The sequence below is a fragment of the Rousettus aegyptiacus genome, unplaced genomic scaffold (assembly GCF_014176215.1).
Source record: "Rousettus aegyptiacus isolate mRouAeg1 unplaced genomic scaffold, mRouAeg1.p scaffold_m13_p_13, whole genome shotgun sequence".
Classification (NCBI taxonomy): domain Eukaryota; kingdom Metazoa; phylum Chordata; class Mammalia; order Chiroptera; family Pteropodidae; genus Rousettus; species Rousettus aegyptiacus.
In genome coordinates this window covers 2,028,780-2,099,415 of record NW_023416288.1, presented here as the reverse complement: position 1 = coordinate 2,099,415, position 70,636 = coordinate 2,028,780, and the positions used below count along the sequence as shown (strand labels likewise).

Sequence of the window (70,636 nt, the reverse complement as noted above, 5' to 3'; positions counted from 1 at the left end):
CTGCGCATGCGCTCGCCCACCGCAGCGTCTGCGCAGCAAGGCCTTTTCCCCCCGCTCAAAATCTTTCCTCAGGTATTTTTCGGCTCTTATCCTGCGGGCCAGTGACGTTTGTCCACCCGCTTCCCTTCACAGTTCCCAACTTCTAGATGGATTTATAAAATAAAGGCTGGCGTTACAGGCCTTTTATTAAAATGATGGAGAGTTATTTCCGAGCAACGGACTTTGGGCCACCATGATGTAGGTATCTCAGAAGCGTGATTCACCAAATATTCTTACGGAAATTTAAGGTTATTGTCAGTTATCATTGGAGTCAGGATTGAAGCATGTGGGAGAAGGGTTATACCAAACAAAAAGCCTTGGCCAGACAGGTTACTCCTGACCCATCTACCCACCTCTCCTACCCTACAGTTCGTGTCCTCTACCTGCAGCGCTCTTGGTGTCTTTCTGTAGAAGGCTAATTCCTGCTTCTCCTTCAAGATTCAGTTTAGGAGACACTCCCTTGGCACCCACCCAGTTATCGGAGGCATGAGGCAGTGATCTTACTGGCGTCCCCCATATCTTGTAAGTTCTTAGCTAGAATGGTGGCTATTGACGCCTGTGGTATAGTAGTTAACACCACATAACACTTAGTAAATAAGAAAGGAATTTAGCACAATGGGATCCTAATACCAACTTCCAAGTACTTGCCTATGTATGTTGACTTTCTAAGCACTTACCTATAAATTAGGTACCTTGCCATTGAAGTTATTCTAGGAGAGTTTGACAACTGTTATTGAAGGTCTTTCTAGGAAGCTAATAACCTTTTCTGTTTTGAGACCTGTTTACCTCCTTATTTGCTTCCCAGAGAGTGCAAAGAACACATTTCAACAGACAATTCTTTTTATCGTAACTTTTTATCGTAACTCCCATTCCTCAGTTCCCAGCACAGTCCCTTATGTTCATTGGGCACCTAGTGGATGATTGCAGATTCCTTTTACTAAACGCATGAGAGATGTTCCTCAGGGCTGTATCAGTAGAAAGTGAACAAGCACTGATACCCAGTGTGCCTGAGACTACTACTATAAGTGATACTCCAGGTCTTCCTAGTTTCCTTTTTTCTTTCTTTTCTGCTTTGTTCCTGCACCGTTTCTCCTAGTACCCAGTTATCAGAGTCCCAAGATAGTGATCTCCATACTGACTTCTTGTTACTTCTCTCTTTGTATTCTCTTTATTTTAGTCCATTTTCCTAAAATTTTACTCCCATTCTGTTGAAACTTTTGGGGTGGTCACCTTAAGGGGGGTTGTGGATAGTAGTGCTATTTGAGTTGGGTTCATATTTTAAAAGATTCAAATTAGACACTAATGTTAAATTGTATTGCAATTTCGTAACCCAATTTTGGCATTTATCTTTTTTTTTTTTTTTTTTGCATTTTTTGAAGGTCTCAAATTGGAATTGACCAGGCCATTTCTCAATTTCTGAGAAGAATAACTTTCTATTTCCCCTCTTCTGATTCTGTCTTTTCCCCCTGCTTCTTGTTCATGCCAACCAGTGGAAAGCATGGTGGTTTCTCCACTGAAAACGTTTTTACCAGAGTACACACCTTGACCTTTAAGAAGTTCTCTTCCTTTACCATGTGTCAATAGTTTTTAAAAATAGAGGCCACTTACAGTGAGAAGATTAGCATCATTCACAGGATCTGACTGAGCAAAACAAAGCAGAAGTGAGCTACAGATGTCACTTTCAGTTACATATAGCCCAGCTCTGCTTCTGCCAGTCAGCTGAGCTCAGAGGAGCTCCTTTCCTGAGAAGGAGCTGGTAGTGGCTGGCAGAGCAATTGAGATCTGATTAGGCAAATGGGGTTGTGAATTTTTTTAATCCTAAAAAAAGTGTTTAAACAATAGCATCTCATTGAAGGCCTCACTATTCAAAATCCGAGAAGAATGTTCAGATGACTGTATCCCATTGACCACAAAACTGGTCATTCTTTGACTTGTTCTTCAAATCTGAGGAAAGAGCCAGAAGCTCTGGACACAAAATGTTCCACTCTCTCACAGGGCTGTTATGGAAAATAATATTTGTAATGCAAAATTATCCTATTCGAGGTAATATTATCGAGCCTTATCTAAGGTAGTATGATTATGACAAAGTTACCTGCATAATTTGTCATTGTTTTACTTTCTTTTTGCTGTTTACAAAACATGTGCCAGGTTATAATACTCGGGATTTAAGGATGTGCAAAATGTCACAAGGAAACTATAGGGTAATCATATCATTGGCTAACTATAACATTCTTTTGTGTTACTTAATAGTAATACAAGGTTGCAGTCATATTGGGAAAATAAGACTGTAATGCAGTCTCAACCAATATTCCCTCAAAAGATAGTGTTCAATACCAATGAATTCAAAACTGGAGTTTTGCCTATAAACAGTTCTTTTTTATGATTGTTGATGAATTCAACAATCATTTTAGAAAAATCTAAAAATTATTCTAGATTTAGATTTACAGGAAAGTTGCAAAATACAAAGAATTCCTGTTTATACTTAACCCAGTTTACCCTAATGCTAACATCTTCAATAACCAGGATACATTTATCAAAATGAAATTAACATTGGTATATTACTGTTAACTGAACTACAGAATTTTTCAAACCTCACCAATTGCCCACTAATGTCATTTTACTGCTCCAGAATCCAATCCAGGATACCACATTTAATCTAATGGGATCTTTTTTGAAGAGATGTTTAGGGGTGGAGGGAAATGAGTAAGACAAAATCATTTTCTATTCTGGTAAAAACCGAACAAAATGTGTGCAAAAGATTGAGTATGTGGCAAATTGCTTTGACCCCAGTAGCCAGCCCCCTGCTCTGTGGCTGATGCCTGAGTGTCAGTACCTGTCCCACTTGCGTTCCTTTAGGTCTTAGTATTCCAGTGTGCAGTGGTGACATATTGTGGCAATGATTGTTTCAGGTGCATGTCCAAAACTTGCTCTTTGCTCTCATAACACTGGGGTCCTACCACCTGCACTAAGTATAAGTTTCAGAAGCGCAATGGAGCACTCTCATTTGTTGCTCCGCAGTCCTTTGGAGCTGTGGTATAATTCAGTGGGTAACAGTGGGATGTGTTAGACTTCTGGGTAAATCCTGCCTCTACTTTGTGCAAGAGGTTTAACTTTCTTAAGTCTCCGTTTTTTCATGCCTATTTTTCAGAGAGGAAATGAGAGTTGTAGTGAAGTTTAAATTTTATTATCTTCAGAGATTATATAGCGGAGTGCCTGTTACAGAGTTAAACACTTAATATAATTTACCTGTTTTTATCACTATGTTCCAGAAACAGTAGGCAGCTCTATCTCCACATTGGGTAGTCAAGAAGCAACAAAGAATCAATGCTACAGCAAAAATCACTTAAGGAAATGAAATTTTTATTTATTGGCTAAAAGAGAATTAGAGTGCTAAGGAAGATTATTCCATTTGATAAAAGGAAAGAAATGAAACTTGGGAACAGAATTCTAGGAAGCAACTTGCAGTTTTTCACTACTGCAATCACATGGGGTAAAAGTCATGTTAATCTCTGTATGGGTCCAATTTTAATCTGTGGCTGAAACGAGCATAGTTCTCATCACAATTTTAAGCTTGGCTCACATTTAAGGAATGAATAAACAGAAAATGTTCTAATTTGTCGGGGTTAATTTTATAGTAATCACAAGTCCTGTATTTAGGTTTCTAAAGAAATAAGGCTTATTTTATAATAACTTACAATAACATAACTTGGAGTATGTAGTGTTTGGCATTTTCCAGAGACCTTTCGTAGTCATTTTTATCATGTGACCCTTCAGTTAAGAAAGGGTGTGTGAATTTGATCCACATTTTGCTGAGGGAAGCTCTGCAGGAAGAAAAGCATATCAGGAAAGTCCTCATAGAAGAAGCGACACAGCACCGAAGCTAGAGATGTGAAGAGGGTTCCCCAGGTGGATTGGGGGTTCCCAGCAGAAAGTAGGACATGATGATAAAGAAGAGGGGAGTTATTTTGTGGGACCAAAATCAATATGTCTGATGCTTTGATTAAGGGGAGCAGTGTAGAGGCAGGACTTTATATGCTAGGCTAGAAGTTTGGACTTGATTACCTGGCAGTGAGTTGCTTTGAGGCAAAAGAGAGTAACATGATCAGATATCAGTTTAGGAAGATCATTATGGTAGTAGTAAAGAAGGTGAACTCAAAAGATCTTCAGTGAGTAGGATTAAGATAGCTGGTATTTTCAAATCTGTTAGTCATGAGATCTCAGGTCCCAGATGTAGCAATGAGCAAGAGGAGAAAGCCAGTTTGGCACTAGCAGTACAATACTGTCTTCAACAAAAGCATAAGATTCAGACAGTGAAACCCAGGTTCCTGCCTGGCTTTGTCAGATCTACAATTGTCCTGGAGCATTACCATTTAATTTCCTTTCGCTTACCTCTGAGTAATGAGAGTGTTTGGGTAGCACCAACTTTACTTATGTTAATTAACATTGCTGGAGTACTTCTGCCAACAAATCAGGACTTGGGAATGAAGACAAATGTGAAGATGTTACAAGCTGGTCCCACAATCATATCCTGGGATTGAGGGTTCAGCAGGCTGCCTAAGCTATGTAGGAGAGTAGATATGGAGATTTTAGAATTCAATTTAGAGCCACTTCTATCATAAGTAATTATTCCAAGGACTTCCTCATTTTCTTGTCTCCCGGCAAAGTAGGATGTTGCTAAAGATTTGTATAGAGATTTCAAGCTTATGTTATGTTATACCCAGGGCTGTCTCTTGAAGTCAGGTGAGAAGCAAAACAAAATGTCCACTAGTTCTGTATGGACGATTTGTTTATTCTGTTAGCTAGCACAGGGAATTGACTTCCTGCCAGGGAGAGAACAGGGTGTGATGGATCTGGGACAGTAAACTGAGTGGTTGAGGTGTCTTGTTTTTAGCACACTGGGCAGAATCTCCCCAGGATCAGAATTTCCTGTATTTAACATAGGAAACCCAAAGAAAAGCACGGTAGCCCTTCCCTCCTGATTCTGGCCATGTAGATTTCGTCAGGTCTGCCCTGATCTTCTAAATGACATTGTGGTATTTATTAAGAGAAAATAGATCACCAGAGATGACCACTTTTAATGTTGACCAGTCACATGCACAGGAAGTTCACAGTCTTATCGAAAATGCAAATCAAAGAGAGGAAATAAAGAAAAGCCTGAGTTGAAGCTGGCCAGGAAAATTCTGATGCTGATGAAATGATGGCAATGAAGTTTGTTTAAAATTTATCCAGGAAGCAAAAGAAAATATTTATTCAGTAGCTTCATTTCTAGAAATTTAAAGATAAGTTTTGCAAATCAAATTTCACTTTAATACACTTCAGAAATTGGCCATTCATTTAAAGGATTCTTTTGGAAAATCTCTTTGTGATCAGTCTTTGTGTTTCGTAGGTTTGGATTTTTTTATATTCCACTCATCCCAATTTGTTTTTTACAACATTATTTGTAATTTTTTTACAAGCTAAATAAATTGGTCTTTGCTTTTGAAACAGTTTTTGATTATTTTTATTTTCCTTGAAGAAAAGGCATTTTTTGTTTGTTTTATTTTGGCTCATTTGTATTTAAACTCCTTGCTTTCTTACTTCTCTCTTTTTTTTCCCTTTCTTAGAATGACCAGATGATGAGAAGTCTAGGAATTTATTGACTTTGATTTTATTATCAAGGTATAACTCTGAGAGAATGAAGGAAGCCCCAGTCACCCCGCCTCCTGCCTATGGAAGTATACATACATCGTACTGCACTGTTATGTGGATCCTGAAATGCCATTATAATACATTTATCTTAGGTTAACAAGTGTGTGATTTAAAGTACAAACATGCTGGAGCATTATTACCTTAAATGGTTTATTACAGCATAATATTTAACAGAAAATTATGTGATTATTTTTCTGCTAGCAGAAAAAATGGGAGTTTTAATGTGAGTATAGGAAAGAAGGGGTAATCTTGGAATCTACGGTACCATCCCAGGAGTATAGGCTTAAGTAAAGGAAAAAGCTCTGATCTTTCAAGAAGTCACAGGGATAATGAATAAGGAAGTATTGTGGAGAAGCTGCTCAGGTTTGAAGAAAAGGAAAATGGGAAGAAGTAAGGCAAACTTGTATTCTTGCACAATTTAGAAAAGACTGAATTTTCTTGGCATATATATTTTTATTTTTTAAATTTTCAATTATAGTTGACATGCAATATTATATTGGTGTACAACACAGTAATTAGGCACTTATATAACTTACGAAATCATCAGCCCAATAAATGCAGTACCCATCAGACACCATACATAATTATTACAATACTATTGCCTGTATTCCCCATGCTAACTCTATATCCCCATGACTTCTTTTGTAACTACCAATTTGTACTTTTTAATTCCTTCCCCTTTTCCACCCATCCCCCTTCCCATCTGTCAACCATCAGAATACTCTCTTAGGAGTTTGTTTCTGTTTTGTTTGTTTATCGTGTTCTCTAGATTCTGCATATAAGTGATATCATATGGCATTTGTATTTCCCTGACTTACTCCACTCAGCACAGTACGCTTTAGGTCCACTCATGTTGTTGCAGATGGCAAGATTTCATTCTTTTTTATGGCTGAGTAATACTCCATTGTATATATGTGCCATCTCTTCTTTGTCCATGCATCCATTGATGAACACCCAGGTTACCTCCATATCTTGGCTACTGTTAATAATGCTGCAGTGAACAGATGGATGCTCATGTCCCTTTGAAGAAATGTTTTAGGTTTCTTCAGATAAATACTCAGAAGTGGAATTACAGATTTTTCTTTGCCACTTGTTTCAGCTTTGCTTTTAAAGTTTATTTTGTCTGCTCTAAGTATTGCTACCCCAGCTTTTTTGTTTGTTTCCATCTTTCTGAAATACCTTTTTCCATTCCTTTGCTTTTAGTCCATGTATTTCTTTCAATGTGAAATGAATCTCTTGGAGGCAGCATATGTCAGGGTCTTGTTTCCTTACCCATTCAGCCACCCTATGTCTTTGATTTGAGCATTTAATCCATTTACATTTAAAATAATTGTTGACAAATATGTAGTTATTGCTATTTTATTATTCATATTTTTTATCTTTTGTTTTCTTTTTCTTCTTAAAGAAGTCCCTTTAATGCTACTTTGGTAGTAATGAACTCCTTTAGCTTTTTCTTGTCTGGGAAGCTCTTTATCTGCCCTTTAATTCTAAATGAAAGCTTTGCTGGGTAGAGTAATCTTGGTTGTAGATCCTTACTTTTCATCATTTTGACTATTTCATGCCAATGCCTTCTGGCCTTCAAAGTTTCTGTTGAAAAATCAGCTGACAGCCTTATGGGAGTTCCTTTGAAGGTAACTAACAGCTTTTCTCTTGCTGCATTTAAGATTCTCTCTTTGTATTTAAACTTTAGCATTTCAACGATGATGTGTCTTGATGCTGGCCTCTTTGGGTTCATCTTGTTTGGACTCTGTGCTTCCTGGGCTTGCATCTCTGCTTCCTGCACCAGGGAAGTTTTCTATCATTATTTCTTTAAATGGGTTTTTAATCCCTTGTTCTCTCTTCTTCTGGTTCTCCTATGATGCAAATGTTGGTATACTTGATGTCCCAGAGGCCCCTAAAACTATACTCATTTTTTTTTTATTCTTTTTTTCTTGTTGCTGTTCTGATGGGGTGTTTTCTGCTATTTTATCTTCCAGATTGCTGATTCGATCCTTTGCTTCATTAATGTACTGTTGATTCTCTATAATGTATTATTTATTTCAGTTATTCTTTATTTCTGATTCTTTTATCGATTTCCACTTTTATATCTTCAACCTCTTTGTTAATGTTCTCGCTGAGTTTATCTACTCTTCTCCTAAGTTCATTGAGCATCCTTACAACCAGTGTTTTGAACCCTGTATCTAGTAGATCACTTATCTCCATTTTGTTTAGTTCTTTTTCTGGAGCTTTGTTCTGTTCTTTCATTTGGGACATGTTTGTCTTCTTATTTTGGCTGCCTCTCTGTGTTTCTAAGTATTAGGTGGAGCTTCTCAATGTGTCCTATGGGTGCATCTTTTGTGGAGGTGATTGGGTGGTGCTCTGGTTTAGTCTGGATCACCAGGTTCTTTGGTTCTGGGGCCTCTTGGGAAGGCCTTTGTTGCAGGCCAAGGTGAGCCACAGCCTGTGCTCTGCCCCAGGGCCATATGAGCTACAAAGTGATCTGCAGATGGTTGCCACTTGTGCTGGGCTTGGAGATGCCCAGGAGAGGATAAGCTGAAAACTGAGGCTGGCTTCCACAAGCGCTGGGTTTAGGGCTGCTTAGCAAGAGGTACACGTCATGCCGAGGCCAGATGCTACTCGTTTGGGGTTTATGAACCTTTGAGAGATTTTAGGAAATTCTGTAGCAAGAGTCAAGACAGGCCATTTGTATGGAAAAGCCACTGGAATTGGCTTGGGTGGGCCCACAAGTTGGGTGGGGCAAGGTCTCAGAATAACCAAGGTGGGGCAGTTTTAGTCAGGTTGATGGAGACTCAGAATTGGTGCCTGCATGTGTCTGCACACTGGGCTGGTGGAAGGCTGGATTGGTCGAACAATGGCTTCTGCTAGCAGTTCTTTCTGGATGAAAGCTGCTCCTCCATCCCTCTCTTTGAAGCCTGACAATTCAGTTCCTCTCTGTATGTCTGTGGCACATTTTGTATTGCTGCCCCAATGCTGGAGCTCAGAGCAAGTGAATCCATCAGCGACTATTTGCTGGTCTTTTAAGAGGAACACCTGTTACTCATAGCAGCCCTTCATCTCACTCAGCCACAATCTCTGCTGGTTTTCATAGCCAGGAGTTGTGTGGACTTCTCTTCCCAGCACTGGAACTCTGGGCTGGAGTACCCGGTGTGGGTCTTGGACCCCTCGTTCCTCCATGCAGACCTCTGCAGCTGAGATATCACTCCCAATTTTTAATTGCCACATGTGTCTGTGTGGGAACAGTCTGTTTTGTATGTCTCCCCCTCCCACTGGTCTCAACGTGGCTTCTTCAGTATATCCTTAGTTATAGGACTTCTGTTCAGCTAGATTTCAGGCAATTCTCAATGATGGTTGTTCTGTAGTTTAGTTCTAATTTTGATGTCATAGGAGGATGCAAGCAGTGTTTCCCTACTCCACCATGTTTACCAGAACCTTCTTAACATATTCAATCAATGGCCACTAATCATTTGAGAATAAAGCTCTGAAAAGAGACTTATTTCTTCCAGTATTTGTTGATCACCCATATGGACCAGGTACTTTGCTAAGTGCTAATTATACAAAGTAGAATAAGATATTTTTGTCTTCAAAGAATTTACATTCTAAAAGGGAAGATAACATCCTCCACCCAAAAAAAAGGAAATGAAAATATATTTTCAAGTTATGGTACTTGCAATGAAGAGCACTACACATCCACTCTATGTATTTTTTGTTTTCTTCTCTACACTGAAAAACTTGTGGTAAAATAGAGGCAAGTTGGCTTTGACTGCAATCTTGATAATCTACATAATCTACTTAGGTCCTATGTAAGTTAGGTTCTGTGTAAGAAATCCTAGGTAGGGTATCTAGGGATAATCTGTCAGCATTTTCAGAACCCTTTGAAATTCTGTAGACTCAACATCCTAAACACTGAGGGGCTCCTCAGACTCAATTCTCATAAGTAGATGGGGTTGACCACTGCCTACGAGGTTTGATTTTAAGACCTACTTTCTTTTTGCTATCCTCATCCAACACCATGCCCATCCTTTGGTTACATTTCCAGAAGTTCCAGGGTTGATAATTCTAATATATTGGCCTAAGGAGAAGAAAACAGAAAAAGGTGATCAGTCACGGAACTGCTGTTGACAAGGAGAGAGACGAATAAGGAACCCTAGAAAATACTAACAAGAAATCTGACAAACTATTTAACATAGGAGAGTGGATTCATAACAGTTCCAGATCAGTAATCCAGGTAGAGAGAAGAGAGAGAGTGGAAAACAGAATTTCCCCTAAACTTTAAGGGTAAAGTGTGGGGAGCCACTTGAGGTCCCTACTTGCTCAGCTGTTAGAGGGGGACTATAAATATATACTGTGATAAGCTACTTGCACAGTCCTAAACATTTTTTTATACATGTGATTATTAAAGCCTTCACTAATAGGAAGTTAGGTAGATGACATATTATTTTTATATTATCAGGACAATTGTGCTATATTTGATAAAATACTGAGGGACAATGTAAATTATATGCCTTGTTTTACATACCTACTAGTGAAAGAGGTAATAATGATAAAAATGAATTAGAGCAATCAAGTAAAACTATCTTCTTGAGCCTTTTGTATCTGCCTAACATTGTTTTGGGGTAACACATCCCCGTACTCATGTTAAAGTATTCCTATTCAGGTGGTTCAGCTCAAGGATGGGCATGTGATCCAGGATCAGTCAACCAGAGTATCTTTCTAGTCAGAGTGATTGGCTCATGAAAGAGCTTATGATATAAGTTTAACCAGTCAGAAGTCTCTCTGGGTATTTTACCACCTCTCCAGAAAAATATCCTTTCTCTAGGATCATAAGCTCTAAGAATTCTAAAGGTCTAAGGTAGCCCAAGTCCATCTTGCTGCCACATGGAGTCAACTTGAAGATTAAGCCAAGTAGAGGCAAACAATGGATAGGGAGTGGGAGAAGAGAGGTTCTAACTGATACTATATCCGTTCTAAGAGATTCTTATGTAGATGAAGCTGAGTAGAAGGACAGATTTCTACCAGTCTCTGAGAATGGGATACTCAGGGGTGTGACCATAGAACAGTTGCCATTGTTAGGAGGGGCCAAGCTCTCCCAGGAAATTCACAGTGGAAGGGAACTAATAATAGCAAATAGCCCTGCCGGGACTTGTGGAAGTTATTTGACTTTGGGTAACTTCAAGCTCTCCCCAAAGCCTACCTGTGTCCCTTGCTGCCTTATATCGACCTGAATCGCCCAATTTGCTTGGGGAAGAGAGTAAAGAAGAAATAGGAAGACAAAGATAGCATCCTAGTCCAATATAGTCTTCTGTTTCTCATGCATCAGACTTTTAGATGTCTGGAGGCAGGTCCTGTATCTTCTACTAACCACTGGATTTTCGTGCCAACCACAGCCCCAGAATTCAGTAAGCGTTTAAATGAAGCATTGAATGAGTGACTCTGATAATGGCATATAGAGATAGAAGCCCTGAAATGTTCAGCCTGAGAAATTCATTACTTTGGATTAAAGCTCTGCCTCTCCAAGCATCCTCTTAAAAAATGCAAATACCTAGAGAAGACATAAGGTATTTTTGTCAACCGACAATTCTTATTTTTGGCAGCTATTGAAACAAGAGGGAACTGTAAAAATTGGGATTTTAGAGAACATTTTTAGTGTGATACAAAGGGGACAAATTTGTGTAACTAATTTGGAAAACAGTTGGGCATTATCTCCTAATTGAACATTCATCCACATATGACCCAACAATTCACTCTGAGAGATGGACCCAAGGGAAATGTGTGCAGATATATTGCAGATATATAACAGGAAATGTATAAGAATGTTCATAGTTGCAGTGATCAAATGCAAAAAATTGAAAACTCTAATGCCCATCCACAGGACAGTAAATAATGAATTATTTTCACTTGACTGAATATTATGGCAATAAAAACAAATGAACTATACCAATTCACAGCAATGTGGATAAATCCCAGTAATGATACAATAAGACATTAAGTGAACAAAGCAAATGCTCATAATGTATACAATATAATATTTATAGAGTTGAAAACAACTAATATAAAAATATACTTTCTAGAAATAAATATAGATGAGCTATTTTAAAAAGCAAAGGCATTCTGGATGATGGTTATATTGTGTGGGGAGAGGTGGGAAATGGGGTGGGAGAATCAGACGGTAAAATGAAGGTAATGTTGAAGTTTTAGCTTTTGTTTTTGATGGTACATTTAAAGTTATCACATTATTAAGAATAATAAAATAAAAAGCCCAGAAAGCCTGTGTTCCCTAGAAAACAACTGGAGGCCGGTGCTTCATTTGGAAAGTGCAATCTCAAAGCAATCACAGTGAGGAAAAAGTGAAGGGAGGCATGGAAGGATGGGAAGCAACGCCAGGGACACCTTAGCATTGCTTCATGAAGAGCTCTGAAGACACAGCAGCTGTCATTCAGCAGTTTTGTCTGTTCAGCTACATGAGAAGTTTTCAAGGAGGATGTTCAGAAAGCTGTGCCTTGGAACAATTCTTGGGAGGGAGGAGGGAGAGGGAAATTTTGGATTGAGTCTCTCCAATGGAAAGTAACTTCTCTTTGGACACAACTTCTTGGTTTCTTCTCTGGCCCCTTTAGGTGGCAGAACCAAATCTCACAGCCATTGTTTTAGCTAAGTCCAGAATGATGGGAGAAGCTGCAGTCTCAGGGCATCTGCCAGCTGCCCAACATCAGCAAGGGGAAGGTCCTCATTTTCCCAGGCAAGACTCTAGTTGGCCCCAGGTGGAGCAAGTTTCTGGGCTGTGAGGCAACTGAGCCAGAGCTAGTAGCCAAGGGTTCAGGCCAGAATGGCACTGAGGGAACCTAAGAGGTGCATAAGATGTATCCCATATAGGCAGGGGCTTGGTAATCTGACCTGGGTTTGAATCCCTGTATGAATTTGGATAAATTCCTTAACTTCCCTTGAGTCTCCTATGGAGTATAGGAATAATGATAACTACCTCCAAAGGTTGTTATGAGAATTTAAAAGTGATAATGTATTTAATTAAACACGCAGAGTCTTTAGAACCTAACCAGTTCTCAGAAAATGGTATTCCCTTTTCTCCTACTCCATACCATGAAGCATAATTGAGATAATACTGGGATTGGGCAGCAGGGCTGGCTTCATTCCCCTTCTCTTCTACTCGTTTCAACCCCCCTTCTTTCTGACCATGGGCAGCCCAAGGGCATTGGCATCTGTGTTATAGGATGAAAGAGAAAAGATAATTTTATCCACTTTCCAACATCAATAGCCCTTGGACTATAGCTTTTCTCTGTGCTCTTGGTTTGAAAAGCTATTAGGCTTAAAAGCATCCCAAACACAGATGGGTGTTTCAAGCAGGCAAATAATTTGCCAACCCCTCCAAACGATGTTCTTCAAATATTTGTCTAATATTTGCTTTGGTTGGGGGCAGAGCTGGCTCCAGCAGGACAAAGGCACCTATTACCAATGGGTTGGGAGTTGAGCATGGGGATATCAGGTCACCAATGGCAGATTTTCAATTCATTTCAAGGATTCCACTCAATCATTCTTTTATGTTTTTAGAATTCCTCAAAGGACAACTAGGTCAGCCAGACCTCTTGGTAGCTGATAGGCATCACTGTAATTCAAGATCCCCCCTTTTTTGGGGTCATTTAAGAATATCCATTTCCTTTGTAATTGGGAAGGGACAACTGGAGGGCTTTTGGGAAACTGGCAATGTTACTTTTCTTGACTTGGGTGGCATTTTACAAGTCTTTGTTTTCAAAATTTTCTTGAAAACTGTACTCTGTTTTGTGCCTTCTGCTGTCTTTATGATGCACCTTATAATAAAATAAAAATTTAAAAAGAAAAAATATCCATTTCCTGATTTGCCTGCCTTATACAATTAAGTGCCAGTGCCTTTCATAACAGCTTCATAGTTTCTGTGTTTGCATCCATGCCAGGGACTAAAATAAATGCATGCTGTTATCTTGCCGGTGAAATGTAGTATTGTATAAGTGCAGGTTTAATTTATAGATTTAGATGAGTGACAAAATGTTGTTTTCTTGTTCTTAATTTGTTTTCTAATTAGAGGATAAAATGAAGTTATGTGGGCTGGAAGAAACTCAGAAACTGCTCTCCTTATCATTAATGCATATTTTGCTCACACCCAACTCTAAGACTCTCCTCCTCAGAGCCTTTTTGAGGACAGAGAACATTCCTAATCTCTAGGTTGCCTCTCTTTGAGCTAACCACATGGCCTCCACAAACATGTAAAAAATTCTGAAGGAGTGGCACTCCTGCACACTCTTGGCAAATTTTCTTTGACCTCCCACTCTGGCTCACTTCCTACGTCCATGGATCCAGTTGACCCCAATTTCTTTCTAGTAGGTAATGGGCAAGAGAGTAGGAAGTCATTTAAAGACTTCATACCACTAACTTTGAGTATTAATGGAGAAATGATTTTCTGCCTGTCCCTATAATACCTCTTGGTCCCCCAAGAGCAAAGCCTGGAATTCTACTATTGGAACTTCTTTCCTTTGGCTAAATTTTGATTGTTCCTACAAGATCAGTATACTGGAGGGCCAGCATTTAAAGTGTCCTAAGTCACCCATATCTTGAGTGTGAACAGTAAGCTGGTTGGGTCAGTGGAGGCTCTGAGGACAGCTGTGGGGTTTGGGAGGAGAAGAGGCTGTAATTAGGTAGCTCAGACCCAGAGAGAGATTCTGCTTTGCTAGGAACCACCTAGGCCTGCTTATAGGTGGCAAGTAACATTTTGACCTTGAATTCTCCCTCATTTGCTGGCATAGCTGCTTCCTGCCTTTAACTTTCAAATTAGAAATGTTTATTTATGGTAGTAATGGAAAATAGTGTAGGTTAGCGAAGTCAGCAGAGGTTGGAGAACCCATAAAAAATAAAATAGCAGAAAAATATCACCCAAAACTCAATGTTTAAAAAAAAGTTAAACAGTAAAAGAAACCCAAGACCCAAGAAAAGAAAGCTCCTCAAGGGATGAAACATACACTATATTTTTTACTCTTTTTTTCTCCCACTTTATTGAAATTTAGTAGACAGTTAGTTGCTCATATTTACATTGTACAATTCAATGAGTTTTTTCAATTGTAGTTAGCATACAATAATATATTCATTTCCGTTTCCTTCACCAGATAAGGGAGGTTTTCCATCATTATTTCTTCAAATAGCTCTTCAATGTCTTGTTTTCCTTCTGGTACCCCTATGACATGGATATTTTTACCTTTAATGATGTCTCATAGGCTCCTTAAATTAATATTATAGTCTTGCCTTCTTTTTTATTGCCCTGAGCTTTATTGAGTGTCCTTGGCTTCCCCATCCTCTATATAAGTCATTTGATCCTCTTCTTTATTCACTTTATTTATTCCATTTAATATACTTCTCATCCCAGATAATGTGTTTTTCATTTCTGACTGGTTCTCTTTTATAATTTCCATTTCCATTTTTATGTTTTTTATCTCTCTGTTAAAGTTCTCAGTGAATTTATCTACACTTCCCCTAAGTTTATTGAGCATCTTTATAATCAGTGTTTTGAACTCTCCATCTGTTAGATTGCTTGACTCCATTATTTCTAGATCTCTGTTCTGTTCTCTCAAATGGCTTCTGTTTCTTTGTCTTCCCATTTTGGCTGCCTTTTTGTCTTTTTCTATGTACTAAGCAAAGCTCCTAAGTCTCCTGGCCTTAACATGGCTCTGTGTAGTAGGTGTCCAGTAGCACAGTCCTGAGAGGGGTTCAGCTGCAGGCCAAGTTTAGTTGGGACCACCTGTTAAGATTCAGCAAGCAGTCCACAGATGCTGTGCATAATTTATAGTTGCCTCAAGAGGCCACGCCGAAAGCCAAGGCCAGCTATCACCAATGTGTCTTGGCTCCATTCACCAAGGGGCAGGTGACTAAGCAAGGACACGGGACACAGGGATGTTGCTTGGGTGGGGCCGCGAGTTGGGGGAGGTGGAGTTTCAGGGAATCCTCTGGGCAGGATGACCTCTGTATCTAGTTAATGACTTCTCAGCTATGGCGGCGCTGAGTCTGCACACTGAGAGGGATGACGGCTCAACAGAGGAACAATGAATATCGCTGGCACCTCTGCATAGGAGAAAGCCACATCTCTGCCCCTCACTCTGACAACTCAATGTCCCCCTGTAAGTCCCTGGTGCCCCCTGTGGAGCCAATCCAGTGCTGGTGCTCAGAGCGAGCAGGTCTGTCACCGCAAAAGTTTGCTCCTGACAGGGCCCTTTTAAGAGGCATCTGCAGCTGCTGCCGCCACTGCTGTAACCTCTGTCCCACTCCACTGCTAGGGACTTGGCAGCCTTGTGTCTTTGCCCCCTTCTGCCTTTTATTGTTGCAGGTTGATTAATTATTTCTTTCCCTAGTTGTAGTGCTCTGTTTGTCTAGATCCCAGATGACTTTGCCTGCTGTTTGCTCTGTGTTTCTGTCACAACTTTGATTTGGTCACGAGAAGGATGAACAAAGCCTCTGTCATCATGCCATTTTTTCCCAGGCTCCTACACTTAATTTTTTTTGGCCCTGTAATATTATGCCTACTTTTACAAAGGCAATCTTTTATGAAAATCAATAACTTTAATGTTAGAATGTCTCTTGAGGCAATGTGAGATAATATGATAAGTAAACAATAGGCAGTTGCTAACAAAAAGGAAGGGATCATTCAGGACTGCAATTAGCCCTGAATGAGTGTTCCCTTATAATCAGATTCCTCGCTGTCTGTGGGACCCACCCTTTGATCTGAAATTTATTGAGTTGCTGGATTAAGGGCATGAGAGTTGAATCACATTTCCTTCCATTTATAAGGCACCCTGGGATAACATACCTAACTTCTCTGAGCCTCAGTTCCCTCAACTGTAAAATAAGTTTAGTTATAAAGTCTATATCCATTCTCTAATGAGAATTCATTTATTCTTTTTATCAATTGTCAGGACCAGTACCAGAAATGTTGAGAATTGTGTGTGAATAGTAATTACTAAATTATATGGCTCTTTGTAGTTTGCAAAGCACAGTTACATTATTGCATTTAGTCCTTCCAATTACCATATTACTATATTCCAATTACTAAATTATTATTATCACAATTTTGCAACTGGAGAAGCTGAAACTTAAAGAAGCGAGGTGACTTGTCTAAAATCATAGGAAAAGGGAATGGCTCTAAACTCAGATTTTCTTGCCTAAGTCCTATTGCTCCTCAGATCACGTTGATTTTGAGAAGATGCCAATTGTCCACTATGCTCCCCTCATTTTAAGCTTATTAATAATAACAGTGGTAATCATGGATGAAATTTAAGGTAGTCATATGATGTCGGGTACATCTCACTTAATCCTTATGCCAATCCCATGATATAGACATTATAACTGAACTTATTTTGAGTAAACTGAATTTCAGAGGGGTTAGATATATTACCAGGGTGCATACCTGGTAAGTGATGGAGACATGATTCAAATCCAGGCCTGTTTGGCTTCTCAGCTCTTTACCACTCCATGACCCTGCTGTGTCCTTTGGTTTCTCTTTCAAGATTTCCAGCTCCTTTCAAATGTCTGATTCAAAACAGCAGAAGCAACAGGGTGCTTTCAAGGGCAAAAACCAAACTACAGGCTGTGGGAACACAGAGAATGAACAATGGGCCATCCAGGATTTGTTCCAGTGGGAAACACAACTGACCTGCAGAGCAAAATAACGCATTAGTCCAGAGGGGCACGGATCCCACTGGGGAGATGGGAAAAAATGAGACTGACCAACCCACCTGAGGCAGTAAGTCCTTCACTAAGTGATTTACTACAGGTCCTCTAGTCTAAATCATTCACATTTTATAGGTGAATGGGGTGGTTAACATCAAAGCATCCCTTACTAATAAGGACCTATGGTACAGCAGAGGGGGGAGTGTCACCAGCTGGGTGTGAAGGCAGCACAGACTGAGGATTATAAAATCCTCTGGTTGATTACAAATGCCCCACTACTGAGTAAATCCTAAAAGATAAACTTCTTTGTGGTAAAGACCATAGTACACTTAAGAGCTACTTCAGGTTTTGTTTCAATTAAAAACACTAAAAAATTCCTAGCCACCTTTCTGAGATATTTAGCTCATTCCTGTGCTGACTGGTGTGGGCAGAGGGGTGGCGGAGTTTGGTGAGAGAAGGTCTGGGAACCAGACAATTTGTTCATCCCTGTGAAAGGAAATCCTCTAAAGATGGGTAGGAGAATCCATGTATCTTTCATCTGCCACTCTTCCCTGGGGAAGCAATAGAGGGATTTTTCTCCCAGTCATGGCTCATGATTCTCAGCTCTGGTCGCACATTTAGAATTACCTGGGGGCTTTTAAAATCTACCCCTACCTGGGATCCACCACCCAAGAATCTCTGGGGGTATAGCGCAGGTACTGTGATCTTTATAAGCTCCCCACGCAATTGTGAAACACAGAGGGTGTTATTTCTCTAGAATTTCAGAACCAGAAACAGAGAACTGATACAAGCGTCCAACTAGACTTTCCACCATTTTGGCGAGTTGGGATAGGAAACAGGCATTGCAGACCTACTTTAAAGGGGAGAACAGAGGCACAGAGAACCGAAGCAATTTGCCAGGTCAGAGAGCATGTAAGGGCAGGGTTGGGGTAGGAGGTAGCCTCTTTTCTTTATGTTTTTCCACATCCTTTTTACTGGTAGTATATTACAGATCAATAGTGCTGATGGTTTAGCTTTATGTGTACCCAGACATGAGATTTCTACTCTTTATCTGGGGCAAGCTTTCAAATTTGATCTATAATACTGTTTCAACGTTTTCTGGTATAGAAACCCAAATCTTTCTTTGGTAATTCTTAGCTCTTTGCAAGCTAGAGCAGTGGGCCATGAGACTCCCATGAGACTTCCATTTAGAAGGAGGCAGGGACAATGTTTCATTCATTCTATACAGAGCATAACACGTGCACTTGCAGTGAAAATGCATCAGTGGGGGTGGAATTCAGGCCTAAATTGGTCTCGGATTTCAATTTAGCTGTAAACCCAGCATGTCCGTCACTGGATCTACAACAGTTAATTCTTTCAGAACACAGAGCTAAATCCCCAAGGAGGCCTGGCCTGGAGAGGCTACCTGAATTGCTGCCTACTTAAATCATGTTTCTTGATTTAACTGGGTTAGTTCAGTTGTTTATTTTTATAATTTGATTTCAGGGCAGAGCTGGCTTCAGTGTGCTGGCAATTCCCGGAGAGCACAGGCTCTGAGTGACCCGGGCAGGTGTTCAGGAACACCTAGTGACTGTAATTTAATTTTGTTCCTCCCCTAGCCTCATGGATGAGTTCTATTTTTAACTGCAAACATGTTCCTTTCAACTGGAATTATGTTCTTTAGACACTGCATTATGCAAGCTGGCTCCAAAGTTTGCCAGGAGTGCTAAAGTAAACTGTGACAATTCCCAGCTGTAGTCATTGAAACCTCACAGTGAGCAAACAGAATGCTTACTTGCTGCAAAATAGTTTCAATTGCGTTAAATAATAGTTTCTAGTGCTACCTGATGAGAAAGCTCTGTCTAGCCACTTTGAATCCGCTTCTCTCATTTTACCTCCTTTGTAATCCTAGAATAAATTCTGTAGGCCTTGGGGGAGGGCATTTAAAAAGGCTTCTAACATTGAAGATTAAACTTGCAAAAGTTGTAATGAGGGAAAAGCAATGTAATGCTCACTGTAATGTATCCTCTCAGGTGGTTAGCCAGGAGAAGAGTAAAGATGGAGGGCATCCATTTGAGAAGCCACTATGATGCAGGTGTTCATTCTCCTAAAGTGACTACATTAGACAAGTCCACCAGTGAGGTCTCAGGTTTTTTCTTTTGGGTAATCATAGAGAAGTGGCTTTCAATAATTGTGCAGGATCTTTTCTTCTGACTTCTGGAGGACTGGCATCTGGCTTATCCGAGATGACCAAGAGAAGAGGGCAGAGCTAGTTGTCTCTGAAGGGAGAATGTTAATACCAATCAGGACTCTTTGGTGGCAAGCAAGAGAAATCACCTCTTTCATAAGAGTTAATTTACTTAAGAAGAAAAGGACTTTTTAGAAAATAAGTTCCATGAGAGCAGTGCTAGCTTGTTCACTGCTGTTTCCCTACCTATATTCAAGGTAGAACAGTACTTTGAATATAGTGGGCACTCAGTAAATGTTTGCAGACTCAAAGAAGATATAGGATGGATCAAATAATTGTTAGGAAGACTGAGAACCAGTTTGAGAAAAGGATTAGATGAGAATGTCTGAGGGAGGGGGTTTAGGTAGCAGGAACTTGGTTCCTGACAGTCTCATCAGAACATCACTGCTGGAATGAGAGTTTGTAACCAGCCAGAGGATCTTATAATCCTCAGTCTGTGCTGCCTTCACACCCAGCTGGTGATATCGCACCCTCTGCTATGCCACAGTCTCATCAGGACGTCACTTCTCTCAATTATTCTTATATTTGTGTGTCTATACTCATACATAAAATCCAGAGGAGGGACTTCCATTTTGGAATAATATCATGGGGTTATGATTCTTTCCTGGGCTATATTCTTGGAAGTGACTTACCTAGTTACCTCCCAGTTGGTGTACTAGAGTTCTCTAGAAAAGAACAGAATCAGTAGGAGCTGCCTGCCCTCTCTTTCTCCTTACCCCCTCTCTCTAAAGAGAGAGAGAGATTGATGATATTGATTTATCACATGAATATGGAGGTTGACAAGCCCAATCTGCAGAGATGGCAGCAGGTTGGAGCTGGAGACTCAAGGAGAGCTGATGTTCTAGTTCAAGGACTGCCAGACAGAAAAGACTGATGCTATAGATGAAGCCCAAGGGCAGTCTGCTGCAGAATTCTCTCTTACTTTTGGGAAGGTCTTTTTGTTCTCTTCTGTTCTATTCAGGAGGAGACCTACCCACTTTGGAGAGCAATCCGCTTTCATCCATTGATTAAAACGTTAATCTCATCCAAAGCACTCTTGCAGAAACCCTGAGAATAATGTTTGAGCAAATAATCTGGACACCCTGTGTTCCATGCAAGTTAACACATAAAACTGACCATCACAGAGAGAGAGAGAGAGGGAGCACGACTGGCTGACTTTAGTCATCTCTTTAGCCAGTAGAAGGCAGGGTGTTTTGTTTGGCAATTCCAGAGACTTGACACAATGAGGCAGAACTTTTTTCCCACAGAGAAAGTAGGGAGCTGTTACCATGAGAAAGGGGACTGGGTACTGGGAAGCCACAAGACAAGTGGCTCTTATCTCAAGGGAATCATACTTCATCACTTGCTTCTGTGTGGGCTGACGTCACAGCTTTGACTGCCTCTGCCAGGTCCTCTTCTCTGTGTGAAAGGGAGAACAGCTGGTATGGAGAAAGAAATAACTTCTGTCCCTCTGTCTTTTCACCTCTAGTCATGAGCAGAGGTGACTGTTTAAAGGTAGATCATCAGCTCTGGGCCCTTACTCTGAGAGGTTTGTGCTAATGATTCAGCATTCAAATTCTGACTCCCTCTGGAGAGTCTCCTGCACTGTACAAGGTGTTCACAAGACATCTTTGCCCTAGAAGAGTTTGAATCTATTGTACTCTCCTTTTTTTTTTTTTTCCTTTTACATTCTCTCCCTACTAGGGGTATCATGTAAGCGTGGCTGCTGCTAACCCATTCAATGCCTTTGTGGAATGAAAAAAGGCACCACTTCCTTAGAATACTTTACATCCATTGGTCAGAATTGTCAAAACGTACTGATTGTATTAGAACAAGGTGCTACTATATACCAGAAAATAGTCACAGTAAGTATAAGTCTACTATGTTTACAATACAAATGATGTCTCCTTAGATATGGCACCTGTACAGTGTATAATCTATCCACCTGTACATGGCAGGTCTGAACTACCAAGAAAGCCAGAGACCATCAGAGGCCATGAAGGCACAACTTGTTTAAAACTCTTGTGAATGGTGTAATGGTGTGTGTGTGTGTAGGTGTGTGTGCAGGAGTGGGTGTGGGGTGTCCCTTTCTTTGGGTTCTGACATCACTAGGCCACTGATAAGACTCAAGACAGAACTATAAGTCCAAGACTCCTGTAGTATGGCAAGTCACCCAACTCCTTGAAGAAACTGCCTGCAAGGAGTTAGGAACCATTGCTCTCTGTTTGGGCAAATCCCTGGGAGACGTGCTTAGCTAAGACTAGACCAGCAGGCAGAGAAAATGGGTAGACATTGTCACTCCAGGGCATATCTGCTGTTGTCTTCAGAGGTTTATAAGCCTAACTTCTGATTAACATATTATATAGGTGAACTGACTCACTGCAAATTCCATGGATCCATGGTGGGGTAGACATGATCATGATGGGGTAGTCTAAAATGAAAACAGACATGATAAAAATAAATAGAAATTCTAATGTTTTTTTTTTTTCCCCCATTCATCTTAATGGATTATGTTGTACACATCTGTGGTAGGCACAGCCCACTTCATGGATCACTGAAAATTAGATCTGAAGGCTTGATTAGATTAATTGTTTTAATTCACATGTTGGATTTTTCTAATGTTATTGAGCACTTTTTCATATATTTGTTGGCCTCTTGAATTTCTTCACTTGTGACATGCCTATTCAAGGACCTTGCCTATTTTTTCTACTGTGTTATCTCTCTTTTTCTTGTTGATTTGTAGGAGTTCTTATGTGTTGAGAATATCTTCTCCTATTCTAGGGTTTGACTTTTTACTTTTGTGAGGATAGCTTTTGATGAGCTGAAGTTTGTAACTTTAATGTCAAATTTATCAATATTTCTGTGTTTTGTTTAAGGAACCTTTCCTACCCTGGGGTCAAAAAGATATTCTTATTGATTTTCTCCTCAGTTACCTTTCATAATTGTATCTAAAGTACTCCTGGAAGAGTTTTTGTGTATGGTGTGAGTTATAGGGTAGGTTTTATTTCTTCCTCCTAGTGCTCCACAGTGTTACCTTCACCATAAGTCAAGGGTCCCTGTGTGGGAGTCTGTTTGGGAGATCACCATTCTATCTATTGGTCTATTTTTCTATCCTTGCACCAGCATACTTTCTTAGTTACTGTAGCTTTATAATAAGTCTTGACATCCAACTGTGCGAGTTCTCCCTCTATATAACAAGAATGACTTAGCTAAGATTTTGACATTTTATACAAGAACTGACTCAACCTGGAGCTTCCTTTTGGAATAAGTATTGTGAGATTATTGTTCCTTCCTGGGATACATTATCAGAAGTGACTTACCTAAGTTCCCAGTTGGTTCTTTCCAGGGACTTTCCCATTCATGGCTTTAAAAAAGATCTGATTTTAGCCCATGCAAGTCCTATGGAATCTCCAAATTTATTAAGTTCTACTTTTTGGAATGGGCTAAAGCATAGCAATCGAATCTGAACTACTTGGTGACTTTTTGAAGACAAATTATCTAATCTTTGGAAATGGATGGCTGACTGAGAGGTCAACCCTCCTCTGAGGGCTGTACCCTGGGGAGAGAATAAGGTTTGGAGTCATATTTGTAGTTCAATTCCCACTTGTATCAACTACTAGTTAGTTATGTGACCCTGGGAAAGTTAATTAACCTCCCCACCCTGAATTTTCTCATCAGTAATATGGGATAATAATAGTACCTACAACAAGGGTGTTTGTGAAGATTAAGTGCAATAGAATGAGTGCTTGATAAATGTCAGCCATTATTGAGAGGCATTCCTCTTCCCTACAAAGTCTTTGAGTCTCATCTAAGAGAATGGCAAAAGAACATATTCCTTTTGCATTTCTGAGGTGCAAAGGGCTTTACCTGTAGAAGCAGCAGGGAGGTCCTAATGTTTTCATCTGCCCCTCAGAAATACGAAGAGTAAACATTTGGTATCTGTCCTTGGCTGGAAATTACTAATATACTCAACTCCTTCAGTTCTTTGGTCATAAAAATTACAAGTGCAGAGAAGCAGAGTCACAGCCCAGGACCCAGTTCTAGACCTGTCTGACAACAGTTTCAGATCTGCCCTTCCCTACTTACTGGTGTAGTGGGTATCTACTGCCTTGAAGACCTCTCTGAGGTCAGGGATGTATGCATGGCTTAAAAAAGGGTTAGTGTTGTTAGGGCTGCTATATATGGCAGGAAGAAACATACAGTTTATATTCAATTTATTGGGGAACCAAAATGAAAGAGCCCAGTGGAGTAAAGTGATGAGATTATACCTCTAATAGATTGGAAAGCAACTAGAGAAGGAGGTACACTCTCTAGCTGGCATGCACCAGGTGGGCTGAAGGCCTGAGAAGGAGTGGAGAGATGTGGTCCTGGGAAAGTTAAAGGACTGGGGTGATGGAATCCCATAGGGTAGTTGGTGTCAGTCAGAAAAATCTGTATGCCCAGGGGCAGCCAGCTAGCTCGCTATTGCCCCCAAGCCATGCCAGTTGATAACAGTGCAGCGAAGTGGATTTGGCTGTCCTAGCCTCAAGGCCATTCTCCAAAGGTCACCACCACCTCGAAAGCCCTTCTAGAAACAGTGGGGGAGGTGGCGGTATGGAAGGAACAGAGCTGGGCAGGGGAAGGCAGCAGTTGTTACACTGAAGTGGAAAGATGTTTGCATACACTGTAAAGGGGTGGCAATTACACAACTACAATTGTATAATTGTACCCATAGTATGATCCCATCTAATAATAAATTCATGTATATGTCTATCTAAAAGGATCTGAGAGGTTATTTTCATGGTGTTAATATAATCATCTCTGGGTGGGATTATTAGTGCTTTTTATGTCTCTCTGTTTCTGTATGTATATTATATATTTGCAGAGTTTTCTGGTTAAATGAGTTTTTATATTACTTTTTTAGTTAGAATAAAAAAAGAAGGAACATTAAGATGTTTCCTTTAACTTAACTAGTCAGGGATGGAAGAAAGAAGGTAGATTTGTGGATTCCCATTAGAATCAGCATTTACGATTAAGTTCCACTTGTATCATACACATAAGTATCATACACTTATACAATTATAATACATTCTTCTCCACATTTTGGCCACTGACCAGCTGTTAAAATGTGAAGCTTCTTAGGGCCAAAAGAGTCCCCTGACCCTCCACTCAAAGATTCTAGCTAAAGTTATTTCTATGGCAATATGGGAAAAATTAAAACCAGAGGCATTTACCTGGATTGGGGGAAGGCAAAGAGACATCTTTCTTCTGTCTGATTTTCCTCAGCATCTGGCAGTGGTGGTCATATAGCATTGGTCAGGGTTGCCTTACTCAGTCTATGGTGGGGGCCAGTGATATAAGAAAATTAGGGGTTGATTTATGATCAAGATGGTGGAGTAGGTAAATGCTCTGCTTGCATCTTTTCATAACCACATCAAAATTACAAACTATAGAAAAACTATTATTGAGAATTGCCTGAAGTCTAGCTGAACAAGAATCCCACAACTAAGGATATGTAGAAGAAGCCAACTCAAGACTGGTAGGATGGGCAGAGATGTGGAACAGCTGGTCCTAACTCACATGTGGCTATTAAAAATCAGAAAGAATATCTCAGCTGTAAAGTCTCCCATGAGGATCAAGGGGTCCCACCCTCGCAACAGGCTCCAGAGTCCAGGGTTCCAGTGCTGGGAAGAGAAGTCCACATAACTTCTTGCTGTGAAAACTAGCAGAGATTCTGGCTTAGTGAGACAGAGGGCTCTTGGATTCCCAGGCATTCCTCTTAAAGGGACTGTGGATGGACTTACTTGTTGGTGGACTCACTTACTCTTAGCTCCAGCACTGGGGCAGCACTGGTGCAGCACTGTGAAAGGCACTGGGACTTACGAGGAGGAACTAAATTGTCAGTCTTCAGGGCAAGGGCTGGAGGAGAAGCTTCCTCCTAGAAGTCATTGTTCTCTTGTTGAACCCTCCCCTCGCCCAGTGTGCAGATGCAGGCAGGCATCACATCTGAGTCTCTATTAACCTGGCTAACACTGGTCCTGCTCTGGTGATTCCCTGAGACCTCACCCCACCCAACTTATGGGCCCACCCAATTCATTTCCAGTGGCTTTTCCATATAAAAGTCCTGTCTTGGCACATGCTGAAAACTTTCCTAAAATCTTTCAAAGGTCACAAACTCCAAACAAGTAGCATCCGGCCTTGGCATGCCCCCCTATCACTTGCTGAGCAGCCTAAAGCCTGGCATTGGTGACAGCCAGACTCAGTATGAGGCTTGGCCTTTTCCAGGCACCTCCAAACCCAACCATCAGCAAATTGCTTTGTGGCTCATGGCAGGTGGCCTTGGGCAGGGCACAGGCTGTGACTCACCTTGGCCTGCATCAGAGCTCATCCCAGGAGGCCTCAGGACCAGCACACCCAATGACCAGCTTCAGACTGAGTTGGGACATCACCTGGCTACCTCCATAGATGACACAACAAAAGAGCACACTAGGCAGGCAATGGAGTCGTGCTAAAGTGAATCCTGTTCCATAGGGTCAGCTTCTGAACAACAGCTCCTCCACTGTAGTCACTGGCCAGTCCTCACAACTAATCAGCCTGAGGGGCAACCCTTCCCACTGACATGCAAATAGTCAACCAAGGCTCAGCTATAACAGGAGGGCATACACAGCCCATACAAGAGACATATCTGGAGCACCTGGCTGGGATGACCAGGAAGACTGTGCAACTGGGCCCAACAGAATGCCTATTAAATAAGGCCACTCTACTAAGACTGGGAGACATAGCATCCCTACATACTATATAGCAGTGGTCCCCAGTCTTTCTGGCACCAAGTGCTCCTATGAGAATCTAATACCTGATAATCTGAGGTGGAGCTGAGGTGGTGATGCTAGTATTGGGGAGAGGCTGCAGATACAGATGAAGCTTCACTAGCTCACCTGCCACCTACCTCCTGCTGTGCAGCTTGGTTCCTAACAGGCCACAGACTGGTAGCAGTCCACAGCCCAGGGGTTGGGGATCTCTGCTATATAGAAACAAATACGGGGAGGCAGCAAAAATGGAGAGACAAAGAAACATGTCCCAAAATGAAAGAACAGAACAAAGCTCCAGAAAAAGAACAAAACAAAATGGAGACAAACAATCTACCAGATGCAGAGTTCAAAACACTGGTTGTAAGGATGCTTAATGAACTTAGGGGAAGAGTAGATGAACTCAGCAAGAACGTTAACAAAGAGATAGAAAGCATAAAAATGAAGATAGAGAACATAAAAAAAGAGTCAATCAGAAATGAATATTATAACCGAAATGAAAAATACATTACAAAGAAAAAACAGTAGATTAGATGAAGCAGAGGATCAAGTCAGGAATCTGGAAGATTAAGTAGCAGAAAACACCACATTGGAACCGCAACAAGTAAATGGAGTTAGGGGCTTCTAGGACAACATCAAGTGTACCAACATAATATCATAAGAGTAGAAGAGAGCAAGAGATTGAAAACCTGTTTGAAGAAATAATGGCAGAGAACCTCGCTAGCCTGGCAATGGAAATAGACATATAAGACCAGGAAGCATGGAGAGTTCCAAACAAGATAAACAAAAAGAGGCCCACATCAAGACACATCATCATTAAAATGCCAAAGGTTAAAGACGAAGAGAGAATTTTAAATGTAGCAAGAGAAAAGTTGTCAGCTACCTAAAGAGAGCCCCCATAACACTGTCAGCTGATTTTTCGACAGAAACCATGCAGGCCAGAAGGGATTGGCATGAAATATTCAAAATGGTGAAAAGCGAGGACCTACAACCAAGATTACTTCACCCAGCAGTGTTCTCATTTAGAATCGAAGGAAAGATAAAGAGCTTCCCAGACAAGAAAAAGCTAAAGGAGTTCATTACCACCAAACCAGCAATACATGAAATGCTAAAGGGATTTCTTTAAGAAGAAAATAAAGTATCAAACAAAATATCAAAGATGTGAATAATAAAATGGTAATAACTATATATTTATTAACTTTTTATTTAAATGTAATTGAATTAAATACTCTAATAAAAGACAGCATGGCTGAATGGGTAAGGAAACAAGACCCTTACATATGCTACCTCCAAGAGACTCATTTCACTTTAAAAGACACACAGACTGGAAGTAAAGGGATGAAAAAAGATATTCTCATACAAATGGAAACAAATGAACAAAAAAGCTGAGGCAGCAATACTTAGAGCAGACAAAATAGTCTTTAAAACCAAGGCTATAACAAGAGACAAAGAAAAACCTAAAACCCCACTTCTGAGTATTTATCTGAAGAAATCCAAAACACTTCTTCAAAGGGACATTTGCATTGATATGTTCACTGCAGCATTATTTACAGTAACCAAGATATGGAGTCAACCTGGGTGTTCATCAATGGATGCATGTATAAAGAAAAAATGGTACATATGTACAATGGAGTATTAGTCAATCATAAAAAAGAATGAAATCTTGCCATCTGCAACAACATGGATGGACCTAGAGGGTATTATACTGAGTGGAGTAAGTCAGAGAAAGACAAATGCCATATGTTTTCACTCATGTGGAACCTTAAAGAGCAAAATAAATGAACAAACAAAACAGAAACAAACTATAGACACAGAGAGCATTTTGATACTTGCCAGATGGGAGGGTGTTTGCGGAGAATGGATTAAGAAGTAAAAATTGATAGTTACAAAACAGTCATGGGAGTGTAAAGCATAGAGAATATAGTCAATAATGTTGTAACAATTATGTATGGTGTCAGATGGGTACTAGATTTATCATGGTGATCATTTTAAGTTATATAAATGTTATATATACGTTTAATCACTATGTTGTACACCTACAACTAACATAGTATTGTGCCAATTGTTATTTACAAATAAAAATTATTTTAAAAATTTTTAAAAGAAAGAAAATAAAAATAGGGAGTTTTTTTTTCATGCACCAGAAGGAAAGAGGAGTCTGGAGTTGGTATGTTGGCTCCAAGGGTTCATCAGTGCCCAGGCTCCTCCTGTCTCTGGTCTGCTACTCTTGGTGGGTGGCTCCTGGCACTGAGCTTACAAGACCACAGCTGGACCTTCAGCCATTGTATCATTGTTTCAGCTGCAACTGGAGCTGGGGTGAAGAGGGGTGATGTGCTTTCTGGAAGGCCTCATTCCAAGGCTTGCCGTAATATTTGGTGATGCCCAATCTGCACCTTTAAGAAGCTTGGACTGTAGTTAGTTAATTTATTTATAAATAAGTAAATATTTAAATTTAAGTATATTTTAATATATTTAAATACCTATTTTTATAAACAAAAAATCTGGCACATTGCCCAGAATTCTGTTTTAAAGGAGAAAATAGACCCTGGGCAGGAAGCAAGCAGTATTGTATAGTCTAAAAGCTCAGCTTTTTGCAGCAAAGTCCATAATTTATAAGTGCTCCAGAGATTTCAGGAACAAGATGGATTTTTCAATAATCAGGAAACAAAAGGTGTAAACAGTTCCATGGGAAGAGTCTTCTCAACAAGATGGTTCTTTAGCTGCAGTTGGTCAACGGGGATAGTCTCCAGCTCTCTTAAGGGCTCTGCATAGCACCCACAGCTGGGCTGGCATCTGTCAGCAGTGCCCAGTGGTCTTGATGCTGATGACCCATGGAAAGCTAGCACCAGAGCAGAAGGTTCTCATGTATCATCCCCCGTGTTTCTCTCTATCCCTATTCGGTTGGGCACAGTGGTGTTTACTAACGTTGCGGACATGTTCGGCATTGCAGTTTTTAGAGGGAACCCTGTTCCTTTCATGGGGACATGGGGAGGTCTGGAGCAGTGAGACCCAGAGACCCTTAATAACTAGAGCTGGGCCTCTTGTAGACAAATATTTAAAGTAAAGGTGTCATGGAATTTCCTTTTTAATACATGCTCCTTAAAGTTTGGAATAAAATTTGTGCATGTTATCTGGATCTGAAATAAGGATGGTCTCTTTCTAAACCTGGTGGGTCAGCCTTAACTAAGAAAGAACCTGCTGACTGGAATTAGGTAAGACGGAGGCAGTCTACAGAAGAGAATATAAGACGGCTTCAAAAACTGGCCCTACTTTCAGAGAATGGAGAGGAAGCTCCTGGAGGAATTCCTAGGGAGAAACACTATTCAGAAGGAAGGTGGTTTTCTTAGGAGGCTGATTTTAAGTCAGAATGAAGGCTGCTTCAGGATATTACATTTAAAAAAAAAAAAAAAAAAAAAGGAGCTCTCTAACCCCTGGCGTAAGACCCCCTATTCCCCCGCAGTGTGAACTTCGAACGAGCGCAGATCCCATCAGGGAAATGGTCGCTTTGAGATCCACAAGGCATGTGGAGCATTCTGGCTCTGTTTATTTTCTAACTCTGGAAACCTTCTGTCTTAACATGGAAGATTTCCTGGGTCCACCTCCCCTGACACAGGTCATAAATGCCTCCTGGAGCCCTGCAGTAGGTAGCGGCCCTTCCCTCGGCCCTCTGCTGCCCTCTGCTGGAACGGTGCTGTCAGCACTACCAGAGTTTATCCTCAAAGCCAAAGCTTTCTAGGGCGCTTGGCCAATTCTTGATACTTCTTTTTGGCCTATCACAGAGAAGCTGACAAACAAATTACAGCTTTTTATGACTTATAACTAAATATGAAGTGAAATCGATGTTCTGCTATCACAGAATGAGCAATATGACTGTTAAAAAAGCAATGATGCAAACAGTTAACCTAATTATCAATCAAGAAAGACAAGACAAATTTCTTCTACTTAAAAAAAAAAAAAACTTGGGAGGTAGATGGGGTAAAAGGGGTCAAATATGTGGTGACATTAAAGAATTAAAAATAAATTAATTAATTGAAAAAGAAAAGCTTATCAATTACTATACTGTCCAAGATATTGTGCTCATCTTTAAGGGAACATAGAATGAATTATACAGTTTCTCTTTGCAGTGAATTTATAATCATATCATCCAGGAGGAGGGGAAGTAATTGTAAAATGAGATAGATCAAGATAAATCCCATGAAGAGAGTACCAGATGGTGATGGGGCTTACATAAGGAAGAGCTCAGATTCAGGTAGAGATCAGAGTGGGGTCTTGGAAAAGTGGCAAATGCTACTACGCTGTGAGGAGGTGTTGGGTGTTCCACTGAGGGAACAGCAGGAAAAAGGTCTCCTTCTGGGAGAAGAACGGGAATTTTCCTTGGAATAAGGGAGTGGTCGGGTGTGTCTGGAAATTAGAGCACCACGTGCAGACTGGCAGGGAGAAATCTTGTTTTCTTTCCTCCCTTTATTCTACATTCTGTATTGTTTGAAGTTCATAGTTAATAAATTGAATTTACTTACTGTCACTCTAACTATGTGCATATATATACACAAGTATGAAAGACCTGTATATATCTGTACCCGCATGTTTATGAAAGAGTGGTATGAGGTTTCCTTGGGTTTCTTAAAGACTAATTGTGATAGCTATGTAATGTTCCATGTGGGACTGGACCAATAAAGACTGTGCAGTGAGATAATATTTTGAGATATGAATCATTTTCCCCACCTTTTTCATTTTTTTATTGTAAAATTCAGCTAGGTAAAAAATTATGCAAAACAAAAATATAGCTTAGTGAATTATTACAAGGTGAACACCCACCTTGCGTGAACATCCAAACACAACTGTTTCCGTCCCTTCAAAAGTAACTATTCTTTTATAGCAATTACTTCCTTGCATTTCTTTCATTTCTCTCTAGTCTTCAACTAGATACTTTAGTTAAATGTGTCTCCCCTTGTAAAAATGATCTGATATGTCTCTCAAGTACTTTTTCATCTAAAGTTCCCCTGCCATCCCTTTCTTTTCTTTAAAATTTATTGGTTGCACAGCCCGGGCCACTTGACCTGTAGTTTGGATCTTGTGATTGTGTGTGCATGTCGTGTCTTGTGTTCTTCTGATCTCCATGTTCTCTGTAGACTGGAAGCTGCATGTTGAGGCTGGATCACAGTAAGGTTTGAAGCCTTTGGCAAAATGCTATGTAATGAGACTTCTTTTATCTCAAAATCTCTATGTGAAGTTAGCAACCATTGTTTCTTTTTTTAAAATTAATTAATTAACTTTTTTTTTATGGTCACATTGGTTAATGAAATCTCGTAAGTTTCAGTTGTACATTTTAATAGTAAGGCTTATATATATTCACATTGTGTGTTCACCTCCCATGGTTAGATTTCTTTCTGTCACCACGTATTTGACCCCCTTTACCCCATCTACCTTTCCCCTCCAAACTCCCCACTACCCTCTGTTAACCATGTCCACGAGTCTTTGTTTCTCCTGTTTGTCGCTTTTAGGTTTATATCCCACATATAAGTAATATGTGATTTTCAACTTTTTCTGTCTGGCTTATTTCCCTTAGCATGATTATCTCAAGGTCCATCCGTGTTGTAAATGGCAGTATTTCATCTTTTCTTATGGCTGAGTAATATTCCATTGTATATATGTACTACAGCTTTTTAGCCAATCATCTATCATAGAGCACTTCAGTTGCTTCCATGTCCTGGCCACTGTGAATAATGCTGCTATGAACATTGGTGTGCAAATATCTTTACGAAAATGAGTTTTCAAGTCTTTGGGGTAAATATCGGTAGAGGAATTGCTGGATCATGTAGTAGATCAATTCTTAGTTTTTTTGAGAATCCTCCATACTGTTTTCCATAATGGCTCTATCCAATCTGCAGTCCCACCAGCAGTGTATAAGAGTTCCTTTTTTCCCACATCCTCCCTAACATTTGTTATTACTTGTCCTGTTGATTATAGCTATTTTAACAGGTATGAGATGGTATCTCATGTGGTTTTGATTTGCATTTCCCTAATAGCTAGCAATGTAGATCACCTTTTCAAATGTTTGTTGACCATTTTTATGTCTTTTTGGGAGAAGTGTCTGTTCAGGTCCTCTGCCCATTTTTTGATTGGATTTTTTGTTGTTGTTATTGAGTTGTATGAGTTCTTTGTATGTTTTGGATATTAGGCCTTTATTGGAAGCATTGCTTGCAAATATATTTTCTCATTTGAATGGTTGACTATTTACCTTGTCGACGGTTTCTTTTGCTGAGCAGAAGATTTTTAGCGTGATGTAGTCCCATTCATTTATTTTTGCTTTTACTTTCCTTGCCTTTGAGGTCAAATTCATAAAATCTTCTTTAAGTCCAAGGTCCTTGAGTTTTGTTCCTATGTTTTCTTCTATGCATTTTATTGTTTCAGGTCTTATATTCAGGTCCTTAATCCATTTTGAGTTAATTTTGGTGTGTAGAGATAGACAATAGTCTAGTTTCATTCTTTTGCAGGTGACTTTCCAGTTGTCCCAGCACCATTTATTGAAGAGGTTTTCTTTTCTCCACTGTATGTTTTTGGCTTTCTTTTTTTGTCAACAATTATCTGCTTATATATATATGGATTTACTTCTGAACTCTCGATCTGTTCCATTGGTCCATGTGTCTGTTTTTCTGGCAATACTATGCCATTTTGATTACTGTCACTTTGTAGTATAATTCGAAGTCGGGCAGAGTGATGCCTTCAGCCTCGTTCTTTTTTCTCAGGATGGCTTTGGCAGTTCGGGGTCTTTTATGTTTTCATACAAATCTCATGATGTTTTTGTTCTGTTTCTTTAAAAAATGCTGATGGGATTTTGATGTCCCTGTATAATGCTTTAGGTAAGAAGGTCATTTTAACTATGTTGAATCTTCCAATCCAAGAACATGGAATATATTTCCATTTCTCTGTATAGGGACGCTGTGGATTTTTGAACACTGATTTTGAATCCAGAAACTTTATTTTCTTTGCTTATTGTTTCTAGTAGTGTTCTTGTGGAGTCTTTAGGGTTTTCTATATAGAAAATCATGTCATCCACAAATAGTGACAGTTTGACTTCTTTGTTTCCTATTTGGATGCCTTTTATATCTTTCTCTTGCCTGATTGCACTCGCTAGGACCTCCAATGTTATATTGAATAACAGTGCGAATAGTGGTCAGCCTTGCCTTGTTCCTGATCTTAGAGGAAAGGCTTTTAGTTTTTCACCATTAAGTATAATGTTGGCTGAGGGTTTGTCATATATGGCCTTTATTATGTTAAGTTTCTTTCCTTCTATACCAGTTTTGTTAAGTGTTTTGATTGTAAATGGATGCCTTATTTTGTCAAAGGCTTTTTCTGCATCTATTAACATAATCATATGATTCTTATTTTTTAATTTGTTTATGTGGTATGTCACATTAATCGATTTCCATATGTTGAACCATCCCTGTGCCCCTAGGGTGAAGCCCATTTGATCATGGTGTATAATCTTTTTAATATGTTGTTGTATTTGATTTTGTTTAGGATTTTTGCATCTGTGTTCATGAGAGATATTGGTCTGTAGTTTTCTTATTTTGTATTAACTTTACCCAGGTTTTGGTATCAGGGTAATATTGGTCTCATAAAATCAGTTAGGAAGTATTGCCTCCTCTTCGATTTTTTGGAAGAGTTTGAGGAGAATATGTATTAAATCTTCATTGAATGTTTGGTAGAATTCACTGGTGAAGCCATCTGGTCCTGGACTTTTGCTTTATGGTAGGTTTTTGATGATTGTTTCAATTTCCATACTGCTGATCGGTCTATTTAGATTTCCCAGTTCTTGATTCAGTCTAGGAAGATTGTATTTTTCTAAGTACTGGTCCATTTCTTTTAGGTTATTAAATTTGGCGTTATATACTTTTTCATAGTATTCTCGCATGATCCTTTGTATTTCTGCAATGTCAGTTATAATTTCCCCTCTTTCATCCCTGATTTTGTTTATTTGTGTCCTTTCTCTTTTTTCTTTTGTGAGTCTAGCCAGGAGTTTGTCTATTTTATTAACCTCCTCAAACAATCAGCTCTTTGTTGTATTTGTTTTTTCTATTTTTTTTGTTTTCAATTACATTAATTTTTGCTCTAATTTTAATTATTTCTTTCCTTCTGCTGACTTTAGGCTTCATTTGTTCTTCCTTTTCTAGTTTTTTTAAGACGAAGCATTAGGTTCTTTATTTGGGTTCATTCTTGCTTTTGGAGATAGGCCTGTAATGATATGAACTTTCCTCTTATGACCGCTTTTGCTGTATCCTGAAAATTTTGAAACGTTGTCCTATCATTATTATTTGTTTCTATGTATCTCTTGATCTCTCTTTTTATTTGTTCTCTGACCTCATTATTCTCCAATAGTATGTTGTTTAATCTTCATCTGTTTGTGGTTCTTCCCACTTTCTTTTTACAGTTGATCTCTAGTTTCAAAGCATTATGATCAGAGAATATGATTGGTATGATTTCAGCCCTCTTATATTTGCTGAGGCTATCTCTGTATCCCATTATGTGGGTTGATTCTTGAGAATGTTCCACGTGCACTAAAGAAGAATGTATAAGCAGCTGTTTTGGGATGAAAGGCTCTGTATATGTCAATTATGTCCAGTTGGTCTAATGTATCATTTAAGGATGTTATTTCCTTATTGATTTTCTGTTTGGATGATCTGTCCATCTCTGACAGTGGGATATTTAGGTCCCCTACTAAGACAGTGTTTTGGTCTGTTTTTCCTTTTAGTTCTGTTAGTAATTGCTTTATATATTTCGGGGCTCCTTGATTGGGAGCCTAGATATTAATAAATGTTATGTTCTTGGTACATGATTCCCTTTATCATTACCTTTTTTATTTCAAAGTCTATTTTATCTGATATTAGTAGCACTTCTCCTGCTTTTCTCAGGATGCCATTTGCTTGAAATATCATTTTCCACCCTTTCACTTTGAGTCTATATTTGTCTTTGGAGCTGAGATGTGTCTCTTGGAGGCAGCATATGGTTGGGTTTTATTTTTTGATCCATTCTGCAACTCTGTGCCTTTTATTGGTAAGTTCAGTCCATTTACAGTTAGGGTGATTATTGAAAAATATGAGGTCTTCTTATAGCCATTTTATCTTTTGCTTTCTGATAACTCAGTGTTTCCATTGCTTCCTTGTCCTTGTGTTTCTGTTTTCTTTATTTTGGTTGGGTTTTGTGGGCTTTGCCTCTGGTTCTTCTTGTTTTATGTTATATACTTCAGTTCTGAATCTTTGGTGTGTGGTTACTATTACAAATAGGTAAAGGATAGTTATATATATATATATATATATATATATATATATATATATATATATATACAGTTGTCCATTTTCTTCTGCGTGTGCCTTATCTCCATTCCTTTTTGCAAATTTGGATCTTTGAATCCTCCCCTTTTCAGTCATTGTTATCTCAGTTTGTCCCTATGTATGCTCAACATTCATTACTATGTTGCTATAGCAACTCTCTTCCTATTATTTAAGCTTATAATGCCCTGTTCTTAGTAAGGGTTGCACTCTTCTGCTTCTATTTGCCTGATAGTCACTTTACTCCTAATTATGTATATATTTTTTGTCTTTTTGTTTTAGGTGAGCTGACCCCTTTTAGTATTTTCTGTAGTGCAGGCCTCATAGTGGAGAATTCCCTCAATTTTTGTATGTCTGGAAAGGTCTTAATTTCTCCTTCATATCTAAAGGAGAGCTTAGCTGGATACATTATTCTAGGCTGGTAGTTCCTTTCACTTAATAGTTTAAATATTTGATTCCACTCCTTTCTGGCTTGTAAGGCCTGCACTGAGAAGTCCGATGATAATCTAATGGGTTTTCCTTTATAAGTTACCGTTTTCTTCTCCCTGACTACCCTGAGAATTTTTTGTTATTGATTTTTAATAACTTTAATACAATGTGTCTTGGTGAAGGCCTTTTTGGGTTGAGATAATTGAGTGTTCTATTGACTTCTTGAATTCCAATCTCCAGCTCATTCCTTAGATTTGGAAAATTCTCATTCACTATTTGTCTGAAAATGCTTTCTAGTCCCTGCTCCTTTTCCTCGCCTTCGAGAATGTCCATTATTCTTATGTTTCCCCTCCTGATGATATCAGCTAGTTCCTGTATTTTTCTTTCACTATTTTTCATTCTTCAGTTTCTCTCTTCTTCTTTCTGATTTATTTCTAGATTTCTGTCTTCGATATATCTAATCCTTTCCTCCATATTATCGACTCTATTTCCCAAGCTTGCTATTTCATTTTTCAACTTTCGCAGTGTTTTTTTTTTTAATCTCCAGGAGATCTATTCTTTTCTTTTTGAGGGTTTCAATCTCCTTGCTCTGCTCATCTAGTTGTTTTTTCAGTTTCTGAAATTGTCGATATGACTCTTTTTGGAATTCACTGAGTTTGTTCAGAAGTACTACCCTGAATTATCTGTCATTTAAAATGCATATCTCTATGTCTGTAAGCTTATTTTCTGGACATTTTTCTCTTTCTTTCTGAAATGCCTGGTCACCTTGGTTGTTCATAGTGTTTAATGGAGCAGGTCTTTTTAAAATTGTTACTCTCTGGGATTCTTGGATCTGGATATCTGTTTCTTTCCCTAGGTAAGGGAACTTTTCAGTCATTTTATCTTTGAATAATCTTTCTGTCCATTTCTCTCTCAATTCTCCTTCTGGGACCCTTATAATGCATATATTTGTCCTTTTTGGTGGTGTTCCATAAGTCCTTTAAGCTATCTTCACTCTTTTTCATTTTTCTTTTTACTCCTCTGATTGGATGAATTCCACTGATTTGTCTTTGAGTTCGCTGATCCTTTTGTTATGACTCTGCTGTTGAACCCCTCTACTGAATTTTGCATTTCAGTTATTATATTCTTCAGCTCTGTGATTTCCGTTTGGTACTTTGACAATATTTTTTGTTGTTGTTTAAATTTTCACTTCGTTCATGTTTTATTCTCCAGACTTTGGTGAGCAACTTCATGATCATTATTTTGAACGCTTTACCAGATAAATCACTTATCTATGCTTCATTAAGATCCATTTCAAGAGTTTTATCTTGTTCTTTTGTTTGAAACATATTTTTCTATTTCTTCATTTTTCTGAACTTTCTATGTTGATTTCTGTGCATTAGATAAAATAGCCACCTGTCTCAACCTTGATAGAGTGGTCTTGTATAATAGATGTACCTGGTCAAGCTGCCTGAACTTTAGTCCTGATTGTCTTTCAAACTTTCGTCATTGTTCAACCTGTATTCTTTGTTCTTAGTCACTCCTAGTAGTTGAGGGTACCCCAAAGGGGAGGATTGCAATCAGCATTTAGATGCACCAGCTGTAAGCTAGACCCAGGCAGCAGCTGGGAAAATATGTAATTTAGCTCCTTTTAGGGAGGAATTGTGAGGCAGGGATTTTTGCTTGCTTCCTCTATACTAGGCCTAGATGTACAGCCATGAGAGGTGCTTCTGGGCCTGTTAAGAACTTTTTGCTTGCTATAGTCTTGTGGGACTCCTGAATAAAAGCCCCACTGGGTGTTAGAAATAAGGGATCTGGGGGCCTATTCTTCAGGCAGCAGTAGCAAAAACTTGGGCTTCAGATATGTATACAAGCTTCTTCCAGGGAGCTACTGGTGACCTGGAGTAGGCTACAGGGAAAAAGCAGGAAAGGTGTCTGCAGGCCTCCATGGTCTGTGGAGAATAACAGTTAGCTGTTAGATGTGTGCTAACTTAAAAGCCTAATCCTCAGGCAGCAACTTTTGAAGTATATAAATATACCCTTTCAGGAAAAGACTAGGCGGTTGGGGCACAGTATTTCTGTCTACTCCCTTGTCCTGAGCCCTGGTGAGACAGCTGTGGCAAATGCTTGCTCCTGCTAATAACTGATTTTTTTCTTATTGTAATTTTGTGGGTCTCATGAATTCAAACCTTGTGGCTTTCAGAGCTAGGTGTTTTGGGGGACCCTTTCTCAGGTGTGATTCTTTTTTAAAATTACGGTATACTCGACATACAATATTACATTAATTTCAGGTATAAAACATAGTGATTACACATTTATAGACCTTATAATGTGATCATCCTGATGTATCTATGTGTTGCTGCAGATTTGTGGTTCCAAGGTAAGGGTTATGATGAACAAGGCTCAGGCAGTTGGAAGAAACTGCGGGGAGCCGTAGGCAACTGCGACATAACTCTTTATCCCAGCAAGGGTACAGCCAGTCTCACAGGGTGTCAGCACCTTTTATACACAAGTTAAAGAGTAGTGGCACATTGCCAGATAATGGAAGCCCATGCAAGTGTACCAGGTACATGGTTACATAAAGGGAGAAGTGCTGATTCACTTTGGCTCAGAAGTTAGCTGGTAAGGTGTCGGGAGGGAGCCTGACTATAGCCATCTTTCTTTCTTTGCACACTCCACCCATTCAGGGTTCCTCTCGTACACCTATGGAGGCTTGACACGTGATTGCTGCAGAAAGACAGAGCCCTATACCCACAGGGAACAACAACATGCCACTAGGAGGCAATTTCTACTTCCTAGGAGAGCTAAGATCCGACGCCAGGTGAATGTTAGGCTTGCTCACCACTCCTGCAGAGGATCCCCAGTGAGCCTCTGGACTTTCTGTATTTCTTGGGAAAGAACTGCCAAAGCTTATGCAATATTGTGCTGGTGGTCCAGGATATAAATACAACATTCAGTGTGGAGAATGGCACAAGTGCCTTCTTGGGCAGCAGTTAAGATTTCCAAAGCCATGCAATTTTGCAAGACAACTTTTCTAATTTTATCTACTTCATCGGTTACCAAACTAAGGGCTTTATGAGTGTAATTCAAGGCGCGGGCAGTATGTTCTGCCAAAGCTGTCACTTTCATTTCAACTACCACATCATCTGCCACAGGCAGAAAGATGGCTAAGGTGTAATACCACCATGCAGTCTATTTAATGTGGACATGTTGTGAATAATACACATCCCAATTTGGGGGGCACCGTGGGAATGCTTGCCACGCAGTTGCTGGCAAATGTGGGCTTCCCCAAGTATAGCAGCCTGTCCAATTCAAGGGAATATAGGGCCATCCATGGGCCCTACATACCTACAGGCTTCCTGGGGGCAAAATCATAGTTGGGTGGATACTGGCATACTTTTGTTCTGTCCACCAATGTGTGGAAGATGAAACAGTAGTTATATTTTGGCATAGGGGATGTGGCACCCACCTTAGCAATTGGGAACCCATGTTTCTTTCAATATAATGAGTCACATCCTCAGTCACCTCCACCCTTCACTAGTGAGCCATGACCATCCATCATGTACCCCAGTAAGGGTTTATCAACTCGAGTACGATGATGGTCCAATCGGGTGCCTGGGGCCCCCAGTGGACCAGCCACTCCCATGCTGTGACAATCCTGCGGTGGCACTGACAGGAAATTCTGCAGACCCAACAGTGTGAGACATTCATGATTGTAGCATGGGTATGTGCCCAATCAACCACAATATTCATATAGAACAGCTTAAGGTTGGAAAGAAAGGGAAGACAATGGTACAAAGGTAAGTCTTTTCCATCAGGCAAGACACATGCTAGCATCTTATTTTGTGATAAGATTGTTGCTGCCAAGGGGTGCTGGCCTGGCCTACAGTACCTTACCCGTTCCTCTTGTGGCGTTGATCCCACTGTGTCAACATGGCACAATATGGGAGAACTCATGATAGGCCACAGTGACAACACAAAAGTTCCCCATAAGATGGTACTTTCTTCTTTATCTATTTCTCCTGTGGGATATCTCAAAGTTACTTGTGTGGCCAGTCAGCCATTACCCAACGAATGACCTGTAAGTTTACCGCTAGTTCCTTGCTCCATGGGGCTATTAGGCCTACCCACTGGCAATGTGGGGCTTTTATTTTCCATGGCCAAGTCCATTGCACTGTTTCTAACCTTTTCAGACAAGTAGGGGTAGGTAGGAGTATATTACTATTGAGTCCATGACCAAGTTTCAACAGAGTTTTAGTTGTAGTTACTTGTAATTAATTGGATTGGGGGCAAGAGGAATCTCCAGCTCAAGGTCGCTTGTTCAGGCCCTGCAACATGTCCCACAGGTGGGATACCCAACCCCATAGTCCTGGGGGGTTGACTATATGTGAGCACTGTTTCAACAGCCCATTGTACTGCTCAATCATGCCTGCTGCCTGGGGATTATATGGGGCATGCCATTTCCATTAAATGTCCATTTGCTTGGCCCACATTTGAACCTCATGCCTGGTAAAATGAGTCCCTTGGTCACTTACCACCACTAACAGCCTACCATGAAAGACACATAAGAATTTTAGAGCTCAGACAGTATGCTTTTGGTCTGCAGCCTCACAAGGCCATGCAAACAATAATCTGGTAGCCATGTCCACTACTGTAAAGGCATAAGATGCCTCTTGAGCCTTTGGAAGAGGTCCTGTGTAATCTATCTGCCACATGGTTAATGGGATCTTTCCCCTTGTTACTTACTCATACTTCCATTTCAGGCAGCGAGGATGTGGCATATTCTGCTGCACATGAGACACTTGGCACAGGCATCTGTGAAATCTCCCCACTTCAGAGGAAGGTTCCACTGTTGCTTCACTGTCCACATAGTTTTGGAACCCAAGTGCTGCAATTATCTGTGGAACCAGTGTGCCACATCAGTGGCAGGAACTTTTCTAGCCACCGCACATGCAAGAACGCACTGCCTCAATATTTCCTGGAGTTACCAAGGGGACACAACTGTAACATGGGAGACAGTTACATCCTTTTCTTTTCCTCTTTCCCACAGGTCTTGCCACATGGCTTGTCCCCATAAGGGCTTATGGCTCATTAGCCAGTTTTGCCATTTCCACATAGGCAACCATAATGTTAAGCCTTTAAACATCACCTGTCAGTACAAATAGTCACTGGGCCATCTTCATGGGCTATAACCAACGATACAGCCCACAGTTTGGCCCATTGGTTGCTTCGGCCTGTTACCGGTATCATAGCAAATATGGTCAGTAGCTGGTTGTACCCTTATAGCTACCCACTTGGCTCCCTGCCCCCTACTGGACCCATCTGTGTACCATGCATCAGGGAGTATGGACAGCTTCCCTTCTTTGTAAGGGGCCCCTTCTAAATCTGTAGGAACTGTAGCATCCAGTATATTGTCAGTGGTAAATTCAACTGAGCCTAAAACCATCTGTAATTCCATGGCCAGAGGACTAGCAGCAATGATACTCCTTTATTCCAGGTAGGCACCCCATTTCAGGAAGGTAGGAGTTTGCACCACTCCTATTTTGGAGGCCTGTATCCATGTGCATAACCAACCTTGTAAGATAGGGTAAGTGGTGCGCACCTGCACTTTGGCCATGCCAGTCAATGCCTCAGTGGCTTGTAAAGCTGCATATACAGCCGCTAATTGCTTCTCTGTTAGGGAATACTGGCTCTCTGAGCCTTTCTATATTTGGGACCAGAACCCACAGAGATCCTAGTTTGTTCTGAATGTTGTCATAGCCCCAGCCATATTCTTCTGCTGTTATATGCATGTCCAACTCAAAGGGTTTACCTGGATCTGTTACCTGTAAGGCTTACACTTGCTGCACCACTCGTTTAATGGTGGTAAACGCCTTCTCTACCATTTCATCCCAGTCCCAAGTAGCTCCCTTTTTAAGCAGGCCATAAAACGGCATGCTAGCTGTGCTAGGTGGGCCACAAACACTTTCCAGTATACTAAAAGACCCACATAACTCTGCAATTCTTTAACTGTAGTGGGTTATGGATACGCTTATATCTTATCAACTATAGCATCACGGATAACTTTCATCTTAGCCCACCAGACAACATCTAAGAATTTGACAGATAAGCCAGGTCCCTGAACCTTGGTTGAATTTACTGTCCAGCCACATTTTCAGGTGCTACAACAGCACCGGTGCCACTTGTTCTAGATCTGTAAGGGAAGAAGAGGTTAACATGATATCATCAATATAATGAAACACTTTTACCATTTCTGGTCAGGTCCAGGTTGCCAAATCCATGGAAAATCGTTGGGCTATATAAGTAGCCTTGGGGTAGTACCACAAAAGTCCATTGTCTTCCTTCCCACATGAAGGCAAATTAGTCTTGACTTTTGGGAGCTAAATCTATGGAGAAAAAAATCATTAGCCAAATCCAAGACATAGTGATACATTCCCAGCCTTATAGTCAGTTGATACATTAGCTCATGGATGGATGATACCGCTGCATGCAGTGGGGGAGTCACTTTATTCAATTCCCGACAGTCTACAGTCATTCTCCATGAGCCATTAGGCATCTTCACTGGCCACACAGGGGCATTATAAGGATTATGAGTTAGGTGCACATTCTGAGCTTTCTCCAGTTCTTGAATTGTAGCCCTGATGCAAATGATATTGCTTAACGTTGACAATGAGCCTCGGTTCTGGCACTTTCTGTGGCGAGTGATGAGTATGTCCCCGTACCACCATCTGGACTCACAGACAGAATTCATTAACAGAGGTCTGCAGACTGAGTCCTTGCAACACATCCACCCCTAGGATCTATTCCAGCGCTGGAGAAACATGTACTTTATATGGACATGGGGGCAAATGTCCTATTTCAAGAGGCAAACTCACAGCTTTGGTCTTAATAGTCTTACCCCCATAGCTGTTTATATAAGTGGCTGGTGCAAGGAATCTTTATGGATTTCCATAGATAAGACTCCAGTTAGCCCTGGTATCCACCAGTGCTAGGACTCTGCATATTCTGTGGGGACCAGTGGATTTCCAATTCCACATGCAGCCTCCGGTCACTGCCTGTCCCCTCCAAATGGGCACCTTGGCCTTCTCCCTAATCATACAGGGTCAACAGAGAGTTCTGGGGTTTCAAAAACCCCTCAGGGCCACCAGCCTAGCCCTTTCAGCAGGAGGTTTCTGTCCACATCTAAATTGTTGTTTTGCTTTCAATTGCTACCACAATTCTAATAACACTGCATTAGGCTTGTGGTCTATCTTGTCTTGATCAAATCCTGAAGCTAACAAATCAGTTCACATTTGTGTTATGGTGACCCAAACAGGACCCTTGGGGGTCTGGGCATTACCACATGGGCACTTATGTCCCTGCCCTCAAGGTGTCTCCACTCTATGTCTCTCAGTGCAGCCATTGTCGTAGTCACTTCATGTATATGTTTTCCCTCATAGGGAGCTAAGATAGCAACTAACAATCCAAAAGTGGTAGAAGGGGCAGTCCCTAACACTAGGTCCCGCATGCCATTCATAAACTGTTCATTATCCAGTCCCTGCATATTCAAATTGAATGTAGCTTGTCCCATGTCCAGTTCATGAACGATCTGCACTAATTCAGCATACATTTGCCACTTACTCACATGCTATAGGAGTTCTCCGGCTTCATCTCAAAATGTCCACACAGTGGCAGTAAGCCATTCCATCAGGATATGGTTCTCTTGCCCTTGAGCCAAAGGATGACTGTTCTGCAGATGCTTCCATAATGAGGGCTGTACAGTTATGGGTGCCAATTTCTCCATCTTGTCAGGGGAGCATGAGATACTGTCGTCCCCCCTTGTCCCAAAGGTACAGCATCCAGGCTGGCAATGGTTCACCAGGTCACATTGTTTTCCCAAAACCTGCAATTACATGGGTGTATATGGAGCATATGTGGTGAATTCTGTCACCATGGGGCCTCCAGCTGGTACCCGACCAGTACCAAGGGATTGTTTATCCTTTACCTTTTGGTGTATGATGGGCCATACTTGCGGGTGTACTTCTTCCAGGATATCTTCCCCTCCCTCTGAAGGTGACTCCGAGGGTAAACCTCTTATACCCTTTGCACCAATTGTTGCACTCTTGTGTCCAAGGCATCCGCCTTTTGCTGAAGCTTCTGTAGCTGCATGGCCTCCGCTAGAGCTTCATCCATATTCTGCTTCAAAGGCGTTAAAAGCATCCAGCCCACTTGGCTAGCCACAGCCCATGCTTTTTCCAACAGCTGCTCCTCCAGGGAGTGTAATGCCTTCTCAATACATATTGGGGACCCATCAATTTCCTCCCACAGCTCAGGTGGGGTCCAAGTCATCAATACTGCTACGACAGGGTACCACATGTTCTGTGGGGACCACATGTTCCCCCCATCCTCTGGTGGGGAAGACAGCTCCCTTACCTGGGAATCCTGCCAGGTACTTCAAGTGTGTTGCTGCAAATTTACGGTTCTGAGGTAAGGGGTACAAGGCTTGGGCAGTTGGAAGAAAATGTAGTGAGCTATAGGCAACTGTGACATAACTCTTTATTCCAGCCAGTGCACAGCCAACTGCAAAAAGCAGCAGTGCCTTTTGTACACAGATTAAACAATAGTGGCATACTACCAGATAATAGAAGCCTGTGCATGTGTACCAGATACATGGTTTCATAAGGGGAGAAGTGCTGAGTCACTTCTGCTAAGGGTGTTGACTATGGGAGCCTGACTATGGCCATCTTTCTTTCTCTGCACAGTCTAGTAATCATCTTTCACTGTGCAAAGTTATTACAATATTATTGACTGTATTTTCTTTGCAAAAATATAGAATACTTCACAAATCTGCATGTCACTCTTACATAGGAGCCATGTTAATCTCCTCCATATTGTTCAAATTTAAATATATGTGCTGCTGGAATGAGCACTTGAGTGGGAATCTTAAAAGTTGAACCTCAAATTGTGGGGTCCAACTTTTTCGCTTCTCAGGGAGAAGCTTGGATTTGGGGGTTTCCTCCAGGTGTATGCTGTGGTGGAGTTTATGGCGAGAGTGTTTCTCAGCCTTTCTTACTCATATTTATTGTATATTTTCTTGTTTTCCCAGTGAATAAGTATCGCTCGGGTATTTTCTGGATTTCTTTCAGAGGGAATTGCTCCATGTGTAGCTATTCATCCAGTGTATCGGTAGGAAGAGGGGAGCTCAGGAGGCTGCTATGTTTTCATCTTTAAAGACTGTCTCAATGGCTTTCTTTTGTTATACCTTTCAAATCATGTTGTTGCATCCAATGGAAGAACTTAAGTCACATCTAGAATTGTAGCTGCAAGGGAGTCAGACATATGATGCTTTTATGTTTCCAGGCTCTGAAGGATTGGAAGCTTTACATTGATGATAAATGCCAATTTACCAAATCCACCACAAATCATGAGTCAAAGAAAAAATGATGTAAATTTAGAATTGAGCAATATAACACTAAATATAAAACTTGTGAGATGCAGTTAAAATGATATTCAAAAATTTACATCTTAAATTTTTATTTCAGAGAAGATCAACTGTAATAATCTAAGATTCTAACTTCAAAAATTTAATAATAAACCTAGTATATCAAACCCAAATAAAAATAACACTTTAGAAATAATAAGAACAGAACTATTAACATAAATAAATATATAATCAAGAAGAGAAACAAAATTGGTTCATAGCAGTAAGATAGACTTTAGGCAAAATTACTTTACACAAAAAAAGAAAAGATATAGATAAACAATAAGAATGAAAAGAGAAACAGAAGTACAGATGCTATAGACATAATGATAATAAAAGGATATTGTGAACAACTTTTGTCAATACATTTGAAGACTTAATTTAAATGACTAAATTCATAGAAATATATAACACATAAATTGACACAATAATAAATAGAAAAAATGAATAGTCTTATGATCTTTAAATAACTTGAATCACTTAACATCATCCCCAAAGAAAACATCAAGTTCAGAAGGTTTTATAGGTGGCTCCATCAAACTTTTAAAAATTAAAGATTCTGAATATAACCAAATTATTTCAGAGAACTTATTTCAACAACAGCTCAAATTTTAATGTAACTATCCTTATTTTTAACTATTGGAAACACCTTTGTCAGTGCAGGCAAAACAAAATATTCTGTAGGCTGGTTTTGGCCCACAGTCTGCCAGTTTGCAACCCTTTATTTAAGCTTAACAAAGAAGAGCTAATTCAAGTCACAGTGCAGTTAAATTGAACAATTAAGGTCTCATATTAAGAAAACTTGCTGACAAAATTATGAGACATACGTATCCAGAGGTGGTTGTGAAAATAGTCTCTAAAGACTAAAAATGACAGCTGATTGTAGTGTTCCTAATGAGGCTGATGTTCAGCGCTGCTTGGAGGCAGAGAGATGGAAAGATGACTTTTCTAGGTTGTCTCATGGACTCTTCTGGCCTTTCTAGTAAGTGCAGTTTTCTTAATGCTTCTTTCCCTGTTACCATCTCGTTTAATAATAAACAGTGATTTGATGCTTCCAGTAGATATTCTGGCTTCATTAGAAAAGCACTACAATATTAGGATCTAATTTAGGGCCCAGAATCTTCTACTGCATCCAATTACTTGCACTTATTATATTAGGATAGGTAATATAGTGTAATAATTAATAGTATGAACTTTAGAGCCAGACTGTTTTTATTCTGGCTCTACCATTTTATACCTTTTCCACCTCTTCATACCTTAATTTCCTCACCAATGCAATAGGAATAAGATAGATAAGATCCCTATTCTTAGAGCACTCATATTCTATTCAGGGGTCCCCAACTCCTGGGCTGTGGACTGGTACTGGTCTGTAGCCTGTTAGGAACCAGGCTGCACAGCAGAACGTGAATGGCAGGTGAGCTAGCGAAGCTTTATTTGTATTTGCAGCTGCTCCCCAGCGCTAGCATCACCACCTCAGCTCCACCTCAGATCATCAGCATTAGATTCTCATAGGAGCACCTGTCCTTGGTGCCAAAAAGTTTGGGGACCATGGTTCAAGTTGTTGGAGATAATTAAGAAAAAAAGACACATAGAATATGTCAGATAGCAGATTCTGTTTCCCCATCCTTGAATCTGGACTTGGGCATATGATTTGATTTGGCCAATGGAACGAAGCAGAAGTGATGGTTCTCCAGTTCCAATCCTGGACCTCAAGAGTTTTCATGTGTTTCCACTTGCTTTCTTGTACTTCTGCTTCTTCCATGAAAGGGACGTGCCAAGACTGGTTTGGTAATCTCAGGAAGATGAAAAGATAAGGGTAGTTGAGCTAAATTAAGCCTAGATTATTCAGTCTCTAGCCAGCTACAGATGTGTGAGTGAGCTAACTAAGACTAGTAGAATTGCCCAGCCAAACCTAGCCTAGATTAGCGAACTCCCCAGCTGACTGCCAGATAAGTGAGACTTAACTAATTATTATTGTTTTGAACAATTATTATTGTTTTGAGTGTTTTGTTAACAAAAATAACTGACAGATAAAAATATTTACCAAAGTCTGCTCTAGGTCCTTTGTGCCCATCTCATTTAATTAATTTAAATAATACTTATTTAACTAAAATTTAATAGAAATTTGATGTTGAATAATAAAAATATTAATAAAGTCTCATTTTAAGTAAAAAAATTTGAAGTAAAGCAAATATTTACATCACCACCCTCCAACCAAATTTTGTCAAGAATCATGTAACTTCAGGTTTGGCTTGTTGAGTACATTGTAAACTGCCAGCTTGACAATGGAAATGTTCACTCTTCTTTGTCTGGATGAGCCTTATTGAGTCTTCCATAATATGAGGTCTATATTGAATCTTTCATAATCCTTCATATGACAGCAACTACCTTGGGCTGTTATTATGTCTGTTTAACAAATGAGGAAACTAAGAGATAGAGATGTTGAGATCACACAGTAAGTGGCTACTGACTTCTAGGATGACAAGCAGTGCAGGAAGTTAGAGAAACCCCAGTTACCTAAAATGTTTTTTCTTTACCACAGGACTCAGTTCAGAAATGTGAGATCACTTCAGTTTGCTCAGGCTGAGAGTGGCAGCTCAGGTTTACTGGACCATATATCCTCTGCTTTCTATACTCAAAATCTTGAATTTCTAGTGATTTATGACCTTGGTTTTATATTCTCCATGGTCCTTAATGTTTTCAGCCCTACATTTAACATTTCTAGTAACATTATTGTTCTCTGATCCCCGAATTCATGACTTTTAAGTGTTTTCTACCTATCTATTCTCTTTGCTGCTTTGGATTAAACTTTTTAAATTTCCCAGCTCTGTCTTCTTCAGTTCTTTGGGAAAATGTTCTCTGTCCTTTAGCTCATACATCGTGGGCCTAAATATGAATCGGGTCATTCCTACCACATCACTAGAATTTCATGGCTCTGCAATAAATGCCTGCCCTTTGTTACCTTCTTGTGGTCTCCTAATTTACTGCTTCATCTGTGTAAGATGATTAACCCTATGCATGCTGGAATCAGTTATCAGGATCAACAGTTTTAAAGGGTATAGTTAATGGCTTCATTCCATCTCTGACTGAATTCAGCCTCCTTTACAATACTAAATTGTGTGCTTAAAGAATGTACAGTCATTTAAATTAAATATTAGAAGAAAATTAATTAAAAAATATTTCAGAGACTTAAAAGAAAGGTTCACCCTAACATTTTGACCTCCACTTGACCCTTATTTTAACAGATATTTTTCCTCTTGGTGTTACCGAGGAGTCAACAAATAAGTCAGTCAACAAACATTTACCAAATACCTACCAAGTACTTCATGCTCTTCTAGATACTAGGACCTAGCTGGAAGAAAATGGTCAATAATTCTTATATTATTGTCATTAAAAACAGAACAAAACACATAAAAACTTACATGACTTATGTGAAAAGGAGAAATTTACATTGCCCTTTCTAATCCCAAGTAAATCTATGCTACTTTTTATGGTGTTGGCTTGGTTGATTGTAATAAGATCAAGGAACTTATAGATAATGGAATAAACAACACAGGAGTTATGGTAAACCAAATTTTCCATAACAAATGTACAATGAGTAAATTCAATTTTTACAGCAAAAGGTAAAACAAATGTCATAGTGCTCTCTAGGGTGAGAATTATGTAACAGTAAATCATTGCAACTACAATAGAATTTCACAAGAATGATTATGGCAATATAAGAACCCAACTTTATGATTTGGCTTTAATGGGCCTTCGCTCCAACTTAGCTAATTTTTATATTGTGTCTTCAAGATTAGCTCTGGGCTTGGTATTTTCAAAGCATTGATGATAATAGTATTTTCATTTTCTTAAAGTTCCTTAATCATTTTTGGAATCTATAGCCTCTGACTTCAGCTACAATCTTAACCAAGGTTGAATCAAGTTTCTGAAGTTTGTGAGTTTTTTATTTTTACACAGACTTAACACTAATGGCCAAAGTTACTGACCTTAAGGAGCTTACATTGTTGTAGGGGAGAGAGATGATGAGCATGTACATAAATACATAAGCCCAAGGGAGCAGTGCCTAGATGAAAGAGAGTCATTTGCCTCCACATCAGTTAGATATAGTCAAACCCCATGGGTTTTCTCTGCCTTCACCCTTACTTAGGTCTTTCCACTTCTAAGGAGAATATTGAAAACACTACTTATTTTAACACCTGCTGTGGTACAGGAAACAGCTATTATTTCCTACAGGCATCTGCTGACCCCTGGATATCTTCGCTTGGCCTTGGGTCCTGGAGGGATTAGAAATGTGATGATGATGAGTGCTGCTGGGGAGGTCACTTCCTTGTGCCATGCCTAACATGTAACTTCTTCCTAGGAGCTCAGTGCTTAGAGAACTTTTATAAGGTCTTTCCTTCTAGAGAACTTTCCTTCTCTCCAGACCCCTCCCATGAAGGCATGACAAAATAGAGATTTTGTGAGGCCTGAAGCTTATATATTGTGTGCATGTGCACATGCTCTAAAGAAAAGAATACAAAATTAGGAATAAAAATTAGATATCTATGAAAGTGAATATTTGTTTAGAGTATGAAAGAAGTCATAACAAACTGAAAATATTTTAAGCTAACAAATACCAGAAATGTCATAAAAATTCAGCAAATTAACGAAATAACATTAATTGCCCAAGGTACCACTACAACACTTTTTTCCTATATTTGTGATTGCACGCTCTGAGCACACCTTCACATGTAAAAGATGTTATAATATCATTTTGTAAGACATGACAGAAGAATGGTGCTATGGATTCGATGTTTGGGTTACTCCCACTCTAATTTAAATGGAGGGGAGGGTGATTAGGTTATGAAGGCAGGCTCTCATGAATGGGATTAGTGCCCCAGAGAGCTCTCTTGCCTTTCTGCCATTGCCATGTGAGGACTCAGTGAGAAGACAAATGTCTATGAAGCAGGATGTGGGCTCTGCCTGCTTCACAGAACCTGTCAGTGCTTTGATCTTGGACTTCCTGACCTCCAGAACTGTGAGAAAGAAATGTGTGTCATTTAAGCCACCAAGTCTATGCTATTTTTGTTATAGTACCCTGAATGGACTAAGATGGATAAAAATATCTGTCTTTTTAGTAGTATGGTTTGATCAAAACTCCCTCCCACCTTTACTCTCAGCTTCACAATATGTTACTGGTAGTGTCATTTAGAAGCTTAGCACAAACTTGTAAAATTTGGGAAATTGACTAATAAATTTCTTCATGATGAGTTATGAAAGTTGGAAGAAATTCCTAACTTCTGGTTCTATATATTTCAAATTTAGTTTCTTCTTAACTACCCACATATTTCCAGAGCTGGGTACCACAAGGCATGCTCACAAGATTAAAAAAACAAAAACAGAATAAAAAAATAACCTCTGAATGGGTCCCTAGGTCACAGTGTAAGATTACTCCTGGAAGACATTCTTACACTGGGACAGGTAACAACAGCTTAGCTCTATATGGGAGTAACCACAAACCACATAATTATATCCCACTAAACTAAAACCAAATATATCGCTGATTTTTCTCTAGTTGGATCCCCCAAAGCCTGTGTATCCTCCAACATAAATGGCAGGAGGAGAAGTAGAAAGGAGGGAAGGTCACAGTGGAGACAGTGTTCTTAACCAATAGCAGCTCAAATATCTTAGGGTTGCAAATTTTACAAAAACATGTGCCCATGTAATAAGAAATTACTAAGGTCCTTCCAAGGGCATGGCAGGGGTCCATTCAGGTTAGGGGACTGAAGATTAAGATTCACTTGATTCATGGTAAATCTTCTACTGCCCTTTCCTATCAGTGAGGAACACTTTCTCAAGCCTGGAAAGCTTTTTCATTATCTCTTTAGTAAGGGAAAATTCTTCTTGTCTCCTTTACAACATCTTATATCTGCTCCTCAAATCTGGCATCAAGCTTCTTTCCACCTCTCTGCTGACACCACCTCTGCTGAGTCTGCCAGTAAACTCGAAATCCCACCAATTATTTTCAGGTCTTATTTGACTGGACCTCCCCATTGCATTTAACACAGTGAGCATTATCCCTCCTTGAAAAGATTCCTTTGGCTTCTATGACATACTCCCTTCCCCTCACCATGTGAGCTTTGTTCCTCTCTTCCTAAATGTTGGCATTCCTCCAGGCTTCCATCCTTTCTTATCTTCTCAGTCTACACAAAGCCCGATAGTGACAGCCTCCAGTCCCATGATGGCGGCCAGTACCCAAGTGCTCTGGCTACCATATCTGCGTCTTCGGCCTGGACCCCTGTAACCATCCATTTGTGACTGTCTCTTTCACTAGACTGCGGAACAGGATCATATATTATTCACGTTTACATCCCCAGTACCTAGCAGGTGCTTACTTAATAAATGTCTAAATGAATGAGTAAATTAGTGAGTGCTTGTTAGTGAGACTCAATTTATATATTATTGAGTCAGAATTCTCAACCCCATACGAAGAAGTATATACAGAGTAGAAAACACAGCAGTTCCTGCCATGGGAAATTCTAGTCACCTATTTAGTCACCAGAGAAAGGAATCCTAAATGTGGGAAGAAATCAAAACAAGAAATCAACAGATCAATTCCTTTTCAAACAGAGATCAAAATAAATGCTGCAGCGTTTTCATTAGAAACTCATTGAAACAAGTTTCTCCATCTTCCATTTTGAGTGCTTCTAAAATTTGCTTTAGCCATTTGGTGGATAATGACAAAGAAATATAGAATTTCTTTGAACATTTTTTTCCTGTTCATTCAGTTACAGTTGATGACAACTTCAGATTTTCTTAGACTGACATATATAGAATTGGATGACATTTCTTTGTTGTGCAACTAATAAAACAAACCATTTCATCTGTTTTGAATATATTTTCTCCTTGAAGTCTGACTACATGTCTAGGTTCTGTCTAAACATAAATTAGTTGCACAAATAGAAAAAAGATTTTATTTAAGAAATCATTGTTTCTGAATGGCACTGAAATTTAATTTGTTTGAACTTTTTCAATTTTATTTTTCCAGATAATTGTTTACCATAATAAAAATTTGTTAATTTAATTAATGCAATATCATTTAGGTAATACAGTTCTCAGGGGGATCAATTAAAATTCTACACTGTTTGCTAATATTTTAAACTCTGTAAGTATTATTTTTGTTACTCTTCAAGTAAGAGGTCAGGTGATACCCCCCCCCCCCGCCTTTTTTAAAAGTAAAAACTATATAAATCCTTCAGTGACTGGAAAATCTGAAATTATTTGAGGAAGTTGGTAGCATGCATGGGTTACCTTTCTTTGATGCTAGGAGAAATTTCAGCAGTAAAAAAGAAAAGTGTTGGTTGGATGACTAGCAATACCTAAGGGAGGTGAGAGTCCAGAGGTTATGGGAATGAGCAAGGGCCTGAAGTAGCTGTTGAGAGTAATAAGTTCATTTAGACCCTGGAGCACTGGTTCTCGTGCTGTGGTCCCCAAACACTGGTAGCAGCATCACTTGGGAACTTGTAAGACATGCAGATTCTAGGTCCTTACCCCAAACCAACTTTATCAGAAACTCTAGGGGTGGGGCCAGCCATCAGTGTTTTAACAAGCATCCCAGATGATTCAGAAGCTCACTCAAGTTCAACAACTTGATTTAGAGAGAAGTGGAATAAATACCACTGTGCATATGAAAATGTTATATTAAAAACATAACTACTGAAATTTTTCTTTAAAAAGAATATATTTAGGTAATACTATACAGATTATATATTTTCCAGAGCAAATCAATTTATGTTTTTTTTTCTTCATTTGAGAGTCTGGGAAACAACTGACATTGATTACCATGTTTGGGTGCTAAATACAATAAATTTTAAGAATGGGTATAGAAGGGAAAATTCTTAAGTATCAGTATTGTCTACAGTATAGCTTATTAGCCAAAGAAACATGGTAGGTTATTTTTTTGCTAAAATTATGCAAGTGATTGTCAAATTTTCATATCATTTGTACACCAATATTATTTTCATTTAATCATCATTGCAAACAAAAAATAATCAAATTTTGAGTAGTAATTTTATTTTACTGTTTGCCATTAACCAAGCTAAACTTATTTTAGTTTTAATTTTTTTCCAGACTTTTTCTTCTGTGTTCATGGTTGAGGTGTAATAGCATGTCAAACTAATTGCACTCCTGAGGTTCTAATTCTGTTCACTATCATTTTTGGCAGTAAAATTCTGAGTTTGGCATGTTCTCACACTGACAGAGTCATACTAAATAGCTGAGAAGAATCTCAGAATACTAGAATAAATCCAGGCAGAGCAAATCCACAAATACCATTAAGGATCATATAGGACATTTAAGAATTCTGGTTGGATTACACTTCCACTGCAGGGAGAGCTCGATGTCCTCACCCCGGCTATCATAGTTTTATTGATGACAGTGTTTGCTTTCAGTGTGTGTATTAAAGTATTGGTAAAGGATTTTTTGGGCTACACAAGGTATGACAGAAACTGATTTCAGCAAAGAGAGACTGTATTAATTCTTATAACTGAAAAGACCAGGAAATATCTGGCTTAAGGCATGGCTGGCTCCAGGGGCTCAAATGGTGATGTGTTAGACAGTCTCTAAAATGGTTCCTGGTGTTCATGTTCTATGTAGTACCCTTCCCTTGAGTATAGATTGGGCCTAGGGACTAGCTTCTAACAGATAGAATATGGCAAAAGTGACAAGATCAGTTTGCAAATGAACTGTGACTTCAGTCTTGCTTGCCATTGCTCTCTTATGCTCTCATAGATCTCTTGATCTGGGTGAATCAAGCTGCTATGTTGTGAGTAGCCCTGTGAAGAGGCCCATGTAGCAAGAAGCTGATGTTTCCAGGCAACAGCCAGCAAGAACCTGAGGCCATTGGCCATGTGAATGAGATTGGACGTGGGTTCCCTGAGACTTGCAGTCAGTCATTTGAGTGCAGTCCTTCCCCTAGTGGAGCCTTCAGAAAATTGTAGGCCTGGTCAGTGTTTTGACTGCAGCCTTATAAGAAACACATAGCTAAGCCGCCCTGCATTCCTGATCCACAGCTATTGTGTGCTAATAAATGTGTGTTGCTCTAGGCTGCTATATTTTGAGGAAATTTGTAACATAGCAATATATAACAAGTACAAATATCATTCACCCCAGGATTTTCTCTATAGCTCCCAGCAACACTTTCCTCTCTGTAACCTTTATACCAGGCAGATCATCCTCGTGAGGTGGCAAAATGGTGGCTAGTGACTCCAGGCTCACATCTAGCTCCCTCAAAGATTAAGTGGCTTTCTCCTTTGCAATGGATAAAGAAAAATTCCTGAGATTTAGTCTCTTGAAACTGACTAGGGCCACTTCCTGCTGGATTGTTTAGTGTTAATTTTCCCTTGTGCTGGTGATTTGGAAACACCTGAGTGAACTCTCCTAACTGGAGAGTTCAAGTTCAGCGTACCTAGCCTCCCTACTTTGAGCTTCTCTGAGTTCTAGCTTAGGTCAAAGGTGACCCTAGAGTTCTGTCTGCTTTTTTTTTTTTTTTTTTTTTGTCATAGGCGAAGCTCAGCTAAAATCTAGGTGGTAAACAGAGTGGGCACAGAGGACTTAGATGAGGCAATGGTAGGTGTCTCTATAAGATGTCAAGTTATTTATTGACTATTATTTACTAATTGTCACTATATGATTATTAAATTGTTCATAGTTTTCATTATTATTTTCTATCTTCATGACCAATTGTTGATTAGTTTATGTCAGCCTCCTGGGCCCAGTGATTAGTTTAACTCCTGAAATCATACTACATAGGCAGGTACCAAGCACTGAGTGTATCTGCTGCAGGAGTTCTGTTCCCAGGGATCCTCGCTGCTGGGACATTTCTCCTAGCTTGGCCTTTCTCTGGCCACCCTCTAATTGGAAGTGGTAGAATGTCATAGGCAAGGGCCACTGCTTTATATTTAGAGACATGAGCTTGCGTTCTGACTTGGCCATTTATATGCTGTGCTACCTGCCTGAGCTGTAGTCTCTTATTATGAAAAATGGGGATTTTAATACCTGCTTCATAGTTTAACTATTAAATGGCATAAAACTTATAACATAGCTTTGTCTACAATAGATCTTTTTTTGGTGGGTGGTAGGGGGAGGATAACCACACCATATTGTTGACTCATATTGATCTTAAATACACAAAATCCTCCCAGTTCTTTTTCACATAAACTGCTGATAAACCACATCCCTCCTATTCTGCACTCATCCCATTGAAATTTTGTACTCAAACACTTGGCTTCACATCAATGCTTACAACATTCTGCTTTGTTTATGGACATATCCATTTTATCTGCCCAGTCTTTTTTAATCTTTTCAGTTGGATGTGCACTATGGAATGAAGAATCTGCTCATAGGATGAGCAGTCCATTCATCTTGTCACTCAAGACATTGAAAGGGCCCAGTCTAGACTCCTTTTGGCTGGTATTAGCTGATTAATCAATTTGAACTCTTTATTTAGCCAGCTGAGGATGCTCCTAGTGTTTAAAATGTCAACCTGCATAGCTTCATATTCTCCACCTGGATGTCATGAAAGCCTTTTTTTCAAGTACTTTGTTAAAATTCATAGCCTATGTGTGATCTACAATGTCATAACTTTGTCAAAAACAAACAAACAAATAAATAAAATGGTCCTGTCACCTCTATACTGTCAGCTGTCTTAGGCAGAAGTTTCAAGGGTCAGGTCTCTTTACTACTTTTAAACGATAGTATCGCTAATGTGTAAGAGTTACTGCTTGTCTACATTTTTGTAAACACTTGCCATTATCATATAGAATTTTTTTCAATTTTTTGAGCGTGAAATGGTATCTTGTATTGTTTTAATTAGAAATCCTTAATTACTACTGAGGTTGAGCATGATTTTATATTTATTGACAGTTTGCATCTCCTTTCCTATGGATTTCTTTGCCTGTGTATTCTTTGGTCATTTTTCTGAACTTTTATTTTTAAAATTTAATAACATGTTGGAGATCTTTCTATACATGTGCATATACAGAGTGTATTTTATTTTTTAACTGTTACTTAAGGTCACTTTTAATATCAGATATAAAAACTAAAAAAATTAGTTTTACAGTCATCAAAACAAAGGTTTTCAAGGGGATGACTTTAGTTAGTGCTTGACTTATTTTGCATGCCCATTTCAAAGGTAGGATTTAAAAATTATAGTTTAACATATATTCATAAATCATAGTATAGCTTGATATATTTTTATAAGGTCAGCATACAAATGTAACCTCCACTAGATTAAGACATAAAGCAATATAAGTATCCCAGAATCTTCCCTCCTGCCCTTTCTCAGTAATTCTACCACCTCACCACCTCACCTCACACAAGATAACCTCTATTCAGAGCTGTATCAGCATGTATTAGTTTTTTCTATTTTTGAAATTTAAGGTTTTTTCCATGACTTTATTGAAATAATAGACAATTAGTTGCTCATATTTACATTGCAAAAAGCAGAGAAGTGGGTATGGCAGAGAAGCGGGGATGGCAGAGAAGGAACAGTTGATTATTACCAGTCACATTGCAAAAGGCAAGGCTGAGCTGCATCCCCCATCCCCCAACCCAATGTGCCCCTCTCCCCATATTCTTTGAGACCAAACACTGCAGAGCCCCAGGAGAATCTGCGTAAATGCTACTTAAACTGATACTAACACTGACAGGGACTGAGACTGAGGATAGCGAGTATGATTGAATATCTATAAGAAAAAAAAGGCATTATTAAGGCTATATAAAGCAGGGATTGAGGGACTCAGACGCCATACTGGAAACCAAAAGAAAAATGCCTTCTTTAAAACAAGCTAAAGAGAGACCTTTATAAAAATATATCTTCTTTCTGGAAAAAAGCAGCATACACTTTCATTAATGTCCAGGGGAGAAATTAAACACCATGAACAACTAAGGTGACAAGGCATCTTAGAAAGAAAGAGAAAAATCTCTAGAAAAGAAATTTACAGATATAGAGATATGTGACTTAAATGACAGAGAATTCAGGATGGCACTTCTGAAAAAACTCAATGAGATCCAAAAAAATTCATATCAGCAATTTCAGGAATTGAAAAAATATGTATATGAGCAGAATGAGTTCTTTAGCAAGGAGATTGAAACTCTCAAAAAGAACCAAATAGAACTTCTGTAGATGCAGAATACTCTGCAAGAGATGAAAAATGAAATAGCAAGCTTGGGAAATCGCGTTGACCAAATAGAGGAAAAGATCAGTGATATCGAAGATAGAAATCTAAAAATAAATCAGATGGAAAATGTCTATTATGTTCCTCTGCCCATTTCTTGACAGGATTGTTTTCTTTCTTTTTATTTTTCCTTTTTGGTAATTGTTATTGACTTGTATGAGTTCTTTAAATATTTTGGATACTAACCCCTTGTTCAATATATGATTTGCAAATATTTTCTCCCATTCCATAGGTTGATTTTTCATTTTGTTGATTGTTTTCTTTGCTGTACAGAAGTTTTTTTTTTTTTTTTTTAAATTTAGTCCTAGTTGTTTATTTTTCCTTTTGTTGCTTGTGCCTTTGGTGTTCTATCCAAAAAAAAAAAAAAAAAAAAATCAATTGCCAAGACCGATGTCAAGGAGCTTCTTCCCTATGTTTTCTTCTAGGAGTTTTATGGTATCAAGTCTTATGTTTAAGTCTTTAATCCAGTTTGAGTTAATTTTTGTGAGTGGCGTAAGATGTGGTCACAATTTTATTTTTCTGTATGTGCTTAGTCAGTTTTCCAAACACCATTTATTGAAAAGACTATCCTTTCCCCATTAAATATTCTTGGTGTGCTTAGTTGACTGTATATGTAGCAGTTTATTTCTGGGCTCTCTATTCTGTTTTATATGTCTCTGTGTCTATTTTTATTCTAGTATCATACTGTTTTAATTACTCCAGCTTTGTATTATAGTTTGAAAACAGGAAATGCAGTGTCTTCAGTTTGTTCTTTTTCTCACAGGATTTTTTATTTTTCATTTTTTATTTTTACTTTTTTTTGCTATTCAGGACTTCTGTGGTTTCATAAAACTTTTAGGATTGTTTTTTAATACTTCTGTGAAAAAATTCCATTGAACTTTTTATAGGAATTGCATTGAATCTACAGCTGACTTTGAGTAGTATGGACATTTTAACAATATTAATTTTTTCAATCCAGGAACATGGGATATCTTTCCATTTGTTTGTGTCATCTTTGATTTTTTTTAAATCAAAGTCTTGTAATAGTCATTGTATAGTTCTTTCACCTCCTTGGTTAAATTGGTTCCTAAGTATTTTACTATTTATGATACTATTGTGAATGGGATAGTTTTCTTTATATCTTTTAAAGATAATTCATTGTTAATATACAGAAACGCAACTGATTCTGTATGTTGATTTTATATCCAGCTTTATTAAATTCTGATTATTTCCAACAGTGTTTTGGTTGAGTCTTTATATTAGATATCGCCTACAAATAGACAATTTTATGTCTTCCTTTCCAATTTGGATGCTTTTAAAAAATTTTTTTTCTGACCTAATTGCTCTTGCTGGGACTTTCAGCACTATCTCGAGTAAAAGTGGTGAAAGTGGACACCCTTGGCTTGTTTCTGATCTTAGAGGAAAAGCTTTCAATCTTTACCATTGAGTATAGTGTTAGGTGTGCGTTTGTTGTACATGGTCTTTATTATGCTAAGATATGTTCTTTCTATATCCAATTTGTTGAGGGATTTTATAATAAAAGAATGTTGTATTGGGTCAGATAATTTTTCTGCATTCTTGTGATGCTCATAAGATTTTTATATTTTATTCTATTAATGTGGTATATCACATTTATTGATTTGTATATGTCGAATCATTCTTGTATCCCAAGGATAAATCACAGTTAGCCATGGTGTATGATTCTTTTAATATACTGTTGAATTCTGTTTGCTTATAATATTTCGTTAAGAATTTTTGCATCTATATTCATCAAGAATATTGATTTTTAGTTTCTTTTCTTGTAGTGTCTTTATCTGGTTTTATATCAGGGTAATGCTGGCCTTTTAGAAAGAATTTGAGAGTGTTCCCCTTTCTTTAGTTTTCTGGAAGAACTTGAGAGAGTTGGTATTAATTCTTTAGTGTTTGGTAGAATTCACCAGTAAAGTCATCTGGTTCTGGGCTTTTCTTCATTGGGAGGTTTTTGATTACTGATACAATTTCCTTATTCATTATTGGTCTATTTAGATTTTCTATATCTTCCTGATTTAGTCTTTGTAGGTTGTATGTTTATAGAAATTTCTCCATTTCTTCTAGGTTATCCAATTTGTTGGCATATAATTGTTCCTATATTCTTATGATCATACATATTTCTATTGTATCAGCTGCAAAATCTCCTTTATTTCTGATTTTATTTATTTGAGCCTTCTTTTTTTCTTGGTTAGTCAGGATAAACGTTCATCAATTTTATCTGTTTAAAAAACCAGCTCTTAGTTTTATTGATCTTGTATATTGTTTTTCTAGTCTCTATCTCATTTATTTCTGCTCTGATCGTTGTTATTACCTTCCTTCTATAACTTCGAGCTGAGTTTGTTCTTGTTTTTCTAGTTCCTTGTGGTATAAAGTTAGGTTATTTGACATCTTTGTATTTTCTTTATATAATGCATTATATAAATGTAACCTTACCCCTTAGAACTGCTTTTGCAGCATTCCAGAGTTTTGGTGTGTTATGTTTCCATTTCTATCTGTTTTGAGATATTTAAAAAATTTTTTGATTTGTTCTTTGATCCATTGATTATCAGGAGTGTGTTGTTTAGTTTCCACTTGCTTGTAAATTTTCTGGCTTTCCTCTTATTGATTTGTAGTTTCATAGCATTGTGGTAGGAAATGATACTTGGGATTATTTCAGTCTTCTTAAATTTGTCAAGACTTGTTTTGTTACCTGTTATATAATCTATCCTGGAAAGTGTTCCCTGAGCATGAGAAGAATATGTATTCTGCTGCTGTTGGATAGAATATTTTATAAATAAATGCCTGTTAGGTCCATTTTGTTTAATATATGTTGAAGCCCACCATTTCTTTGTTGGTTTTCTGTCTGAATGATCTATCTATTGCTGAAAGAGGGGTATTTAAGTCCCCTACTATTATTGTATTGCACATCTCCCTTCAGATCTGTTAGTTTTGCTTACTATATTTAAATGTTTTGATGTTGGGTGTGTATATGTTTATGATTATTATATCTTCTTGATGAATTGACCTATTTATCATTATATAATGGTATTCTTTGTCTCTTATTACCATCTTTGGCTTAAAGTCTATTTTGTTTGATGTAAGTATAACTACCCATGCTTTCTTTTGTTTCCATTTGCATGGAACATCTATTTCTCTCACTTCACCTTGAGCCTATGTGTGTCCTTAAATCAGAAGTGTCTCTTGTAGGCAGCGTATAGTTAGTTCTTGTTTTTTTAAATCTATCTAGTCATTCAGTGCTTTTTGGTTGGTGGATTCAATCCTTTTGTGTTTAGAGTAAGTTTTGATATGTATTGACTTACTAATGCCATCTCATTTATCATTTCTTGGATGTTTAATAATTCTGTTTTTCCTTCTTTATATTTTTCAGCTTTTGAAAATTGGTAATTTTCTGTGGTGATATGCTCTGTTTTCTCTGTAGTTACCACTTGCGAATCTACTCTAGGTTTTTGCTTTGTGGTTACCATGAGGTTTACATAAAACATCTTATAGATAAAACAGTTCCTTTTAAGCTGATAAAAATTTAACTTCAGTTGTATACAAAATTTCTACCCTTTAATTTCCCCCATTGTATTTTAGATGTCACAATTTACTTCTTTTTATATTGTTTTTCTGTTATCAAATTATAGTCTTTGTAGTTATTTTTAATACTCTTTTCTTTTAACCTGTATACTACAGTTAAGTGGTTAACACACTACTCCATTACAGAATTAGAGTTTTCTATATCCGACTGTATATTTATCTTGCTGTGTTATATACTATTATGTTTTTATGTCACTATTTAGCATCTTTTGATTTCACCCTGGAGAACTGTATTTCTTGCAAGGCAGGTCTAGTGGTGATGAACTCCCTCAGCTTTTGTTTGTCTGGAAAAATCTATTTCTTTTTCATATATGAGGGATAACTTTTCTGGATAGAGTATTCTTGGCTGGCAATTTTTTTCTTTCAACGCTTTGAATATGGCACCGCACTGTCTCCTGGCCCATATAGTTGCTGCTGAGAAACCACTGATAGCATTGTGGGGGTTCCTTTGCAGATTATAATCTTTTTTTTTTTTCAGGCTCCTTTTAGAATTCTCTCTTTATCTTTGACTTTCGACAGCTGCACTATAATGTCTTGGAGTCTTGGAGATCTTTTTGCATTGAGATTATATGGTGACCTATTAGTTTAATGAATAAATCTAAACTAATGTCCAAGTCTCTTCCTAGCTTTGGGATGTTCTCAGCTCTTATTTCTTTTAATAAGCTTTCTGCTTCTCCTAAAACTCCACTTATTCTAATATTTTGTGGAGTCCTCTAAGTCATATAGGCTTTGGGGGTTCTTTTTGTTGTCCTCCTCTGATTGGGTTACTTCTAAGTTTCTTTCCTCTAGCTTACTTATTCCATCATCAATTTGGTCTACTTTGCTCTACATGCTTTCTATTGATTTTTTTTTTTCATTTCATTAATTGAATTCTTCAGCTCCAGAATTTCTGTTTGGTTGTTTTTATTATTTCTACGTCTGTTAAATTTCTCATTTTGTTCATGTAATGCTTTTTTCATTTCATTGAATTGTCTTTCTGTTGTCTTGTAGCTTGTTGAATTTTCTCAAAACAATTATTTTGAATTCTTTATCAGCTAGATCCATGCCTTCGAGTTTGCTTATTGGAGAATTTTATTGTTATCTTTAAGGATGACATACTTCCTTGATTCTTCATGTTCCTTGTAGTTTTGTGTTGCTGCTTTTGCATTTGAAGTAGCAGATACCTCTTCAAATCTAGTTGCCTTCTGGTGAGATATACTGTTTGTTGGTACTATATATTCGTTTTTTTTTTTTTTTTTCAACCTGTGTGGATACACCTGGTCCACACTTCTTGCTCCCTCTTGTGGTAGAATTCTTGAGCTTGTTTATCTTTTCTGGTTCTTACAATTCACCAGGCTGGCTGCTGGAAACCTCTTTTGTTTTCCAGAAGGTGGCATTACACACTAAGTTTATGGTTTCTCCCTTGTCCACAGACCCTGGTCTGTTTTTTTGAGAGCACTCCATTTGCTGGACTCACTCTCATTGCTGCACTTGGGAGCACACACAAGGACCCAGCTGTAGAGGTAATAATATAAGCTCTTAACTATTATGAGAAATTATGTATATATAAAGACATATATATGTATATATATAATTTTACATAAGTGCATAGCATAATTATTATGTTCTACATTTTTTACTGCTCTCTGTTCTTTCTTTTCTTTATTAGGTTGGCTACCCCTCTCATTCTTCCCCCACCCACAGTGGGCTCCCTTTCCTTCCTAAGTTAATATGGATAAGTAATCCATATTAACAACCCACTATGTACCTATCTGTACTTTTCTCCATTTTCTTATGTACTCATACACAATAATATGAACACATATATGCAAGAGTGCCATTCAAAATATGTAGAAACAAATATGGCATAGTATAACTACTCTGAATGAGCACCACTTGAAATGTCCATTGTGGCTTTCTCACTGTATACTGATGGAACGTCAACCCTGTAACACACAAACATATACCCCACACATGATAGGAGTTACTTTTATTGTTTATGTTTTACAAAAATATAATATTATAAATTTAGCATTCTTCTTATTATTGTTTTTTATACAAAAATACCTCTTTCCTTGAATTCCAACTGTGATATGGCTTTTACTTACCTTTTAATTGCTGTATAAAATCTTATTAACTGGGCCAAATGTATCAACATTCATTCAACAGTACCTTCTTAACAACTTTCTCTTTGTTACCAATGTTTTTGTTACCATGAATAATTCCGCAGTTACCATTCTTGAACATAATATCATATACTGTTATTTTTGTCTTTAGGACAACAAGTCCCAAGAATGGAATTGGTGGATTGAATGACGAGTGATAAATTTTGTTAGATGGTGTCAGATAGCTTTTCTAAGTTTTATAACAATTTATATTTTTACCATCAAGGTTTTAAAAAATAATTTTTCCTATAACCTATCTGGCAATAAGTAAGTGACTTTCAGATTTCTGCCAATCTCATAGGTATAAAATAATAATATGTGTTTCCCAAACCACTAGTGAACTCACGCACATCTTGTGTTGGCTATTTGGATTTTCTTTTCATATCTTTGCTCATCTCTCTATTGTATTGTTTGTATCTTTGTCAATATGTAAGCTTTTTGCATATTGTGATAGTCACCCTATGTCTAGATTGAAAAATTTTTTCTTAATCTAGAATTTGTCCATTAATTTGGTTTAGGTTATCTTTTGCCATACAAAAATGCTGTCACAGTCATGAGAATGTGCCTTCCTTTTTCCATTCTCCCCCACCTCTCTCTGTCTCTGTCTCTCCCTGTCTCTCTGTCTCTGTCTCTGTTTCTCTCTGTGTCTGTCTGTCTGTCTGTCTGCCTGTCTCTTCCTCTCCCCCTTCTTTCTTCCACATCTTTCTCTGTGTGTGTACCTGTTTCCCTTCTCCTTTCTCTGCCTTTCTCTCTATGATGTCGTGGTGTCTCTTTCTCTTTTTTGTTCTCTCGCTCTCTGTCTAATGCCTCTCACCTGGTTGCTCACCCTTCGCTTTTCCAGCTCCACACAAACTCTAATTTTCAGTGCAGACAGTACTGTCCTTTTCTTATTTGAGTTACTTGCCAAGCCAACACAGTCCCAAGAGGTAGCTGAGGGCAGCATAATAAGGGGTTCAAACAATTGACTGAACCTGAGACCCCTTCAGGAGTTTTTTTTGTTTGTGTGTGTGTGTGTGTGTGTGTTTCTTTTCTCTTTTCTTTTTCTTTTTTTAATATGGATTCTCCAGCCCACCCTCAGAGATTCTGGTTCCATAGTCTGGAGAGAGGGTGCAATGTACAAAAAGATATTTATTTTAAAATCTCTCTAGGGGATTCCAGTACACCGTCAGAGCTGGCAATCTGTATTAGCTCTTAATCAGGGAACTTAAACAAATGCTCTCCAGTACCGGCAGCCTTGCTTGGGTGATTGTACAAATTAGGCTGTTACAGTCTCAGATAATTACCTTCAACAACCACCCAGATCAGCACAAGACTGCATGAGGGGCTCGCATGAAGTAGAAACAATGGCGAAGTATGTCCGCAAACCTGATTGATACTCCCATCTCAAACGCTAAGAGAGAAATGCGACGCGCAACTCAGACTAAGCACTGCTGCTGCAGTGCGGCAAATGGGCACAGGGGGGTAGTGTGGTCCCTTGTGGCTCAGAAGCCCTTGAACTCTAAATAAGGTCTGTCTCAGGTTTCAGAAAAGCTCTGGCTTGGTGAAGAGCTGCTGGCTCATCGCCTTCCTCTTCCCCTCTTACTCTTAGTTACTGTCTTACAAAATCTGGCTCTCAGATGATTAAAGTTTGTGCAACATTTATTGAGCATGAATTATCTCTTGTTAAACATCGTCCTGGGTTATTTCTTCATAGCAATCCAAGATAGGCCTATTATTTCCATTCTACCAAAAAGAAAGCTGCAGTTTAAGAGAGATTAATTTCCTAGTGGATGGCAGAACAGGGATTTAGATTCGAGCCTATCTGACTCCGAGCAAAGTATTCTTTGCATTCAACAACTGCTACTTTATACAGGTAACATTTAATTGATTCTGAAGATATTAAAAAAATGCTAATTTATCAATTTATTTATGCATGCTGATTATTTCTTTTTCTTTTATTTTCTTTCTTCTTTCTTAAACAAAGGCATCTGTAAGAATAACTGAATTAGCTAAGAAATCTTAAAGACCAAGGTCTGTTTGTGTTTTAACAGGTGACTGAAGAAATAAAGAATGAATGGCTGATAGTAAAATAGTAGCCATGCGTTGCCTGCTCCACACAGCTAGGCAGGTATAACACTAAAGGTCTGCAGACTTAATGCAAGATTTTATTTGGCCAACATAGTGTTATTTAAAAATAGAAATTTCAATAGTTTTAGATGGGACATTTACTATGAAGTTCATCCCAATCCCCACCATTCCCTTTGCTTTCCATCTTTATGTTTTACTCATCTATGCTTCCTGCTTGGTCTCTGCTGATAGCAGCACTGGGCTGATGGGTCTTGGCAATACTACTGCGAGATGAGACCTGCCTTTGAGCCTGAACCTCACCCCGCTCCATCTCCCTTCCCTTACTCTACTTTCTTCCAGGTGTCTTCATAGTCATCACAGTGGCTGTTGTATGTAGCTGGAAGCTCTTACACCTGTGATGGATAAATCTGTGGGTCCACTCTGCTGCTTCTAGCACCTAGACCAGGCCCACGTTTGCCAGGGCTAAATTTAATTGCTTCATCAAATGCTCAGATATTTTCAGCCCTAGGAACATAGGGTGGCTGAGCTGGAAGTTGCTGAGGGCTGCTGGCTAGGTCCAGTGTTTTGAAATTAGCCTCCAGCCTTTTTCAAGGGCTTGATCCCTCCCCAGCTGTCCCCTCGCCCCCCCACCCCCACCGCCCCGCACTGTTTTCCCCCCTAATTGGAGTTCAGGAGACAGGAGGAGGCAAGAATTAGTGGAGAGTAAAGACAACACAAGATAGACCCCCCTGGGAACCTTCTGAATTTGCTCAGTCATTTCTCCCTTTTCCATAGTCAGTCACCTATATGGCATATGAGTACTGGAAGATCATGAGCTGGAGACTGTCCCCTCCAGGTATGCATGGTGAGGGGGATCCACATGGGCAGGGCCACCTCCTGATTGGTGGTTGAGAGGAGGGTATGGTCTGCATTGCACAATAATGAGTTGGCCTGTTCTCTCCTGGCCTGCTAGTTCCTGAGTCATTGCCTAGGCTGCTACCAGCCTTGCCCCAAGCTCCAGCATTCTTCATGTGTCACCTAGTGTACATTCTTAACTTGAACATTCATGGACAGGGCTATATTCCCGAAAGCCTTGGCCAACAGCCCTCTGAGAGTTTCCAGCTGGCATGTGCTGTGGGGTGGGTAGTTCTTCTGACCAAGAGAGCAGATGTATGTGCCAACCCACAGGCTTTTGGTGGCAGTTCAAACTAAAGAGGAAAATATGCCCAGAAATAGAGTGGTGACATTGAGTGGGTGGGGAGGATGAGGGATGCACAGAGAGGGAGGATGTAACTCCTACGTTCTGGGGGCCCTTGAGTTGTGGAGGGGGTCCTGCCTGAGCATGGGGATCACCCTCCAGCTACTGTCAACTGAGTCCCTTGGCTGTAAGATGTTGTCTAACCTGTGGTGACTCCAAGTGAAACAGGATCCTCCCTCCCTCCAACCTACATTTCCAAGGCAGAAGGAATTCTCCTGACTACTTTTGTGCTCAGTGCCTGGTGCTCATGGTGCTCTGTAGGTGCCCACTGGATGGCACCTCCAGATCACGGCTCTCACATTAGAAAGGCCTCAGGATCCTCTGTTTGGATCTGCTCCTGTTGCAGAAGGCAAGCTGCAGGTCTCAGGGGCTGTTAGTTTTGTCTGGGTTCCTGGCCTCTCCCCTAATGTCCTCTGCACCTTTCTTGTCATGTTAATATTGACAAAAACCAGCAAGCAGGACTTCACAGCAAGGCACATTTTAAACACTTTGCATGTACTAACTCAATTAGACTTTATACGAGACCTACTATGAGGTATGCACTGCTGTCATCCCCATTTTACAGATAAGGACATGGGGACCCAGAAGGGTCTGACTTGTCCAAGGTCACACAGGATTTGGAGTTGTGTGTTCTGGCTCCAGAGCTCTTAACCATGGTGTATACTGCCTCTCATGGTGCTCTGTTGGGTCTGCCTTGTCCACCTCTTACACTAGACTGTGAATGCTTGATGAAGGGGACTGAGTTTTCATCCCCTTTGAATCCCAAGATCTAACCCAGAGCCCAGCATAGAAGCTCAAACAAATGTATGTTAAATGAAAAAACAAGAGTCAGTTTAACAATTGTTCCTTGCCCTACATTTCTTAGATCTGATGTCTCTGAGGGATTTGTGAGTACAAGGTGGGACATTCTGGCCTCTTAGGGGAAACCAGCAGGGCGATCTCAGCAACCCCTAACTGATAGGAATCCTCCAGGCCTCTTCCTTGTTTCCTCTTCAGCCCCTGTCTTCTCATCTCACCTGCTTTTGGCTGTGCATAGCTCAGCACTGCAGGTTTTCTATTGCAGAGTGAATGCATAGATTGATTCTTTTAGAGACTATCCACAGGCTGACAAGCCCCGCGGTATCCAGCTGACTCCATGGAGGTGGCAGCAGCATCACCCTAATGATAAGCCTGACACTGGGAAAACAAACTCTCTTATGTGCCTCACCACTGCCTTGGAAGGTTATCTGTGCGTGTTCTCTGTGTTCTTGATGCCTAGGACCATGCAAGAGTTCTCTGAGCATCATTTTCTGAGGCTCCTGCAGGAGGAGATGCAACTGGGAAATGAGGTGCCAGGTATAAAAGGGGGTTTGGGAAGGCACCATGGAATGTGCTACCAGACCAAATGGCCAAAGGCTGATGCTGTGTCTGAGAAGTGGAAATATGTGAAACAGAATGGTCCTCAAAGTGCAGTCCTCTAGCCTAATAAGCCCCAGCAACTTGTTAGAAATGCCCATTCTCAGCCACCCCCAGCCCCTTAACCTCTTGAGCCAGCAACTTGAGGAAGGGGCCTGGGAATCTGGATTTTTAATAACCTCGGGTGATTCTGAGGCAAGCTGAAGTGTGAGAGCCACCATTCCAGACTATCCCATTGGCAGGATGGATTGAAGACGTAAGTGACTATTTACTGAGTTCTGGTCCTTTGTAGATGGTCATTCAAGGCACATCATAGATTGGACATATCCTTCTCTCTCTCTTTCCCACTCTGATGAAACTCTGGTATGAGAGCATCAATGAATAGTAAAACTCTCTAAACCAGTCCTTACTTTGGCCAAAAATCCCACTTCCACAAGAAGGGGAATCATGAGATATGTTTCTAATCCAAGATTTGTCATATCTGTTGGCTAACAATGATTAGCAACTGGCAACTGATAATACATTAAACTGGTATCCTCCAATATTTTTCCAAATGAGAAAATGCTAATAACTCATTGATTAAATGAAAAATCATGATTTGCCCCCTGAAGGCTCTCAATACATATAGCTACTTAGATGCAACAATTTAGAAGCCTTGGGAATAAAAGATTAAAGACCAGCACAATGTATTATTTAATCAGACCCTCAAAGCAAGTAGTGTTATGCCAAGAACTGCCAAGAAGGACCATATATTTTTGACAAAATCATTAATTTAGATAGATTATTAATTTAAAAATCAACACAGACCTCTCTCTTGGATCATCGTTTATGTAAAACCATGTTAGTAAGTATCCTGTTTTAATTATTATCTATTCAAAACAAATCATTAATTTACTAAAATTAAAAGTTTCCAGATCAGGGAAGTTTGCATCCAGTAGATGATCTTTTTTATTTGTTTTAATTAATGGGCTGCTTCTACTTTTCCTTCTTTGCTTTTGCTTGGTATCCCTTGCCCACATCTTTATTTTCAACTTTTCTTTATCACTTTGTTTTACATATATTTGCATATAGTACATAACAGGTTTTGTTTTTTATGCCGTTCTGACAGTCTCTGACTTTTAATGGGTTAATTCAGTTTATTCACATTTAATGACAATTGATAATACTCACTTTACTTCTGCCAACTTACATTATGTTTGTTGTTTATTTTACTTTGCTGATTCTTCTTTGTCCCTTTTTTTACTGTTACTGGCTTGATCAAGTTAGCATTTATTCTCTTTTTACCTTTGTTAATTTTTTTTTACCAGCTCCAATGAGGTGTAATTGACATACAACAAACTGCATATTTTAAAGTGTACATTTTGATAATCTTTGATATATGTATATGTCTATGAAACTGTCACCAAAATCAAGAGAGTAAAAATATCCACTGCCCTCAAAAGTTTCCAACTGTCCTTTTGTAATCTCTTCTTTCCCTTTGTCCCTTCCGCCACTTTAATCCTAGGCAACCACTGGTCAACTTTTTCCCAATCTAGGCTTGTCTTTTTGTTCTTAAAGTATCTTTTGAAAAGCAAAAGTTTTTATTTTTAATGAAGTTTGATTTATCAATTTTTTCCATTTACAGATCATGCTCTTAAATTTATAGCTGAGAAATCTTTGCTCAACACAAGGTCACATAGATTTTCCCCTCAGTTTCCTTCTAGAAGTTTTATAGTTTTAGGTTTACATTTAGGTGTATGATCAGTTTTGAGTTAATTCTTGAATATAGTATGATGTATGAAGAAAGGTCCTTTTTTTTTCTTTTTTCTTTTTTCCTTTTGCATGTAGACACACTGTTGTTTAAGCATCATTTATTGAGAAGATCATTCTTTCTCCTCTGAATTGCTTTTGCACCTTTGTGAAACATCAGTTGTCCGTGCATGTGTGGATCTATTTCTGGACTCCCTATGCTGTTCCATTCATCTATTTGTCTTTACACTAATACACCACTTGATATCTGTAGCTTTATAATAAACATTGAAAGTGGTGTTAATTCTTTAATTTTCTTTTTCTTTTTCAAAGTTGTCTATTCTATGCTTTTGGCATTTCCATATGAATTCAGTCCTTCCCTATTGCTTCTGATGTTAGTGACAGGTTTTCATAGTGCCTTTTATGTAAGAAAGTCCCCTTCTGTTTCTAGTATGCTCAAAGTTTTTTTTAAATCAGAAGTAATGTTGAATTTTGTTAAATATTTTTTCTGCATCTATTAAGATGATTATGTGGTTTTTCGTTTTAGTTTGTTAATGTGTTGAATCACATTTATGAAACATTGATTCTTAATGCTAAATTAACCTTGCATTCTTGGGATTACCCTCCCACCCACTTTGTCATAATGCATTATT

The 70,636-nt window shown here is 39.0% G+C and overlaps 1 non-coding gene across 1 annotated transcript; it reads right to left on the bottom strand.

Moving 5' to 3' along the window:
- Window positions 1–44,948: 44,948 nt before the first annotated feature.
- Window positions 44,949–45,055, bottom strand: LOC118610860. Its single transcript, XR_004954123.1, has one exon. It is a non-coding gene; the product is annotated as a U6 spliceosomal RNA (small nuclear RNA).
- Window positions 45,056–70,636: the final 25,581 nt, after the last annotated feature.